At 43.6% G+C, this 72,089-nt stretch overlaps 1 protein-coding gene across 5 annotated transcripts; it reads right to left on the reverse strand.

Annotated features, from left to right (window-relative positions):
- Positions 1 to 18,587: 18,587 nt before the first annotated feature.
- On the reverse strand, positions 18,588 to 60,544 carry LOC128327045 (magnetosome-associated protein MamJ-like). 5 transcript variants are annotated; one of them, XR_008308420.1, is made up of 6 exons: positions 24,468 to 24,599; positions 23,795 to 23,823; positions 21,367 to 22,612; positions 21,061 to 21,186; positions 20,532 to 20,888; positions 18,588 to 19,570 (listed from the first exon to the last, which is right to left on the reverse strand). XR_008308420.1 is itself a non-coding variant. In XM_053255179.1 (3 exons), exons 1-3 carry the CDS (start codon positions 24,497 to 24,499, stop codon positions 21,429 to 21,431), a joined length of 1,245 nt encoding a protein of 414 aa, XP_053111154.1. In that variant the 5' UTR covers positions 24,500 to 24,599; the 3' UTR covers positions 21,230 to 21,428. The 5 variants fall into 5 exon arrangements, 1 of the variants encoding a protein (XP_053111154.1); XR_008308422.1 differs by lacking the exon at positions 24,468 to 24,599 and adding an exon at positions 60,428 to 60,544 and having other exon boundaries at positions 20,532 to 21,186; XR_008308421.1 differs by lacking the exon at positions 24,468 to 24,599 and adding an exon at positions 31,008 to 31,080 and having other exon boundaries at positions 20,532 to 21,186.
- Between the last annotated feature and the right edge of the window lie 11,545 nt (positions 60,545 to 72,089).

The following is a 72,089-nucleotide window of genomic DNA, read 5'->3' on the forward strand; positions in this document are numbered from 1 at the left end:
TTTAAGGACTCTGTGGGAGCTTTGGCTACTCAGCTTTGCTCACTGTTTCAGATTGCTAGATGGTTGCTTTAGCTTCACAGAATAAAGAACATCATGAACAACAGAAGGTGTACATGCATCATGAGCTGGTGCAGCATAGTGGCTAAGTGATGACTGAGCTATGAACCAGACAGTCCCTGGTTCAGATCTCACTGCATGGCTTTAAGAAAGCCATTCCTTTTTCTCCTCAGCTCCCACCTGCAACATGGATATAATAATACTTACCTTGTAAGGTTCTTGTACGGTTAATGCATGTGAAATGCTTTGAAAATGCTAAGTGTTACTATTTGCATACTGGAGTGTCCAGTGTCAGTGTCCAGGGTATTTTCCAGATTACACACTGCAACATTTTTGCAATGTGTCTGTTAAATGTGCTTCTGTACTGCCTGACTTTCGAAAGCACAGTCCCTGCACTGTCAGCAAGGTGTCTTTCACATTTCTGATTCCTTCCAGGTGCAGAGCCTGACCGCCAGCGGTCGCCCCGCCCACCCTGCCCTCTGCATCTGATGTCAGATGTGGGGGCTAGCCACGACTCCGTGTCTGGCGTCAGGCGTGGGGAGCATGGTCTGGCTCCCGTACGGAGCCCCACAGCTCCATTCAGGAGTTGGGAGTCAGGCTGGTGCTGCATTTGCAGTGCTGGGCATTTAACTCCCGAAGGGGCTGCGCGGCCCCTCTGGGAGTTAGGCTTGGGCTGGTGCTGCGTTCGTGGCGCGGCCAGGAGCAGCCATTTAACTCCTGAACAGGGGCTGCGCGGCCCCCGCCTGGGAGCTAAACCAGCACCCCTGTGTCTGATGTCAGGCGCAGGGGGTGTGTCGGGGCCACGAGGTGCGGCCCCTGATTGGGTGCGGCCCGGGTTCTTTGAACCCGTTCACCCAATGGTGGCTTCGCATCTGATTCCTTCTTTCAGATTTTATTGTTGCATTACAGTCCTATAATGTTGCATGTGTATCACAAAAAAATAGCTGTGTTTTCCCATTGTGGGAGGGATGCCCACAATGGAAAGTTTATGCGTTATAATGTGGTGTGGTGTAGATGGTTCAAATTGTAGTTGGATGACTTGTTGATTTCTAAAGCCCCTTGCCGCTTATTTATTTATTTCAGCCGGGATTCTTGTGCAATCCCAGCACAGGGGACATTTGGGAGCCTGCTGCACATGCCAACATGGCCACTGCATTGGGGGAAAGGCCTGAAAAGGGCCAAAGACCACCTGAACCTGGCAATGGGTGCATAACAGAGGGGGTAAGTTGAATTTAGAAGGGGAAAAAACATTTTGGCCCCCACACACACACCCCTGAATGCCCAAGTGAGGTTCGGTCCGGTACTGAACCAAACTGCGGGGTGGTTCAGTTCAACCCCGGACTGTCAAATTGAAACAGCTTGAAGTCAAACCAGTTAGGTTCTAAACTGGTTTGCACACCCCTAGTAAGTACCAGTGGAAGGAAGGACAACCTCCAATTGGCTTTGTTACCTGGCCATCCTCCATGCCACCAATCTGGGCAAGGTTGAGCTTTTACTTCCACTTCAGTAGCAATAGTACAGAGACAGTGAGCAGGAAGAGAGCCTTCCGTCCACTCACTCCTGCCTGCTGTTCATTCTGAGACATGAGCAATGAAGTGAATAATGTCTTAGCCTTTGCATGTCTTTCCCCTTCAGCTTCTCAGCTGGATTTGGGAGCCAAAGAAGGGAGCCAAAGAAATCCAAAGGATTGTGGGAAGTGTTCTGAGCAAATTCTTTGTTTGTTAGAAAAGTCAGGGCAGAAGCAACCTGTCCAGCAACCCATGCAGATAAGGAAGAAGAAGAGGTTTGCCTTCTGGGGGTGGTGGTGGTGGTATTTCATGCTTGGAGAGGGAGCAGCATTCCCAGAATGGTTTTGCAATTGTCTGCAAAGGATGCAGAATGGTTCAGACACATACACCCCACTGCTTCATTTTCCCCTACACCTGTCTGCAGTGATTGTTCCCCCTATCTGTGGGGCACCATTTTTACTGTTGTTAAAACGACATTGCCCACACTCTTTCTTTCAGCCCTGTTGCTGTAAGCTGACGCACGTGCTAAACATTCTTTTTTAAGCCCCCTTGCTGTGAGCTAATGCACATAAACACATTGCTTTAAAAACAGTTGTGGAATCAAATCTCTCTTTCTTTTTTAAAAAAGCCTGTTGCTGTGGACTAATGCACCTTCTACTGTACTTCTGTGACTGTGTGCATAATGGCTGGAGATATATATATCTGAAACCCCTTTTCCTCTGCTCAAACAATTTCAAATGCCCTTGAAAGCAAAATCAATGAAAATGCAGGCAGACATTTGGGAGGGGTGCAAAAAACAGTTCATGAAACTCAGCCCATCACTTTGGCTCAGCACTATTCTTTAAATTCAATATAATACTCACAGATGAGGCTACCTTTTGCTGAGTTAGGCCATAGGTCCATTGAATTCAGTGTTGTCTACACTGACTGATAGCAGCAATCCAGGGTTTTAGGAAGGAACCTGGAGATACCAGGGATTGAACCTGGGACATCCTACCACTGAGTATTGCCTCTTCCCCATAGCTGCATCTCCTTCCCAGTTCTAAGAGCTTCTACTGAGCAACAGGCATATGTAAACAAGAGATATGGGTGCTTTTGAGGACTAATCAGCCTCCCTATATGTCTCTGCTGCTGCTCTTCCCCACTACAGCTAGACTTGATTCTCTTCTTCCCAATTTTGTAACGAAAAACATGTTTCTTCATTGCAACACTGAAGTTTGAGCTGTCCTCTTCTGCCCGAATGCATTTAGAGAACATTTCCAAATTATTTTGTTTTTTGCTAAGGTCAGCCAGTCAAGTCAGTGCAACAAAGAGCAGTCTAAATAATTGAGTGGCATAATGTGCTTGTGCTCCGAGTAAGTGTAATGACCCATTCATTGACAACTGAATCAGGTATCCTTTTGAAATGGTGACAAAGCTTTATTCTTATGCTTGCAAAAAAACCAAATGGATAATGTTTGTTCTTTGAAAGCTTGGCGTTTCAAATCACAATTTAAAACATCGCTTGTTATCACAATGATTTGCATTTTGGGGAAAAACACTCTGGGCTTTATTCAAACATAACATGTTTTCCTAAATTTTAGAGTATGAGTATCACACAAAAATTGAATTTTATGGTATGGCTTTTAAATGCTAGGCCACAGCTGGGACAAAACTAAGCACTTATTCTCATTGATTTCAATGGGAAGATTTAAACATGTATAATTTCCCCCCAAATTATACACACACACACGTAACTTACTTTAGTGGATTTTATTGATTGATTGAGCAGGTGAGAGTTCCATGGGCTGGATTCTGCACATATTTATTTTCTTTGAATAGCTGAGATTTTTCCTCAAAGAATCTGTGGTGATATAAACATTTTCATTACTGGGGGAAAAATCGAGGAACAGTACTTTTATAGATACACTATATATAGCCAGCATAAGTTTGTCAAGAATAAATCTGGCCTGACTAATATCTCTCTCTCTCTCTCTCTCTCTCTCTCTCTCTCTCTCTCTCTCTCACACACACACACACACACACACACACACACACACACGTAACTTACTTTAGTGGATTTTATTGATTGATTGAGCAGGTGAGAGGATGTGGATGGGGAGGTGGGGTGGCTCTGGTCTATAAGAATACCATCTCTCTTACCAGGATCCCTGTCAGAGATATGACCTATGTTGAATGTGTGAAGACTAGGGACCAACGATAAATTAGGACTTCTATTAGTGTACCAATCACCCCACTGCCCAGTGGAGTCCCTAACTGAGCTGACAGACCTGGTTGCTGAGTTGGAATTGTAGTCGCCCAGGTTGTTGTTGGTGGGGCACTTCAATATTCATTTTGGGACCGGCTGGGTTGTTGGGAGTGGCTCACAGGTTCACAGTGTCCATGACAACTGTGGGCCTATCCCAATTGGTCTCTGGACTGACACATGATGCTGGTCACACACTCAGTTTAGTATTTTGCTCAGATCAGGTTGGTGTTCTGTGGGTGGGGACTCCTGTCATCTCCCCATTGTCATGGATGAATCACCATCTGGTTAAGGTAGAAGTTACAGCCTCAGCCCACCTTTGCAAGGGTGAAGGACGTATTAGGTTGGTCTGCCCAAGGAGGTTATTGGATCCAATAGGATTCCAAGAAGCTTTGAAAGGGTTTAGGGTTGGCTCTGCTAGTGATTCTTTTGATACTCTGGTGCAAACATGGAATAATGAACTCACTAGAGCAGTAGACACAATCACTCCTAAGCGTCCTCTCCGACCTGCTTTAAAGACAGCCCTGTGATATTCAGAGGAGTTATGGGAGCTGAAGTGGTGAGGTAGACAACTAGAGAGCAAGTGGAGGAAGACTCGGCATGAGTCTTATTGGGTACAACACAGAGCACATTTGAAGATCTATGCTCTGGCAGTATGGGCGGCAAAGAAGCAGTTCTTTTCTGTCCACATTGCTTCCGCAAACTCACATCCAGCTGAGTTGTCTAGGGTTGTGAGGGGGCTAGTATGTACCCCCTCCCCCTTGAATTTAAACTTTGAACCATTGGTTACTCGCTGTGACATTTTTAATGACTTTTTGCAGATAAAATTTCTCACATTCAGGCCAAGCTGGATTCCACAGTTATTGCAGAGTCTACCATGGAGGTATCCAGAAACTCCTCTTATCGGATTATATTGAGTCATTTTCAGTTTGTGACACCTGAGGAAGTGGACAAACTGCTTCAGACAGTGCACCCTACAATTTGTTCTCTTTATCTTTGCCCAACTTGGTTTATCTTATCTGATAATTATATTATCAGAGAGGGTCTGGTAAATATTATAAATGCTTCCCTGAGGGAGGGCAGGATGCCTCCTTGTCTTAAGGAACTTAATGTTAGACCACTTTTTTTGAAGAAATCTGCACTGGATCCCTCAGAGTTAGCTAATTACAGACCTGTTTCTAACCTTCCATGGTGGGGCAAGGTAATTGAGTGGTTAGTGGCTTCTCAGCTCCAGTTTTGGATGGTGCAGATTATCTAGGCCCATTTCAAACTGGCTTTCGTGTGGGCTATGGAGTCGAGACTGCCTTTGTCAGCCTGATGGAGGATATCCAATTGGCTATCGACAGAGGGAGTGTGACTCTGCTGGCCCTCTTGGATCTCTCTGCGGCTTTCAATACCATCGACCATGGTATCCTTCTGGTCCACCTGGGGGAGGTCGGATTGGGTGGTACTGTTTTACACTGGTTCCACTTCTACCTCTCTGGTAGATTCCAGATGGTGTTGCTTGGAGACTGTTGCTCTGCAAAGAAAGAACTGAAGTGTGGAGTCCCACAAGGCTCCATACTATCTCCAATGACTTTTAACAGCTACATGAAACTGCTGGGAGAGATCATCAGGAGGTTTGGTGCTGGGTGTTATCAATATGCTAATGACACCCAGATTTACTGTGCCATGTTGACTTCATCAGGAAATGGCATATATTCTCTAAATGCCTGCTTGGAGGTGGTAATGGGTTGGATGAGGGATAACAAACTGAAGTTGAATCTAAATAAGACAGAAGTACTGACTGTGGGAGGTTGGAACCCTAGAGATGGTTTAGAACTGCCTGTTCTGGAGGCAACACTCCAGAACAGTTCTACACTCCTCCTGAAAGATCAGGTACATAGTTTGGGAGTGCTCCTGGACCCAAAGATCTCCCTGGTTTCTCAGGTTGAGGCAGTGGCCAGGACTGCTTTTTATCAGCTTTGGCTGATACATCAGCTACATCCATTTCTAGAGGTGAATGACCTTAAAACAGTGGTACATATGCTGGTAACCTCCAAACTTGACTACTGTAATGTGCTCTACGTGGGGCTGCCTTTTTACGTAGTACAGAAACTACAATTGGTACAGACTGTGGCAGCCAGATTGGTCTCTGGGACAACACGAAGGGACCATATAACGCCAGTTTTAAAAGAACTGTACTGGCTGCTATATGTTTCTGGGTGAAATACAAAGTGCTGGTTATTACCTATAAAGCCCTTAATGGCTTGGGACCAGGTTATTTCAGAGAGCGCCTCCTTTGTCATGAACCCTCCCACCATTTACCACCTTCTGGATAGGTCCAGTTACGGTTGCTCATCTGGTGGCAACTCAGGACCAGGCTTTCTCTGTGGCTGCCCTAGGGCTTTGGAATATGCTCCCTGCTGAATTAAGAGCATCTCCTTCTCTGTTTGTTTTCAGGAAGACTCTCAAGACTTTCCTGTTCTTGGAAGCTTTTAATTAGAATTTTAATAATTTTAATAATTTGTTTTATATTGTTTTTATCGTGTTTTATCTATTTTAACCTGTGATTTTAATGTTGGGATTTGTACACCACCTAGAGTTTTACATATCAGGCAGTATAAGAATATGATTAAATAAATAAATAATATTTGACACATTTATATACCACTCAAAACTTCTGTCTCTGGGTAGTTTACAGTAAGACACAAATTAAAATGTTAAAAATTAAAATTTAAAATGTAGCACAATGTTAAAAACTATAAATCTAATTAAAAGCCTGGGTGAACAAATGTGCCTTAACTGCCTTTTGAAAAGTTGTCAGAGATAGAGAGGCTCTTATTTCAGCATGGATCATATTCCAAAGCCTCGGGGCAGCAATGGAGAAGGCCAATCCTTGAGTAGCCACCAGAGGAGCTGGTGGCAATTGCAGACTAACCTCTCCAGATGATCTCAATGGGCCCATGGCAAAGGAGATGTTCTCATAAATACCCAGGGCTTAAGCTGTTTAGGGTTTTATAGGTTAAAACCAGCACCTTGTGTTTTGACCAGAAACTTATTAGCAGCCTGTGTAGCTCTTTCATTACAGGAGTAATATGGTCTTTCCAAGATGACCCAGAGACCAACCTGGCTGCTGCATTCTATACCAGCTGCAGTTTCTGGGCAATGTACAAAGGCAGCTCCACATAGAGCGCATTGCAGTAGTAAAGTCTGGAGGTTACCAGCAGATGTACCACTGTTTGAGGTAGTTTATCTCAAGAAACGGACACAGCTGGCATATCAGCTGAAGCTGATAGAAAGCACCTCTGGCCACGGCCTCAGCCTAGGACACCAGGGTGGAGTTTGGATCCAGAAAAACTCCCAGACTCCATACCTGTTCTTTCTGGGGGAGTGTGACCCTATCCAGAACCAGCAGATCGAAATAGTCTCTTGAGTTGTGACCACACACAATAGGTATCTCCATCTTATCTGGATTCAGTCTTTGTTATCCCTCATCCAGACAGTCACCATCTCCACGCAGGCATTTAGGGAGGTTGTGCCTTAACCTGATGATGTTGACACGGACAAATGGATTTGATTGTCATAAGCATACTAATAACACTTTGCATCAAATCTCCTGATGATCTCTCACAGCGGTTTTATGTAGATGTTAAACAACATCAGAGATAATATGTGTATTATTTAAAAAGTGCTAACCTCCCCTCACATGACCAGGCTGCCTTCCTTGGGTGGGCAGACTGCCTGCCCAGACTGCCCGCCCGCTCTTGACAGTAGCTCCATGGGTCGGGGTGCTGGGACATGCCTCCCTGCCTTGCCCCCTCTCCAAGCTCCAATAATGCACCGTGTGAGTGGCAATCTCCCCTCCCCGAGTCTGCAAGTGGGAGCCATGGCTGACACATGATCACTCAAACGGGGTTAGGAGAGCACTCGCTCTCTTAACCCCGTTTTGCTGCTGTGGTGCCGCCAGGATCAGGCCTGATCCTGGCAGTTCACATGTTAATACAAAACTGAGCTGGGCTCCCTTAGGCAGTTTTGCATGCACATGTGTATAGCCTCTCTGTGAGTGGCATCATCATTTTAAGAAGGCTTCAGGTAAATACACCCCACCCCATACAGTACTGAGTTCCTATAATGCCTCTTGGGGTACAGCAAGGTTGGATTGGGCCCTGAGACAAGAGGTGAAGGTGGGCAACTGCCCCTTGGCATAGCCATTCTCTCATTCCTATACATATAATATCACACATCCCCCCCTCTCTCCCTCCCAGTTTCCCCCCCCCCCTCTCTCTCTCACACACACACACACACTCCAGTCAAAGTTTTCCATGTAAAATTGAGTTCCAGGTGTCACTGAAACAGGATTCGGGGTAAACTGAATCCAGTTTCTAAGGAATGTTTGTGTGGAGAGTAGAGAAGCTCATTTAACTTAAATCTTTTCAGCTCTGTCTTAGCTTCAGAATGAAGGGTGGAATGTCAGGTATCATCCCTCCATCTTGGGATGGTCCAAGGTATTGTGGTGCCTGAGATGATCTGCAAAATGCCCGTTTCAAAACCGTCCTCTGCAAGCTGACAGGGTACTGGGGACAGGGAGGAGGGAAGGTTGCTGCTAGAGATGTGCAGAAAACCAGAAAACCTGGTTTGGCTTGAATGGAACAGGATTCGAGCCAAACCAGGTCTGGTTCAGTTTGGGGCAGACTTGAGTTGGGCCTGGTTCAGTTGGAACTGAGCCCAGCTTAAGCCAGTAAGACAAGTTGGGATGGGAGGAGATTGAATTTTTACTTTAAAAAGTGACAGCGGCAGTTTTGGCTTTGGCTATTGAAGAACAATGTCCTTGGTGTTTGCTACTCTGAAATAAATCTTATACAGCCGGTGTCTTTCAACTCTAATAATATCTGACATATTAATTAGATAGTATTTTTCCAGCCTTTAATTTCAGAGCAGAGGTAGCTCAAGAATTAAATTAAGAGAAAGATGACACAGCACGGTAAAAGTGTTGCATCTAAGCTGGAAATAAGCTTAGGCTGGGTGGGATGCAACCCTGCATGATATATCCTAAACATGGTTAGAGACGGGCTTATGCATTTCTAGCCCCACACCTCATTGTGACAAATTCTTCCTTTCCAAATTTGGAGCTAACCATGGTTATCATACCTTTTCACTGACTTTTTTGTTTGCTAATCATGGTCAGCTCCACAGTATAGTTTGCAACCAGGGCTAGAATTGAAAGGGGCTAGAGCACAAGGCTGTAACATCTGGAGATGGCAACTGCATGACTGAGGCTTATAACATCATGCATGGTATGAAAAAATGGATAGAGAGAAGTTGTTCTCCTCTCACAACAGTAGAACTGTGTTGTGGGGGGGGGGGTCATCCATGCTACTGATTGGGAAGAGATTTAGGATGGACAAAAAGAAGTACTGCTTCACAGAGTAGAGAATTAATCTATGAAATCCAGTACTTCGGGATATTATAATGGCCACTAGGTGAGATGGCTTTAAAATAACATTAGACAAATTAATTGAGGGCATTTATTTATTGATCTATCATATTTGTATACAGCCTGATATGTAGGGATGTGCACTAATCAATTTTTTCCATTTGATTTGTATCTGAATTGAATCACCCCCGATTTGTTTTGGGTCTGAATCTAGCACAGAGGTGATTTGTTTTGTCCACAAATCACACAAAACAAAATAGTTTTGTACCCAAATCGATTTGAACAGACAGCAAACACAGGAAGTGATTCTCTCAGCAGCAGGTAGAGGATGGAAACCAATTTTCTTTTCTTTTCCTCCATCAAGAAAGAAGGAACAAAAAGCAGATAATTCACTCCAGGCAACAGGCAGGCGAGGCAAAGCAAAGCTCCTCTGGCTCTCTCTCTCTCTCTCTTCTCCCATGAGGCAGAAAAGCAGCATGGTGGCTGGCTGCCTCCTTAAGTACATTTGAAAATCCCTCCTTCAAACTCCGTCCACTCTTATTCCTTCTTTGACCCTTCCCCTAGCCAATGCGGGGTCAGTCACCCCTGATGCGCACCTGGTACTTCCGGCCACTTCCTGCTGAAGAGGGGGAAGGGGCGGCAGGAAGGTACACTGCCACCCCAAAGGCTTTTATGGAAAATGAGCACCGGTGGGGGGAAAGAAGGGGAGGGGTAAGTGCACCCTCCCCCAGCATTAAAGTGACACCCCCCATCCCCTTGAGCCACCCCCGCCTGGTTTCATGCACATCCTAATCCCTCATCCAGTCCATTGCTGCCACTAGGCAGGCATTTAGTGAAATTATGCCATTTTCTTATGAAAATAATAGGGAGAAATAGATCTGGGTGTCATCAACATATTGATAGCACCCTGGACCAAATCTCCTGGTATTCTCTCCCAGCGGTTCCATGCAGATATTAAAGAGCATTGGACTCAATATGGAGCCTTTTGGAATGACAACCAGCAACAGTCTCCAAGTGACGGCATCTGGAATCTATCTGAGAGATAGCTACAGAACCTTTGTAAAACAGTGTCACCTAATTCCATCTCCCTCAGGCAACCCAGAAGTATACCATGGTCAATGGTACAGAAAGCTGCCGAGAGAGCCAAAAGGATCAGCAGAGTCACACTCCCTCTATCAATACCTAATTGGAGATCATCCATCAGGCCGACCAAGGCAGTTTCAACATCATAGCCCGTTAAAAAGCCAGTTTATAATAGGTCTAGATAATCAATTTCCTCTAGAACTATCTGGAGCTGGGAGGCCACCACCCTTTCAATCAGCTTGCCCAGCCATGGGAGATTAGAGATTTGCCTATAGTTGCCTAACTCTGATGGGTCCAGTATAGGTTTTTTCAAGGAAGGTTTAATGAAGGGAAGGGAATGAAAGGGATTATTAAGGAGGATGTGGAGGTTGCAGAGAAGCTGAATGAGTTCTTTGCATCTGTCTTCACAGCAGAGGATACTAAGCATATACCTGTTCCTGAACCAGGCTTTTTAGGGATGGAGGCTAGAGAGCTGAGTCAGATAGAAGTGACAAGGGATGATGTTCTAAACTGTCTGGAAAAACTGAAAGCTAACAAATCACCAGGGCCGGATGGCATCCATCCAAGAGTCCTTAAAGAACTAAAATGTGAAATTGCCGACCTCCTTGCTACTAACTTATCCCTGAAATCGGGCTCTGTACCAGAGGACTGGAGACTAGCAAATGTAACATTGATTTTCAAGAAGGGATCCAGGGGCAATCCAGGAAATTACAGGCCAGTTAGCCTAACGTCCATTCCAGGCAAATTGATGGAAAGCATCCTCAAGGATAAAATTGTAAAGCACATAGAAGAACAGGCCCTGCTGGGAGTGAGCCAGCATGGCTTCCGCAAAGGTAAATCTTGCCTCACCAACCTTTTGGACTTCTTTGAGAGTGTCAACAAGTGTGTGGATAAAGGTGATCCAGTTGACATAGTCTACCTGGGCTTCCAAAAAGCTTTTGACAAAGTTCCTCATCAAAGACTCCTGAGGAAACTTAGCGGTCTTGGGATAAGGGGACAAGTACATGTGTGGATTGCTAACTGGTTGAAAGACAGGAAACAGAGGGTAGGTATAAATGGAGAGTTTTCTCAATGGAGGGAAGTAAGAAGTGGGGTCCCCCAGGGATCTGTACTGGGACCAGTGCTTTTTAATTTATTCATAAATGATCTGGAAGCAGGGGTAAGCAGCGATGTGGCCAAATTTGCAGATGATACCAAACTCTTCCGGGTAGTGAAATTCAAAACGGATTGTGAGCAGCTCCAAAAGGATCTCTCCAAACTGGGGGAGTGGGTGACAAAATGGCAAATGCGGTTCAATGTTAGCAAGTGTAAAGTGATGCACATTGGGACGAAAAACCCCAACTTCAAGTATACGCTGATGGGATCCAAGCTGTCGGTGACGGACCAGGAGAGGGATCTTGGGGTTGTGGTGGACAGCTCGTTGAAAGTGTCGACTCAATGTGCGGCTGTGAAAAAGGCTAATTCAATGTTAGGGATCATTAGAAAGGGGGTTGAGAATAAAATGGCTAACATTATAATGCCCTTATACAAAACTGTGGTGTGACCACACTTGGAGTACTGCGTACAATTCTGGTCACCACATCTTAAAAAGGACATTGTTGAACTGGAGAAGGTACAGAAGAGGGCAACCAAGATGATCAGGGGCCTAGAGCACCTTTCTTATGAGGCAAGACTACAACACCTGGGGCTTTTTAGTTTAGAAAAAAGACGACTGCGGGGAGACATGATAGAGGTCTATAAAATCATGCATGGTGTGGAGAAAGTGGAGAGAGAGAAATTCTTTTCCCTCTCACACAACACTAGAAACAGGGGTCACTCCATGAAATTGATTGCCAGGAGGTCTAGGACCAACAAACGGAAGTACTTTTTCACACAACACGTGATCCACTTGTGGAATTCTCTGCCACAGGATGTGGTGACAGCCAACAACCTGGATGGCTTTAAGAGGGGTTTGAATGACTTCATGGAGGAGAGGTCTATCAATGGCTACTAGTCGGAGGGCTATGGGCCACCTCCAGCCTCAAAGGCAGGATGCCTCTGAGTACCAGTTGCAGGGGAGTAATGGCAGGTGAGAGGGCACGCCCTCAACTCCTGTCTGTGGCTTCCAGTGGCATCTGGTGGGCCACTGTGCGAAACAGGATGCTGGACTTGATGGGCCTTGGGCCTGATCCAGCAGGGCTGTTCTTATGTTCTTATGTTCTCTTTCAGACAAGGAGGCTTCCTACCCGCCCTCAGAGAAGCATTTATGATGTTTACCAGATCCTCTCAGATAATCTGATTGTTATATAAAAGAAGACAAGTTATGCTAGGGCCAAGAGAGAGGTGGCAGGACACACAGTCTAAAAAAGCTTTTCCAAATCCTCAGGAGTCACAAACTGAAAGTGATCCAGTTTGAACACATAGGAGGAGTTGCTGGATACTACTGTAACAGACTCTGCCCTAATTGTAGACTCCAGTTTGGCCTGTTTGTTTATTCATTCATTCATTCATTCATTCATCCATTTATTTATTAGATTTATATACCGCCCTTCCAATATGGCTCAGGACAGTTCACAGCATGATAAAAACAATCAAAACAAATTAACAATTAAAATCAAACTATTAAAATACAATAAAACCAAAAAAACAGCGAAAAGCCCTGAAAATCAGGGCAACAATTTAAAACAATTTAAACAGCTAATCATTTAAAACCCTGGAAGGCCAGGCCAAAATAGGTAGGTTTTAAGGGCTCTCCTGAGGGACGGCAATGATCTCAAATTACAAATTTCTGCAGATTTGGGGTCTGAATGAATATGAGGGATTTTGTCCATGAAAACATAATTAAAAGTGTCACAGTGGGTAAATGATGGTTCCAAATTTGGATTTAAGGGGAAGGGGGCTAATTCTAGCTCTCTCACAACCCCAGCAACTCAGCTGGACATGAACTTGTGGATGCAATGCAGGTAGAAAAGAATTGCTTCTTTGCTGTGTTTATTGCCAGAGCATAGATCTTCAGATGTTGTAACCTGTTGGATTCTAGTCGTCTTTCTTCATTTGAGCTCTAGTCATTTACCTTGCTGCTTCAGCTCCAATAATTCTTCCAAATACTATAGGGCTAATTTTGAAGCTGGTCAGAGAAGATGCTTAGGAACAATTGTGTCTATTGCTCTATAAGTTCATTATTCCAAATTTGCACCAAAGAATCATTGACAGAATCATTGGCAGAGCCAACTCAAAACCCATCCAAGGCTTCTTGAAATCCTATGGGATCCAGTAACCTTCTTGGGCAGACCAACCTAATCAGTCTTTTATCCCTGTAGAGGTAGGTTGTGGTTGCAAGTCCTACCATAACCAGATTGTGGTCTGTCCATGACAATGGGGAAATAACAGGCATCTCCCCACTCAAGGAACATCACCCTGATCAGAGTAAATGTTGATGGAACTGCCTCAGGGATAATTGATCAACACCCCCAGTTTGAGCAAATGTGGGGAATTTAGCTTAAAAGGCGAGACAGTTCCAATCAGCCTTAATTTGTACAAGCTTATGAACTCAAGAAATTTGGCTTGAGAGAGAGGGTTTAATTAACAAAAGGAGTTTATTGTAAGAAAAACAAATAAAAGCAATAAGACTAAGCTACTAGGTGGTCCTAAAATATAAATAGACTATTTTAAGGCACATTTAGCTTAAAGTTCCAAATTGTGTGTAAGTTCCCAGGTGGGCTAGAGAGTAAGATGGGGTGGAGTAAGTTTTCAGAAATAAGAGAAAGGGGTAGATTCAGCCCTGAAGGAGTCAGGCAAGAAGCTATATCACCTGTCCTCACAAAGATCTCACTTGGGCACCTGGAGACTAGCATCCGTCCGGGGGGGGGGCAAAGTGGGGAGCAGGAGAATTGAAGGAGTTAGTGGGGTTCCCACTAACCATGCTGGTCAAAGGGAACCATGCCGGTAATGAACACCAAGGCTTAAAGCTAAGCAATTAGTACAAGGCCAAACATGGTAAAGATGCAGAGGTGTATCTAAGGAAAATAGTGCCTAGGGCAAGCACTGAAATTGCGCCCTTGTCCAAACAGGAATGATGGGACTTGTAGTCAACAATCTATATATATATATTTCTCCTGGCTGTGCCCAGGAGAAATGCGTCCCGGCAGCCCAGCTGATTGGCTGGGCTGCGGGGGCGCCTTATTGGTCATGGCGCACCCAGGAGAACGGCGGCGGCCATGGCCGGGGAGCCAGGCGGGCCCGGCCGCGGAGCCGAGGCGGCGGGCCTGGCTGGGCCCGGCGGCGGCGGCACTCCTGGGCCCGGCCACGGCGATGGGCCCGGCGGCGGCAGCAGCACTCTCGGGCCCGGCGGCCGCGGCAGCGGCACCCTCGGGCCCGGCGGCGGCACCCTCGGGCCCGGCGGCCACGGCGGCGGCACCCTCGGGCCCGGCGGCCGCGGAGGTAAGGTGGCAGGCCCGGCCGCAGCGCAGGCGGCGGTGGGCCCGGCCACACTAGAGGCACAGATGCTCTGTGCCCGGGCCCACTAGTATCTGGAAATCCCTGTTAAAAGGAACACTGTGCCATCTAGGCATGGTTGTTGATCAAAACCTGAAAACATGAGCCATCTCTGTAAAAGACTTAGAACAGCAGTCAGGAGTTATGTGAGGATTCCAGGTGTCATTTTCTCTGTCTCATATCATGCTTTTTTAAAAACATGACTTTGTCCTAGACTAGACGATCACCTGCCCAAATAGCCACTAGCAAAATAGGGGAAGAAGAAGGTGGCGGGGGGGTCTATAAACCAGTGAATGATTCCTACCAGCCTTTGTCTTGTGATGACTGTTGGCTCATGATGGGGTATATGTGCATTCACCATTCTAGTGCTTACTTTGACACCAGGAGGGAGGAGGATACATTAGTTTGCCACACTAGACAGAGGAATTTTCAACAGGAGCAGACAGCCAAGTTCTGCCAGGGCCAAAACAAGCTCCTGCCAGACTAAGAAATCATTGTAATTTGCCCCTTCCCGTCACAAGCAGTGCACTGCTGTTCTTTTATTATTGACTCTAAATCTCAGATATCCCAGTCATGGATGGAAAATTCAAGGTCAGTTTACAAGAGACACACTTTCTACATGGAAGTTTCTTCTGTGCAGGTGTTGTGCAGAAACCCATGTGTAGTGACTGCCAGGGGCATAGCAAGGTTGGAATGGGCCAAGATGAGATTTTAAAATGGGCCCCCAGCCCCTCAAAGTCCAGGGCCTCCACGCACCCCAGGCCCCCGGATTTAAGTCTGATATTTCAAAATAAGTATGCTGCCTGAAAATACATTTCACTGAATACACACATGGACACTTCACAATATATAGTGATATACAGTGAGTACTATATATTTGTGCTACTTTTAATGCCTAGAACACACTAGAAACACTAATTATTAAAATGGCCTCCTCGCTGCAGATTAGCAAAGGAGACTTTCAACCATGCAAGGTGAGTCTATGTTTGTTTTCTCAGAATTCTTGAACAAATTCAGTAAAGTTTGATTCCAGGAGGTTTTTCACACGAGGCTTTTAAAGCCCTTTAACACACATCTCCTCTGGAATGGAGGTGCTGCATTCACATGTTGGCCAGATGTACTCTGAAGTCCTGTGAGTTATTGGAGAGCAGTTCACACACAAGAAAAATAAAATAAAATAAAATAAAATAAAATAAAATTTAATTAAATTTAAAAAAGCACAACACATGCTTCACAGTTCTCACTCAGACCTTCTGGGGTGCAAAACAACTTGAACATAAGTGCATTTATACATGAATTAATGAATGAATATAATATTGTTTGTTCCAGAAGTTTTTGTAATTTTCTACCATGAAACAAGCAACCGGCCTTTTTAGATAGTAAAAAGCCAGAAATTTAAAGCCAGAAATTTTTCAATCTGTTTTAAATTAAATATTCAGAGACTTCTCAGTCTCTCCCCCCCGCCCATCAAAGCCCTATGGCAAGCAGATCCCTATATACCTGGGGTGGGGTGGGGGTAACCACAAAAAGGAATTCACAGTCTACCTTGCAAAAGCTGTGTTGGATGGTCTGGGCAGAGATTCTGCTACAGAGAACTCTTCCTGCCTCCTTCCTGGCTTGCTGGGGAATGCCAAGTTCAGGCTTCAGGAAGGCCTACACGGAGGCCTCTCTGGAAGCCCCGCCCACCTGCCAATCAGCTGAGAGGCAGGGAGAGAAGAAGAGCTCTCTGCAGTTTGCAGGCCGCTCGGATCCTAGGCCAGAGCCGGAGGGCAAGACAAGCAGGATGGCAAGTGGCTGAGGGGCCATGGGGCAGGGCCGGTGGGCAATGGGGTGGGGGTGGCAGGAACTGGTGTGGCGCCCCCTCCTCAGTGGCGCCTAGGGCACATGCCCTGGCTGCCCCCCCCCCAAGTTCCACCCTTGAATGCAGGTGGTGTGCCTTTCTCTTGACAAGATGCATCCTTTCTTGCCTTGTTGCAGGCACTGTCATGGTTAGGTATGCAGTGGCTTGTGATATCCATGTTGAGATCTGATTTGGCAATTTTGCTGAGCCAAGGCAAAGGGATGTGTATTAGTTGCTAGGCAACAGCAAGGGACTTTCAGCTGCTGATTTGTTGGCTCCCCGACCCCTGGGCCAAATATCCCATTTACTTTTGGAGTTGGCCCTGGGCTAGCATATATTGATATAAATATGAACTATTCCCTATCAGAAGAAGAGAGAGAGAGAGAGAGAAACTATTTGCTAAATGTGCTTTCAAAATTCAGCCATCTGGTCTTGGCAAAATAAGGAAATTCTATAAAAGTAGTTCCATTTTTATTAAGGGGCATCCAAAACAGTCATATCTCCTGGAGCTGTTTATTTCTCTTAAGTTAAAACAATTAGTAGACTAAATGTTGGTCACTCTGGCCAAGAAATTGAATCCTTTTAAGAAAATCAATGTATGACCATCCAGTTAGCATAATGTTAATAAAATGTAATAATGGTGTCAGGATTACAGAAACTCTTTCTTCACTTTTAAAAGGAAACTGACCTTGAAGATTGGATGATATTCCTGAATCATTGCCAGAGTATCAAGCTTGTTGCCTAGAGCTGTCTGAATCAGGCACAGCATTTGTCTGAAACATCACCTCTTTGCATTACTGCATTCATGGGCACAGCACTCCCATGGTGATGTGTTGTTCTAGGTGCAAACACTCAGCCCAATGTATCCCATTAAGAAGGCATCTTCTGTTGATTCTAATGATTCTTCTCAGTGCATGCACAATGAGCCTCAAGAGCAAATGTATTCTTGTCCTTACACTTGACCATCTTTAAGGGCTCTTAGAGATGGTCAAGGACAGGCATTCGACCACTGAGTTGTGTAGCTAATGCAGTGGTCCCTGCATGGCTGTCTTATTTCATTGTCATATCAAATCTAACATCTGCAGTGACAAGTGCTCTCTTTCAGGCTTTCCTTCTTCTCTCTTCTCCGGCAGAAAAACAGCCTGAAGGCTAAAGGTCTAATCTCATTGCTGATCCTGCATTTGGGAGGAGGCCTGCTATGTAGGGGGCCTCTTCATTCTCTTTCCCTGAAGTATCAGCAGGGATGGATTGCCCTGGGTGGAGGTCTGATACAGAGCTCTCATGATATAAAGGTGGTCTCCTTGGGTTCTTCTGCCAGAGTACAAGCAAGGCTGGAAGGTCCTGTGAGGTGGCCTGATATGGAGGCTGCCTTTTTTGGTTCTTTCCTGTCATGCTCTACAGAGATCTACCCCCACAGCTTTTCTTCCTGCAAAGGAACTGGAGGTGCCACCTCCTAACTGTTCCCCCAGGGCCAAATCAGTCACTCAGTTTGACTCCGCCTGGATCTAAGCCTCCAGCTGCTGCTTTGGCTCTTGGTGGAAAATAAGAGGGCTGGAGAATAACATTTGGCCTCGAACTTGGGCCTTCCAGCTGTTGTTTGATTACAGCTCCCATAGTCCCCAGTAGTTGCAGTAGCCAATAGTCAGGGTTGATGGGAACTGTAGCCAAACAGCAGCTGGAGGGCTGGAGTTGTGCAGCCCTGCCCTAAATCAAGCTTCCTCTTCCACATCACCATTCCATCCTCTTCCACACGGGGCAGATCTCTCTTCAGGGCCAAAATCCAGCCTCCTAGCCATACATGTTGGGGCAGACAAGCTCAACTGTCTATCTTGAGCTTCATCTTGAACCTCTCAAACATCTCTTGGCCCTGAGTGGAATGGCCAAGAGAATCTTTTCTGTAGCTGAGTTTGACCCAAAGACCTTTTTACCCAACTCTACCCAAAGAATATTCATTTTTTGCCTTATACTTTTTATTCAATTTTCACAACACAGAAGGACAAACACAAATGATACAAACACTCACAAACACACACAATAAAGACTTCAATCTCATCATTGGAACAAGTGTTGTTAACAATGACCGGATCTTGCCTATAGATTAAACATTCTCTCCCCAGTAATTCATATAGAAAATAACTTTGGGGTGTTTTTGAAACATTTGTAGTTAGCCCTCAAAAGCCTGACAAAAATCCACTTTGTGATGTATTTTTAAATAGACAAGAAGAGGGTCCCATTCTTTTTTAAATTCTTCAAATTTATTTCTTAGTAGTGATGTTAATTTCGCCATTTCTGCCAATTCTAGTACTTTAAGAATCCAATCCTCTTTAGACGGGCATTGACTGTCTTTCCATTTGCGCGCAAATGTCAGTCTTGCTGCCGCTGTTAAGTACATGAAGAGGGTCCAATATTTCCTCGGGAGAGCATTGTTATCAATACCTAATAGTATTGATTCTGGACTCTTGGGAAAAGTCATTTTGAATATATTTTTAAGCTCGTTATATATTAAGTCCCAATAACCTCTCAATTTATTGCATGTCCACCATATATGTATATAGGAACCCTCTTCTTTCTTACATTTCCAACATTTATTTGACATATTCTTATAGATTACGGCCAGCTTTACCCAAAGAATATTCAAAGCAAGACAATTTAAACAATAAATATGCAAGTTTTATTGCTGTTCTATCTCTACATCCTATTAAAACAAATATTTAATATTTTAAAAATATATACACAGCATTTTATTGCTACTTATGTAAATAGTAGCACAGTTTTCTCTTTTAATTTGCCTTCCCCTTCTTCCTCAGCAATGTCCAGCTCCCTTGGAGGAACCACGATCCCCATAGTGGCTTCCACCCTGGCCAGTCGGATCCTTAGCTGCCTCAATTGTCCCCTCAGTGCCTTGAAGCTTTGTAAGCATTCCTGGCAGCTGCGGATGTCTCTTTGGCCTTGAAGGAGAGAAAACAAACAGGGTGAAGGGGCCTGTCCTCCACCATGTCAGTCCCTGCACGGACTTCTAGTCCCCTTCCATGCCCAGCACAGACTCCTCCTCTCTGTCTTGAAAACCCTCCATGGCTATGTACCCCCCGGTGAACTTGCACTTCATTAGGTTGATTTTTGCTCTTCCAGCTTCTCTGTCTTCAGGAGCCACCTGAAGGTCTCCTGCTCTCTAAAACAACTCTTTCTCTTCCCTCTCGCTGACCCTTGGGTCTGGAACAGCCACTCAGATGTGGCCCCTCGTCTCTCTCCTATCCCTCCAATGATACCTGAAAACCCACCTCCACTGCGCAGCCTTTGGCGTAATGCCTCAGTAGAGGCAGCTCCATCGGCTTGAATTGAATGCCCCTTATGCTTTCCTCTCCCATTCCTCCTCTTCCTCACTTCTCTCTCCAAAGCCAAACTTTAGACTGTATGCTCCTGGTGGCAGGGAACTTTTGCCCATGTACATTGATGACACTATAAGGAGGATTTGCAATATGCACAATTGTATATCATCCTCCTTGGTTTCCTGTTTCATCTCAGCTTAAACTCAAAAGGGCTGATATTTGTTTTTCTTTTAGCATTCATATTCTGCTCTTCCTCAAGCAGCTCAGGGAGGTTTATACATGGTTATTTTTTCCTCACAATAACCCTAAGAGGTAAGTTAGGCTGTGGGACAAGTGACTGGCCCAAAGTCACCTAGCAAGTTTCATGGCTGGATGAAAATTCAAACCTGGGTCTTCCTGGTCCTAAGGATCTGCGGCTGAAATACATACACATCTTTCCCCCACTTGCCCCCACCTCAGCTTCCCTCTACTTCTTCTATTGTATCCCTGCCTCTGTTTTTAGACTATAAGTTTTTTAGATTGTAAAATCACGACGAGGATGGAAAAGGTAGAGGTTATGGAGTGCTGCCTCTGTGAGACTTACGGTCACGCAGCTGATGGACCTGCATCTCTACCAAACTCTGCAGAGTTTCTTTCACATTGCTGAGGTCCGGCTCCAGAGGAGGTGGGGAAGGAGGAGGAGGTGGAGAGGGATGCAGGAGGAGGGAAGAGATGGATGTAGAGGGTGGGATGGAGGCAACCTCCAGGAAGGCAGAGGACAATGATGAATCAGACCCAGAGGGCTGGAGAAGTACAGCAGGGCCTGCAGGAACATCTGCAAGAGAGAAGAAGAAGCAGGAGGTCAGCTGCAAAGGCTGACATCCTACCACACCCACCATCACTTGCCCTCACTGCTCACTCTGAGAAGCTGCTTGGATTACAGGCACTGGAGCTTGGACACCTGAAAGACAGAAAACGAAGGAACACTTCAGCCAGCACTGACAACCCACTCACAGGCCTCCCCTCTGAAACCTTAGATGCAGACTCAAATCAAGCATTTCATCATGAAAGAAACAGAGCAAAAGAGCCGTTCTTAGCCCAGCAGCAATTTCAGGGGCATGCTGTGAACATACCTTCCCTTTGCCACCGCTGCAGCCGAACTTCACTGTGGATGAGCCTTGTCCGCATGTGTCCAATTTGCAGGTTGATGGCCAGGAGAGAACGAGGGAACTGTTGGGAAATGCGGCGAACCCTCAGTTCTGCAACCAAGAGAGCAAAAAGGAACAAATGTTGTATGTGCTGACCAGGCTGAGTACTGGTGACTTGCAAAAAGGGCAGTGTTAGGGCTTAGTCCATCATCTGGACTGGGTATCAAAACTGCAGCTGATCTTTGTGCTGGGTGTATATGCAAAAGGTTTCTGAGGTGTCGCAATACTTACGCTGCTGGACATAGTCATGCTGTAACCCTTTGAGGAGTTCTACTTCTTGCTGAAGATAATTATCAGCAATGGAAGGCTCTAGTAAGCTCTGACACAGAAGCTGCTTCCTTTGGAGTGTCTGTGAGGATGGAAGGACCTGGCACTGAGGTATCCTCAATGAGCACTTTCCCCAGTAGGTCATTGGTGATGCAAGGTGTTGGAAGGGGTTCTGGCATTGAGGTTTCCTCAATGAGCTCTTCCTCCAGGATGTCATTGGTGATGCGAGGTGCTGGAAGAGGTTCTGGCATGGAGGGTTCCTCAGTGAGCTCTTCCTCCAGGATGTCATTGGTCATGCCATGTGCTGGAAGAGGTTCTGGCACGGAGGGTTCCTCAGTGAGCTCTTCCTCCAGGATGTTGGTGGTGATGTGAGGTGCTGGAAGGGGTTCTGGCACGGAGGGTTCCTCAATGAGCACTTCGCCGAGGATGTTGTTGGTGATGCGAGGTGCTGGAAGGGGTTCTGTCATGGAGGGTTCCTCAGTGAGCTCTTCCCCCAGGATGTCGTTGGTGATACAAGGTGCTGGAAGGGGTTCTGTCATGGAGGGGTCCTCAGTGAGCTCTTCCCCCAGGATGTCGTTGGTGATACGAGGTGCTGGAAGTGGTTCTGGCATGGAGGGTTTCTCAGTGAGCTCTTCCCCCAGGATGTTGGTGATGCAAGGTGCTGGAAGGGGTTCTGGCATGGAGGGTTCCCCAATGAGTGCTTCCCCCAGGATGTCCTTGGTGATGTGAGTTGCTGGAAGGGGTTCTGGCATGGAGGGTTCCTCAATGAGCGCTTCCCCCAGGATGTCCTTGGTGATGTGAGGTGCTGGAAGGGGTTCTGGCATGGAGGGTTCCTCAGTGAGCTCTTCCTCCAGGATTTCGTTGGTGATACGAGGTGCTGGAAGTTGTTCTGGCATGGAGGGTTCCTCAGTGAGCTCTTCCCCCAGGATGTCGTTGGTGATGTGAGGTACTGGAAGTAGTTCTGGCATGGACGGTTCCTCAGTGAGCTCTTCCCCCAGGATGTTATTGGTCATGCGAGGTGCTGGAAGGGGTTCTGGCATGGAGGGTTCCTCAGTGAGCTCTTCCCCCAGGATGTTGTTGGTGATGCAAGGTGCTGGAAGAGGTTCTGGCACGAAGGGTTCCTCAGTGAGCTCTTTCCCCAGAGTGTCCCCCAAAACATTGGGGAGTCCCCCAGAAAATGGTGCAACATGGGTTGGGTTTCTGGGATGACCTGAAAGAGAGGAAATAAAGCAGGAATCAGGAAATGATCGTGGCTTGTAGGCCTGATAGAAATGGCCTCCCTTTTCTGCCTAGGTTAGCCAGCTGGGAAGTAGCCTGGGATTGTGGGTGAGGTGGGCCACCCAAGGAAACAAGCAAGGAATGAAGAGGAGTACATTGCATAGCACTGACTGGCAAGACAGCCCTCAACAAGTACACTTCAGAAGGGAGTGCAATGGCCAGGCTCTGCCTGCTGTACATACAAGTGCAGCTGCCTTCTACCAAGTCATGCTCTTGGCTCTCTTTGCCCTACTCTGGCTGGCAGCCACTCTTGGGCAGAGGCCTTTTCCTAGCTAGCTAAGATCCTTTAACAGAAGATGATGAAGTCTCAACAGGAGACCTTGTGCATGCAAAGCAATTGTTCCACTACTGGGCTATGGGCTCTCCCTTCTATGTGAGGAAAGAAGCTTCTCCTTTGAGCAGAATGGGAGCTGATGGTTGACATGGACTATCTCTGGTTCACGAACCAACCCCTAGTTACAGCCTCTTGGCCTAGTGGGGTGGGGGGGGTCTTGAAAATCTGCCTGGATGCCATAAGCAGGAAGCATAGCTGTGATCTCAGGAATGCAGGCCTGGCTCCTAGAGGTAGAAAACTGTGGTCGGAGAAAGAAAGAGTCTCTTTGGTCCAAGCTCAGAACACATTGGCCAGGAAATGTTGCCCTTGTTTTCAGGTAATCCTCCAATTCCATCTTGACCCATGTAATTGTCAAAAAATGAGATACTTTGGAAACAATTAGCTTCCTCTTCTTGAAGGCAGGGAGAAAAAGACCCAGAGGATGTCTTGGGGCTGGGTGTGGGCAAAGGGTTCTTGCAGGACTTTTTCAAAAGTGCACAACCTCTAAAGGAAAATGACCAAACCTACCAGCCTGCTGCCACAGCCCTTTCCCCATCTCCTCTTCGAATGGAGGATAGCTAGATGTGACTCACAGAGCCCCCCCCCCGTCTCCTCTAACACTTTCGGCTGCATCAGCAGCAAAGGACAGAGGTGGCTGAACCTGCCCTCCTGCTATCCATCCATCGGAGGGATGTCTGCCCATCTCTCTCCATTGTCTATGAGAAACAGTTCTCCAAGGAGGCTTTCCCTGGGGGGCTGGGGAGCCCTGAGGAGAAGCAGGCACTCTCATCATCCACTTACCTGTCAGTGCCCCCTCTTCATCTTCATCCCTGCAGAGATAAGGAGAAATATTCTTAGTAGCAAATCACAGGAAAGAGGGGGTCTCCTCCCCCAGTAATACTAGGGGTATTACTAGTATTACTAGGGGTATTACTAGTATGTGCCCTCCCTCTAATTTTAATTCAGATGCAGCCAGGTATGTCCTCTCCCATAATCCTTATAGGTGGCCCTGCTAAATGTGGATGATTCCATAGTTGGGAGCAGTGAATGTAATTGTTAGGCATGTTCTTGGAAATAACATGGGGGTGCTGGGGGGCAGCTTTTGAAGTCAGCTTCAACTGGTGGGCAGGATTTTCCCACAAACCCCCAAGTGGGCCCACAGGAGCCAGCCAGTAGCTCCTGAGTGATACAGCTTCACTGGTCTAGGACCTCCAAGCTTAAGAAAAACAGTGGAAATCAGCCAAGCAGGTGACCTTCGAGGGCCGCCTGCATTTCAAGGAGAAGCTGTGTGGTGTGAATAGTGGTGGTGAACTTGTGACCACTGAAATTCCCACAGGGAGCACAAACACGTGTGAACACAGCAGGCTGGCCTTCAGTTCTCTGCCCAGACAGGCTAAAACAACGGAAGGGCATCTTTAAAACCTAGTCCACACCGCCATTAGATTTTGCTTCACCCACCATGCCAGAGACTTACCTGCAGGCCACACATGACCAACAGCCACCCATCTTGACAACTAAGCTGATAAGCTGCTAATAAACTGACAGCCGAAGACAGCCAATTTATCGAAGATGCTTCAGCTAATCTAAAACGCTGCCAAGTGAGCCTGCTGCAGAATCTTCACAGGTTTCCAAGGGGGACCATGATGGCAGAATTCTGTGGCTGACTGTGAAGTCACAAATTACTGTTACTGGTCATGCTGGCTCTGGTTTGAATCCAAACACTGTCTTGGGGGTGCAGCTCAAAGTGTCAGAGCACCAGGGGCGATTCATCCCAGTCCTGCCCTCCCTGCTCCCCACATGTCACTTTCTATTCATTTGACTTTCCCCTTCTGTTAACAAATTTTGAAGGAAGGGGATGCTTGTGGATAGGGGTGGGCTGCAGCTGCTGCTTGTACAGTTGGACACAAAGTTTATAATAAGCCTTGCATGAGTCCTCTGTAACATGTAAGAGGGCAAAGGCAACAGCCACATCCATTGCATGTCCCCAGCTAATTTCCCACCTAATCACTTAGATTAGATTTCCACCTAATCATTTGCTGAAGTCCTTTAGCTAGGAAATTCCTCTAAATCACATTCAGCACTGAGGCCCATCTCTGTTCAGAATACACAAAAAGAAAGCCAATTAACTTGTGGAACTCACCACCTCTAGATGTGGTGATGACCACTAGCTTAGATGGGCTTGAATGGGGGTTATTTATTTATTTATTTATTTATTTATTTTTGCATTTTTATACCGCCTTTCGTTAAAATATAGCCCCAAGGCGGTTTACAAAAGTTAAAAACATATAATAAAAACACAATAAAAACAACATGCTAAGAGTATAAAAACATATAAAAACAGGCATAAAACAATACAAGAAATAAAAACACCCAGAAGCAGCAGTAAAAACGATTATGTAAAAGCCTGGGTAAAAAGCCAAGTCTTTACAAGCTTTCTAAAAGCCATGATGGAGTCCGAGGAGCGAATGACCACTGGGAGAGCATTCCAGAGTCTGGGGGCAGCAACAGAGAAGGCCCTGTCCCGAGTGCACGACAGCCGGGCCTCTCTCATTGTCGGCACCCGGAGCAGGGCCCCCTCAGATGTCCTCGTCAAGCGGGCAGCAACCCTTGGGAGCAGGCGGTCCCTCAAATACCCTGGGCCCAAACCGTTTAGGGCTTTAAAGGTCAAAACCAGCACCTTGAATTGGACCTGGAAACGAACCGGTAGCCAGTGCAGCTCTTTCAAAATGGGGGTGATATGTTCCCAACGGGCAGCTCTGGATAACACCCTCGCTGCCGCGTTTTGCACTAGCTGCAGTTTCCGGATATTCTTCAAGGGCAGCCCCACGTAGAGCGCGTTACAGTAATCCAGCCGCGACGTGACTAAGGCGTGGGTAACTGTGGCCAGATCTGCCTTCTCGAGAAAGGGACGCAGCTGGCGCACCAGCCGAAGCCGTGCAAAGGCACCCCTGGCCACCGCCTCCACCTGAGCTTCCAAGAGCAGAGCCGGGTCCAGTAGTACCCCCAAGCTGCGTACTTGTTCCTTCAAGGGGAGTGCAACCCCATCCAGAACTGGTAGAATCTCCACAATGGTTAGAAACATTCCCGGGGGAGGAGAGATCCCTCTGTGGCTATTAGTCATGATGGCTATAGAGAACCTCCAGGTGCACAGGCTGAATTCCAGATGCTGGGGACATGCAATGGGTGCGGCTGTTGCCTTTGCATTCTTACATGTTACAGAGGAAGCATGCAGGTTTATTATAAACTTTGTGTCCAACTGCACAAGCAGCGGCTGCAGCCCACCCCTACCCACAAGCATCCCCTTCCTTCAGAATTTGCTTACAGAAGGAAAAAGGTGAAAGAATCGAAAGTGACTGAGAGGGAGGAAGGGAGGGGAAATAAGAAGGACAAAGAAAGAGGGGAAGCACAAAAAATGAAGCTGGCCCACAAAGAATGAGAGGGCGCAACAGAAGGCTGTAATGTACTTTTTATATAAGGTTATGACAATGGAAAGCAAACAGTTATCCCCGCCCCCTCTGTTTCTTCTTAGGAAACAACCCACATCCTTATTAAACTCAATAGGCCCAACTGTACAAAATCTTAGTTTCTGCTGCACATAGTTTGATGCACTGCACATTAATATGAACACTGGACAAAGGGACCTCCTCTCTGTCCTCTCAAAAGACCCAACATGGTAGCTCATGGCCCCACAAGGGATGGATGAATCCCACTAAGGATGCTGCTCTTACATTTTTAGGCATTCTAGCAATTGCCTCCTTACAGCTATTATTTCTGCCACTATATTTAAACCATATGTTGTTGTTGGAAGTGCTTTTGCTTAATGTTCTGTTGACATTCTGTCAGCTGGTATGTACCCCTCACTTCCTGCCCCTCTGCCTGCTGCCGCCACCAACAGCACTGCAATTACTCTCCAGTATATTATTTTATCAGGAAGCAAAAAGGTGTCACATAGAAATACGGAAGCACTCAGTTGCTGTTGAAAGTCACTTTGCTCAGAGTGTTTTTTGCTCAGAATGTTTTTCCTTGAGGATTGACTGGTTGGTAGGGCGGGGGGGGGGGCAGAGGAGCTCTTACCCCCGGACATTGGGGCCCTGGTCCATGGCCTCCAGGGACAGGCTCCAAATGGTCGGGGGAGAGGGGCCTCCTGCAACCACCTGTGCCCGCCTTGCCACACTGTACCTCCCGTGTTTTTGTTTTGTATAATTTAAGTGAGGAGTGGCAGCTGGGGAGTGAGCTTAGCAAGACTTGCCTGCCTGCTCCCCCGGTGTTGTCCGAAGTGACCGCTGGGCTTGTCTATTCAGCCCAGTGGCTCTTGATAACTGCGAGGCGCTCCAGCGCGTGGCATCATGGGCTTGTGGCAATCTATTTTAACTGCACCGGTGCGCTGTAGCGCCTCGCAGTAAACAAGAGCCTCTGGGCCAGATGGACAGGCCGAGTGGTCACTCCGGCCGCCACCACTGGGGGGTGGGAAGCAAGTCCTGCTCAGCTCACCCCCCGGCCCACCCCTCAGCCACACACATGTCATGATGGCTTGAATTATGCAAAAACAAAAAACAGAGGCATGGCATGGCGGGCTCAGGGTGGCTGCTGGAGGCACCCCAATTGCCTAGGTTCATCCCTGGCACGGGGAAGGGCGGACCTGCTCTCATAGTTTACAGTCATGAGGCCAACCTTCCCACCCCTCTCCACAGAAGTTTTTCAACTCTTTAAAGAGTCCCCCCCCCCAACACAAAAAATAAATAAAAATAAAGGACATGTTTTAGGTGAAAGAATGGCAACAAAAAGAAGAAGGACCTAGGTGAGTCCAATAGAAACTCTATATTGCACCACAAGAACCCACCCACACAAAACCTTTGCTATATGCAATATTAAATAAATCTGTAAAAAGACATTAAGGGGACACATTCAACTGCAACCTAATATTGTAAGGATTTTTCTCAAAACATACCAAAGGATGAAAGTTGCTGGATATTTAATATATACTGTTTTAGAATTACCCACATATATACTCAAATCAATACATAAATCCTTAAAATCATCAAAATTCACATATACATACACATTAAAATAACCAATAATACCCATTATGTTAATATTTCATATGGGCTAATACATAAAATCTAAAAGCACCAACTATTCTTTCAATAATCCCTTCGTTTTATAGCTTCATGAGTTCCAAACTTCCAAAAGGTGCACAAATGCAAAGAAGGGGTCACAAAACTCTATATGGACTTCTTGTACCACATGTGCTGATGTTTTAAAATCCACAACCAGACACATCCTCTGTCTCAAAAAGGTGATAAAACCAGCTCCACATTCTACAATGCATGTGTAAGCACTCCTTTCTGTACTGAGCTGAAAATGCCATCAGATAAATTCTGATTTTCTTTATATCTATAGCCCTGTTCAGATGTTAGATTATGTTCAGATGTTACAGATGCAACACATGTACACATTTTTCTGTGAATGCTTGTACATGGATTCATTTAAAAGCTGGACCTGGGTACAGGCCCCTCAAACACAGGCTACAGATATGAAGTGTACCATTGTTTGTGCATTGAACGTAACTTGTGAATAGGGCTTATTTGTACACATAATATGCTTTCAAGGACACTGATTCCAAGTATGCTTACAAGGCAGTCCAAGGAGCACACTTCAATTTCCTTAAAAGGAAACAGCACTAGCATTTTATGCTGTTTTTGTAATATCTTTTATTTTATTAATCAATCAAACTATATCAGGGGCTATCAATGGCCAGTTATGAAGAAGATGGCATGATTCTGTCATGAATACAATGTAGCAACACATGTATTTTGCCATAGGAATGTTTACAAAATATATAATGCATAAAGGTGGCATAAAGACACTGGCTGATACCAATGCTGACAAGGCACATGTGAACAGAGGCGTATCTAGGGAAAATAGTGCCTAGGGCAAGCATTGAAATTGCGCCCCCTGTCCAAACATCTGACACCCATCTTTCATATAACTTTACCATTATATCAGCTGAAAAATACAAGTCTGAAGGTCACATTCAAGTCACATATCTAAATATGTGTACAGTGACTATATCTATCTATCTATCTATCTATCTATCTATCTATCTATCTAATTACCTGTAGCCCCTTCAGGGGGCTTCCTAAAGGCCGTGGCTGGGAGTCTGCAAAGGTTCCCCCTCTAGGGCCTCACAGGGACCATTTCAGCATGTGCAGTGGCCATTTTTTAAATTATTATTTTTTTTAAAAAATGGCAGCTGAAAACAAAATGGCCACCATGCATGCTCAAGTGGCCTCTGTGAGGCCTAGTATGGCCTAGGGCCTCCCAGAGGCCATTTGAGCATGCATGGTGGCCATTTTGTTTTTGGCAGGCTTTTTTTTTTAAAATTAATTTTAAGAAATGGCGCCCCCTTCAAGTGGCACCCGGGGCACGTGCCCTGCCTGCCCCACCCTAGATATGCCCCTGTAGAGATGTGTGTGGTTTTTTTTAACTTGCTCTTGTTAAATTAGTGGGAATCATCAACTTTCTGATGCCAATCTACCCAATGCCTGCTTCTGCTTTAACATGCCACAGGGCTCTTTGCCCCTCTGCTCTGATTCTCTTACTCTGTGCTGCTGCTCTTCTGCTTTGGATGTCAGCCAGCCCTCAGCACCAGTGTTCCACCTATTTTCTTTCATCCATATGCAGAATGAATTTTGTTTTGGGCAGCAGTATCAAGGCAATGTGTGCAAATTTTGTATGCCATTATAGATACAAGTGTACACACATATATAAATCCACAAATATGAAAGAAAAAATGGATTTCACAGTTTTTTCCTTTCTTCCACTTCACATTTGCACGTATATCTCAACCAGCTGATAGGGAACAGATTCAGATTCAGATTCACCCCTGCTAACTTGGCAAAGAGGCACCTTTTAAATGTGGTGATTCTCTTTATTTAGCAGCAGGAGAGTAACTGGCCTTATCCACCCCCAGCACAGTACCTCCAGTGACTGTTGCTGGTGTCTATCCTATGTTTCTTTTTAGCTCATGAGCCCTTTGGGGACAGGGATCCATCTTATTTATTTGTTATTTCTCTGTGTAAACTGCCCTGAGCCATTTTTTGGAAGGGCGGTATAGAAATCGAACAAACAAACAAACAGTCCTGAACAAAAAAAATCTTGAGTTTATCCCAGTGAACACAGGTTTACTATGGAGTACGTGTATGTCTCTCTCTGTGTTTCTAGTTTATGCCAGCCAACCTTAATAATGTTTAGCTACTCCAGTACTTGTTTCATAGCTAAAATAAGGAGTTTATTCTCCTTTGTCTCCTGCACTCAGTACCCCACCTAGTTAAAAGCCAGGTTAGAGTGCTGGATGAGAATTGGGTTCAAATCCTTCCATACTCAGCCAGGAAGCTCAGGGGATAACCTTAGACTAGATACTCTCTCTCTTCCTAACCCACCTCACAGGTGTTGTAAGTATGAAAGTCGGAAGAAAGAATCATACAAACACTACCCTGAGCTATGCCAACAGAAAGAGAAGTCACCCACCAGCAATCACTAATAAGTTTAGACAATCAGTCTCTATCTAGCTATCTCCTAATTTGATTTCAAACCAGACAACAGAATGGAATACATGCATGGAGTCATCCCAGTTTCTTGGCGTTTAAGTAGTAAGCATTTCAGGGACAGGAGAGAAAGGCAGCTTAAAAAAAAAAAATCCTCATCATCAACTGATTTGCAAAGCCTTATTTTGATGCAAGTCTTTAAATGGATGATTCATCCTACAAGATCCCAACATTGAACACCAACTGTTCTCTATACCTCCATCATGCTTACTTTTAAAAATACAAGTTTCTTTTACCTTCCATCGTTCCTCCCCTTCTTGTGAGACAGCAGGACCAAGGCAGCCCCCACCCCTTTCTTATAATCTCTCCCTCTTTTTTTATTTGTTTTCTTCACATTCCACTTGTTCCCTCAACCCAATGCTTACTTTTAAAAATAAAAGTTTCGTAGAAATAAAAGTTTCGTTTACCATCCTACCCCTGCCTTGCCTTCTTGAGGGCCAGTCAGCACAGCAGAACAAGACAATTATGCAGCCTTCAGGCAGTTTCTTTTCCTTTACATTCTTCTTCCCCTCCCCCTGCCTAATACGACTTGCATTTACTCCCCCCCCCCGCCTTCTTGTGAGTCAGTCTGTCGGCAACAAAAACGAAACAAGGCTTTTATGCAGCCCTCAGGCAGCCTCCAGCTAGCAGCTTGGCTTCAAAGCTCCAGCACTTCCTCTCGCTGCTGCTGCCGCTTGACCCTTGCCTGCCTGACGTCACTCAGTCACAGGGCAGGTGCTACCATTAGGCCAAGTAGGCAGCCGCCTAGGGCGCAGACCTCAGAGGGGTGCAGAGTGCAGACCTCAGAGGGGTGCAGAGTGTAGAGTGTCGATGTGTTTGCCTAGGGTGCAAAATAGTCTGGCACCGGCCCTGCTCAATCGGCATGCTCTCAGTTTCAGTGAGTGAGTCTGCACTGCACGGAGCATGGCCAGCTGGGAGCAGCCACGATGAGAGGCAGGCAGGAGGCAAAAAGAAGTGGGTATTGGATCACTTTGCTGCTACTGCAGCAACAACAAAAAAAGGGAAAGAGTAAGAAATGGGGAAAAGAGAAAGGGCAAGGGCTGGCCTTGGGGGGCCCTCAGAGGTTGTGGGCCAAGAGACAGTTGTCTCCCTTTGCCTAATTAATGGTACACCCCCGGAGGTGGCAGCGGAGCTTCAATGGAGGGGCAGGTAAGACCTGCTTTCCTCCTTTTAAAGTGCCCGCTCGGCCGCAGCCAAAATGATTTGGCTGGGGTAGCTTGAAGTATTTCGACACCTGGAAATAGAGGTGCTGAAATGCTTCAAACACATGCCTAGTTTTAAACATGAAAGCCACAGTGGGATTTGCGTGAGAGAGAGGAGGGATAGAGGGAGGGGGAGAGTGTAGGGTTGTGCACGAACTGGTTCAGCGCTCATTTTCTGTGAAACCTTACTACTTATAAAGTGAAATGAAAGTACACGGAAGCACAAAAGTAGGTTTGGCAGCATTTGACAAATACAACTATTCCTAACCCCCAAATGTTCATAACTCAAAATTCTTACTCTTTCTAAATTTCCCTACACTCATCAATTCTTGGTACCATTATCTGCAAGTAATATGCAATTTGGATTTGTGAGAGCAGGTGCTTCTAGAGGAGATTTCATCTGTACAATGTGAGTGTGATTATGTGATGTTTGTGCCTAGCATACCAATCTTATTTTCCCCTTTCTTTCACATATGTGACTATGTGGGTGTATGAGCTCCCTTTGGCACTCGGTTCCCAAAGCTTAGATTTATTATTTTTTCTATGATTTCAGTATTGTAGGATATCTTTCTCTATATCTTCATTAATGGTCATAGCTATCCAGGCTCAGAGTGCAGGTTGGAAGGCAGGCCAGTGGTTTGGCAGGCCAAGGTAGGTCATAAAGGTAGTCTGCAGCGGTTCAACCAGCACCGAGCACCAAGTTACTCAGTGTGAGAAACTAGGCTAGAGATAGCAGTTAAGTTAGATGCACCCAGAAGGGCTTTATTGGCTCCTTTAATCAGCTGTCCTGCTGAGCTGGTACTGGAAGCTACAGAACATCTTTTAGGCAACTGCAACAGTGACACATCAGATATCTAGTTCCCTTTGCCTGCAAGCTGCCCGGGAGATGCAAGGCACCCGAGCCCCTCTACCAAGTCCCTGATCTGAGATCCCAGCATCTTTCATAAGGGATTTTTGCTTAGGTCAAAAGCCTTTCCACGAAATGCATTTTAGTGACAAGAAGGCCCCTCACTGTAAGGCAGGTACTCTGCTGTATAGGATTGGCTTTTGTTCTAGGAGTTCAAAGATGTGTATGGAGAGCCCTGCATTGGGGGTGGGGGGTCAAAGCATAAGCTAGTTAGCATGTAGATCCTATGAAAGAGTTGAAGATGGGGACATCCTCTGTGGCTAGTATTGCAGATACCAGAGGGTCTTGACTCTTCCTTGCCTGAGATCTGTGGTAGGGTTCTCCTCTGACACTGAGACTTTGGGACATGATCTAGGCTCCTCTTCTGATGATGTCCCTTCTAAGTCAGACTCAGGGACATGGTGGGACATGAAGCAACACTGTTTGAGCAATTACCAGCATTTTATTGACTATTCACGTTACCTACTCAACAGAGCCTACTGCAGCTTTTTCTAGTGCAGACAAAAATTATGCTGAAATGCATTGGCCCAGTCTTACAGTAGCTATACAGGCTGCTGATTACTTTTTGGGATCAACTGAAAGTGTTTATATTAACTTTTAAAGAACTTTGATGGACCTGGACCTACATACAGTACTCTACATACCAGCTTATTGCTGAGGAGGTTATTCCCTGAAGAGGTTTGTTCCCTCTGGCCTTTTGGAAAGCCTGTAAAACACATTTATTCTGAAGAGTATTGGCCAGTATGGACTTAGGAATGATGGTGATCTGCAAGTTAGGGATTAATTTGATGGTGCTGGCTTTGTTGTTACACTCTTTCCTGTTTTCTACATGTGCTGTTTAGTAAACATTGGCTGACTTACTGTGCAATAGACATCAGCCTAGTAACACTGCATGCACACAAGTTGTGCAAATGTTACACAAGTGTAAGCCTATTCAAAATAATGAGCTTACTCTCGTAACATCATTTGGGCAAATTACAGGAACATAGGAAGCTGCCATATACTGAGTCAGACCATTGGTCTATCTAGCTCAGTATTGTCTTCAGAGACATGCAGCAGTTTCTCCAAGGTTGCAGGCAGAAACCTCTCTTAGCCCTATCTTGGAGATGCCAGGGAGGGAACTTGGAACCTAGATGCTCTTCCCAGAGTGGCTCCATCTCCTAAGGAGAATATCTTACAGTGCTCACACTTCTAGTCTCCCATTCATAAGCAACCAGGGCGGACCCTGCTTAGTTAAGGGGTCAAGTCATACTTGCTACTTCAAGGCCAGCTCTCCTCAGAGATTATGCATGTGTTCAGCTTGCATGCATGTAGTGTTACTAGGCTGACATACCATTGTGCGATTATGTCAGCTACAATTTTAAAATAATTGTTGTGAGCCACGCCAAGCTTAAAGGGAGGTGAGATACAAATGGTGTCACATGATTTAAAATAAAATAACATTTAAAAAAATTGGATAGAGCCTAAGTTCATGGGTCCTTCAGCTGGGGTCCGTGGAACCCTTGGGGGTCCATGGCAAATCTTTGTTGCAATGAAAATAATTTGCTTTCTGGTGATTGTAATGGTCCTAATTACCTCTCCCCCTATATTTTTTTACTGGAGCCTGATGAAAATATATACATTGGGTGATACCTAAGGATCTGGGGAGTGGGGTCCATAGGTGCAAGAAGCTTATGAACCTCTATTGTAACTGGTGGTTTTGTTGTAGATAAGGAGGCGGATCCATGAGACCCGCTTTTTCCCAAACTGCTAAGCCCTTTCTCCCCGCAGACGGATTGGCCGCCAATACGATTGCTGGCTCCGTGACGAAGCCGGTGGGGGCTGGGGAGCTCGGGGGCCACGCGGCCCCCGGAAGCCCCAGTATGCCCTGCATGAGTGCGCAGGGCATACTGGGGAGACCTCCCCAGAGCTGGGAGGTGGATTTTTGCCTCCCCTTTAGGGGTCTACTCACTCGTAGCCTCAGCTCAGAGCCGCGCCGCAGCTACTCACGACCAGAGAGCCCGGTTTTGCGGAGCGCTTGCACCACAAACTCGGGCTAAGGGCAGGGGTGCTTGAGCGGGTTAACCAAGCCTGGTGGTTCTCACGATCGGGAAAAATCGGGCTAGGCTTTCCTAGCCCGATTTTTCCCAATCGTCAGAATAGCCCCAGGGATTCTGGGCATGACAACACTTAAGAGTTCAGAATTTCATGTTTTATCAATTATGTGATTGGTTCTGAAGGTGTAATTCCTGCTGAAGGTTTGTTTTCCACACTATTCAATTAATTTGTCCTAAAGAAAATATTGGGGGAAATACAACACACCCTGATAAAAGACATGCCTCAATTATCATATCACAACCACCCTTCTGAGATTGCCAACAAGGAACTCATTACTGCCAAATGGACTGTTCTTTTTTGTAATGTTGACAGCTGTTAATCAATCATGCAGCTTAAATTGCCAATTTCTCACAGCTACCTTGAGGATTGCTAACCCTGTTATGCTCTCTTTGCAATCAAATGTTAGCATACTACAAACTCAGTGCAGAAGTGTCCATCTCTCACTTTGGCAAACAGACTCCCTACGGTAGCTTTAAACAAACGTATCAATAGCAGCTTTAAACAAAAAAATGCAATTGACTGTAAAGTCCTCTCTTTTCTTGGGCACCAGCTCATACTAGAGTGTATCTGCTTTGAAAGTGTTCTTGTAGGGAAGCATCCAAAACTGACCAAAGAGACATCCGTCCCTAATGTCAGAATGGTCAGAAGTAACTAAGAAACACTGAGAACATCTTAGAGACAAAGAAAAATCCAACAGTTCCAGTGATGATTTTCTGGATGCCTTCTTACATGTATTTTCACAACCTTTAAAGGGAAATAGTATAGTGGAAGTGATACTCTGTTCTGGGTGAGGTGCCAAGAAATTTTTGTTGCTCAAGAAAGAAAAATAAAGAAGGAAACTAGGGCTTTGTTCATGAGTGATAGAGGGGTCAGTTTCTTCTGATTTCCCAAGTGTTGATAGTAAAGCTTGGCTTTGAAGATTTAGAACAATTAGACCAGGCCTATGCAGCTTCTTACCCACCATGCCAAATTTAGAACACAAGCTATATATGGCAGTCCACCAAGGAATCAATAAGCCTGCTGATTTTGTTGTCTGCCTGGAGCATACCTGGCAAAATCAAGTATGTAGCAAAACCACTGACAGGCCATCATTCATAGCTGATATGTTTAATTTGCCTTGATGGGTTACAAACTACATAGGCTTGCATTCAATCCTCTACTCTTTTTGTGGTTTTCCATGAGACATTACTGATACAAACCATATCACGAGTAGATTTTACACCACAATTTAAGCTATGAAATTAACAACAACAAATATTTATATACTGCTTTTCAGCAAAAGTTTCCAAAGAAATACACAGAGAAATACACAGAGAAATACTACATAAGAGCCCACGTGGCGTAGTGGTTAGAGTAATAAATAATAAATAAAATAAATAAATAAGATGGATCCCTGTCCCCAAAGGGATCACAATCTAAAAAGCAACTTAAGATAGACACCAGCAACAGTCACTAGAGGTACTATGCTGAGGGTGGATAGGGCCAGTTACTCTCCCCCTGCTAAATAAAGAGAACCACCATGTTAAAAATGTGCCTCTTTGCCAAGTTAGCAGGGGACGTCTAGAGAACAGCTTACTCATTATTTATTTTATTTATTTAACACATTTATATACCGCCCAAAACGCAAGTCTCTGGGCAGTTTACAACAAAACAATAAACACAACAGATAAAAAGATTAAAACAATACAACAGTTAAAATTTAACATATTAAAATGATTAAAAACACAATTAAACCAATATCTAATTAAATGCCTGGGTGAACAAATGCTTCTTGACTGCCTTTTTAAAAGTTGTAAGAGGTGGGGAGGCTCTTATTTAGCTGTGGGTTTTCTCAGGAAAAAATGCAGGATGCCAGACATGTATCTAGTAGCGTTCAACTGAAAACAGTGGATGATATCCTGGCTAAATTTACTCAAGGAAGTTCCAAGTTGAGCATGCCTAATTTGTCCTTTTCATTTCAGAGAGTCTTGAATAAATCTAGCCACGATGTCAGCCACTGTTTTTCAGAAACACCCCCCCCACACACACACATGGGGGCGGGGGGCGGAAATGTATATCTGTTTTATTTCAGATCTGCAGTTTCATATGGGAGAGGATGAAACTCAGTGAAAGAACAAAGGCTTTACATACAGGAGGGTCCAAATTCCTTCTTTGGCAACTCCAGGTAGGAATGGGAAAGACCCCTGTCTAAACCCTAGGGGAGCTGCTGCCAATCAGGGTTAGCAGCTTCCTGTTTTCTAAGAAATCAGCATGATTAAGGCAGATAAATCAAACACACTGCTCCAACACCGGAAATTTCAGGATGAAAGTTCAGTTGGTTTCCAAGACCATGGGGGGAAAATATAATAATTTGCATTACTATGCAGAAAAGTAATAGAAAGTTAATGGACTTTAAAACCGACACATTGCTCTAGAAAGAGTCATTAGCACAGTCCTTGGCTTCACAGCAAAAACAACTAAAGAGAGTTGCACTGAATTAATTACTGTAATTTGAAGAAGGGATTCAGTAGAAAGGCATATGTATGTGAGGATTTGCAATGCTAAAAATATCAACTCATCTATGCAAACTCCTTGGGGAAAGAAAAATATTAGTCTGTGTCTCTAGTTATCGTAAACAGAGATAAGAATAAACCCAGCTGTGGTCATGGGCTTCTACTAGTCATGTATAACAACTGGTGGGCCCAGTTGTACAGGTGTACATCTCATAAAGTTGTGCAGGTGTACCTCTCATAAAGATTTATGAAGTATATCAAGTAATTCAGCTTGCTTCATGAGTAATTCAGCTTGCTACATGAATTGTACTTTGCTGTAGGGGTGTGCACGGAACTGTCTGGCCCAGTTTGGTTCGAGGCCGGACCAGCCTTGAACGGAACCGGGCCAGTTCGGCCTCCCCCCTCGAACCCGCCCCCCGGTCCGGTCCCGGACTGGTCTGTGGATTTTTAAAAATTAAATCAGATAATAAGTACCTTTAGCCCCTTCGGGGGGCTTGTTGAGGCCACGGGGGGGGGGAGGGTCCGCGCGGGTTCCCTTTTCTCCTGACAGCCTTCCTCATCACCACCACGGCGGGGTGATTTGAGCATTTTTGGCCCTTTCGGGCCTCCATAAGAGCACGTGGCAGAGGGCATTGGCGCATGCCATGGCCTCACAGAGGTCTCGCAGAGGGCATTGGTGCATGTGCAGTGGCCATCAAAATGGTGGCCGCACGCTCTTAGGGAGGCCCGAAAGGGCTGAAAGGGCTAAAAATGCTCAAATTACCAGGCCGCAACGGGTTGCAGCGGGCCACGGCGGTGATAAGGAAGGCCGGCAGGGGGAGAGGGAACGTGCATGGACCCCCCCGCCCGCAGCCTCAGCAAGCCCCCCGAAGGGGCTAAAGGTACTTATTATCTAATTTAAAAAACAAAAACAAAGACAAATTCACGGACTGGACCCGGCAGTCCGGTTCCGGTCCGATGGAACCGGGGGTGGTGGTTCGGTTCGACCCCGGACCGCCGGACCGGTCCACACATCCCTACTTTGCTGTGCTGTCTCCATACTGAATTCAGGCTTAATCCTTTCCTCATATGAACACACCTCAATCCTCAGAATGTAAAAACACTGCAAAAGCTCTGTAGAGAAAAACTCCTGGGGTTCCCAGCCTTGAGTTTCAGATGTTGTTGGACTACAACTTCCATCATCCCCATCCAAAGGCCATTGTGGCTGATGGGAATTGAAGTCCAGCAACATCTGGGAGACCTACGGTTGGGAACTCCTGATCTGGAGAGTTCAAGGCCCAGATGAGCATTACATTGCAGATGGGGATATGCATTCGGATACGCATCTGGATTTACATCTGGAAAGGCTACGTATATATATATATATATATATATATATATATATATATATATATATATGGATATCTTCTTGATGGATTTACAGGGATCCTCAGCGTGGGCCCCCAGATATTATTGGACTTCAACTCCCATAATCCCCAACCAAAGGCCACTGGGGCTTGGGATTATGGGAGTTGAAGTCCACTAACATCTGGGGGCCCAACGTTGAGGATCCCTGGATTAGAACAATTGTATTTTCAGGCAGAATATAAATGTGCCCAGCAAGAAGTCTTCTCAAATGTGGTGACATATGGTAATATCCCCTTTCCAGAGCTGAAGCTTTAAGTATGTCCCAAATTACATCAAAGGTCCTAAAAGAAGATGGCCTCAAAGGTTTCTAATACAGGTGCAGTGCACTGAGTGAAGCACCCTTGCCTGCAAATTACAATGGATTTGGCTTTGCTTCCCATAGTCAGTGGAAATACATGATAGAACCAATAATCATGTGAAAATATTCAAGCCTTTTGAGGTACTGAAAAAAATACCCAAAGTGAAGCATCTTAACCTGATTACTGCTGTTTTTCATTGTTGCCAAGTTAATCGGCTTGGTATTGCTACTTTAAAAAATGATTTCCTCAAGTTTGCAAATACAGCACTAATTATAAATGGCTAAACCCATACACATTTATAATACTAATTGGCATATTTGTTGCCTAATAAATGAAGTCGGCTTATGCTTTGGAGCATTTTTTTAAAAACATTGTATGGCATTGTATTCATCAATTTGGTTTGTCCATAATTGCTAGAGCCTGAAAGTTTCAGACATTTAATTCATTGATTACACTTACAGTAGCAATTGCAGTTTCAACACTGGCATGCCACAGTAGGTCTCTGTGAGCACGTCAAGCACATATGAAAACCAGAGGTTTTCTCACAGTAGGCAGCAAGACCACAGGAAAAAAAAGGTAAATCAGCAAACTCTTTTTCACAGTTGCTCCTCACAGCAGCAGTTCAGTCGAACCAGCAGAGATCCAAATTGGAAACCTTGGTGATGAGAGATTGTCCTAAACTAGCCTAGTGACTTGCAACAAATCTGTTCATGCAGTGGGGGTTCGTGCAATGCACCATTTGCTGTGTATGGGTATCACAAGATACTTTGAGTGGTGGAGTCAATCAAATAGGTCAACTGAAACAAGTGAATATTTTGTAACTTCAGAATTCAGGGAAAGGACTGCATTCATTTATATAAATATAGCATTGCAGATAGGAAGAGAGACATAATCAGAACTATGAATTACATCTTTTGTTCTTCTATAGACATTTTAATAACAACCATCAGATAGCAATTCTTTTTTTAAAATGCTTATACATTGCAGATCTCCTTTCTGGTTTTGAAATCATAATAAAACAAAAAGAAAATTGGGCTATATATTTTAGATGCACGTATTTTGACACCTAAATGCATGTTGTTTATCTTTTAGTCTTATGTCTTAACTCTCAAGAGTTGTTATGCCAGCAAACATTTTATATATATATATATATATATATATATATATATATATATATATATATATATAAATTTAAATTATTGCATGTATATGTTGAATTGTAGCTTGAATTGGGAGGCAAAAAACCTGCTTCAAAAACATTCTTTTTTTAAATCTGTGCAATAGATAATTTCCCCCTAACATCTATTGCTTATTTTAACTCTCATATGCCTTACAGCTAAATATTTTCTAGTAGAGTGTTGAAACTTTTTTTAACTACTGATTAAAAGTATCATTAATTAAAAGTATCATTAATTTATACTGAAATAAATGGTGGGTTTTTGTTATTGTTTTTAATCAAATGGCTTCTGGATCTAGCTGCTCTTTAGAAATAAACATCCCATACCCAGGGGACAATCTGGTCTCACTGTGGCTATAACACTCATGTATGGAAGTTTCCCATAGATTTGTTTCACCCTCCTATGCCTGATATGTGTGCACAGGCAGCACGACCATTACAGAGACTGAGAGGCCTCTTTCCAAGTCACCAGTGTAGCACAGTGGCTTACAGACTCAACTACAATTCAGGAAGTCCCTGGTTCAAATCTAACCTTTTCCATGAACTCATTAGCCATGAACTCATTTAGGCAAGCTTTAGCCCCTAAATGCATTATGGGGGTTATAATTCTTATCTGTAGGGTAGGATTGCAACAAAATAATTCATGTAAAATGCCTGAATTCAGTTTAAATTTGGACGGAACCATGCCAAAGCAAATTGGTTCTGTTGAAGCAATCGGCTGGGCCATTCAATTCAATGAACCAGCTTGAAGCAGTTCACAATTTAACTGCTCAAACCTGCCTGGTTCACAGTGGTCAGGTTCACGAGCAAACTGGTTCTGCACATCCCTAGTGCTGTCCAGTCCACTCATGCACCTATGTGCATACCCTGAGTGGGAAGAGGGCAGAACACTTCTTTATTGGAAGTGTTCTACAGGAAGCCTCTATGAGCAGATACTGGGCACCAAGTAGGACTAGATCATTTTATGATACATCCGTTTTTAAGAAAACTGTCAAGCAGTGAGAGGTTATAGTGAAATATGCTGCTGAGTGAGCAAAACCTTTAAAAATGAAATAAGATGTATACCATTTTTTAAACATTATGACTCCTTGACTTCCACAGCCTAGTAGAAAGTAACTTAGGGCATGGTGTTGTCCCAGTCAGCATTACACATGCCAAAAAAAAAGTTTTCTGGGATGGATGTCCCTCTTTTGAAAGATACAGGGAATTGCATCCATACTGTTTTATGTGCAGCATCCATACTGCCCTACAGAAGCAGTTCTGACAGCACCAACACCTGTAAGACTGAGAGAAGATCGAGATACCTCCCTTCACTTCCTCTCTCATGGCTGCCTAGTAAGTGATTAGTATCAATTATCCATTAGGCAGATTTGCGGAGTGGGAGTGGTTCCACGAGCTCAGCAGTGGACCTGTAGCATGTGTCCTATTCGCGAATGCTTGCTCTTGCTTCCCTGCATAGGGAACACTTTTGAGAATGCTCTGATCTATGTGATCCTGTTACTGACTGGGATGTACAAACCAGCTCAATTTGAACTGGCCCAGTTTGGCCAGTCTGCGTTTGAACTGGCCGGTCCCAGTTTGAACTGGACTGGTTCGGACCAGTTCAGGGGTCAACTGGTAAAGTAGAATTTGGTGAGGATTCCACTTTACCAATAAAGGGGCAGGGGACTTCCCTAAGGCTAGAGAGGGAGTGGGAGGGAAGACGGGGTACTTAACTCAATTTTCATCAGCACTACCTCCACCCCCACTGGCCTCCCCAGAATTGCCCAGGCCGCCAGTGGCCTAGTTCAGGCCTTTTCTGGCCCATTTTGGTCCTCCTCCAGTCCATTCTGGGGGAGCATCAAGATTCTTTTTCTGCACTGTTTCAGTAATGTGGAAATGTGCTCCTCTGGATTGGTAAAACACCACACCAAAAGGTTCACTGCATTCATATGTGTCTCCTTCCTCCTTCTGTACTTTACCAATGCACATTGATAAACCAAATCAAAAAAGCAAACTGTCCCACTGTACTTCTGTTAATTGAACTGTTCACTGAACTTCTTTGACACTGCTTTCTTTTTTGCATTGTTTTATCAATGTGCACATGCATATAGGAGGAAGAATTGAATGAACAGAATGCTGCAGCAAACTGTATGTGCACAATGCTCTATACACGTGTTTTTTTTAAGCGGAACCATGGAGGATTCCAGGTAGATTGGTTGCACTTCAGAAACAAAGTCAGACAGTCTGAAACTCCAACTTCAGAGAGAAAAATTGATGGAGAGAATTCAGAATCATCTCTGTACTTGACTCTGTTATGCTTGCTATCAGGGCTGTCAAGAGCAGGTTTGGGCCCCAGTGGGGAAAAATTGGGCCCCTGCTATGAAGCCCCCCACCGCTGCAAAGCTGCTTCCACTGCAAGGGCCCTTTGCTGCTGCTGCCTCCACCAGGCCACTGTGAGGTCCCCCACCACTGCTGCCACTGATCTTTAAAATAATTCTAGTTGCCATGTGCACAGCCGGGGGTGGGGAGCTGAGCCGAGCACCCCACTGTGGCAACAGGGCAGGCATGGGCTGGCAGCAGGAGGCAAGACAAAAACATATGCAACATAGACAGGCCCTGGGCCCCATTCTGGACCACTGGGCCCCGATAACTTGTACTTGCTCCCCCCGCCTCTTGTTGGCCCTGCTTCCTATGACAACATCTGTATACCACTGAATTTAACTATGTCTTCAGTCATATGGTGCAGCTGCTCCACTTGAGAGTAGGGTTGGAACCGACATTTCTTCAGAAGAGGAAATTCAGGGTTCCTCTCAAGCAGAAATTGAAACTCAAAATTATAATTTCAAGGTTCTTTCCAAGGAGAACATCAGATAATTTTCTCAGATTCTCCACATCCCTTGGAAGGGGAACCATATTGCTTAAATGCTCTTCCATATACAGAACACCCTGCATCAAGAAAACTAGTTTGTCAAATAAAAAGGCTGAATTACTTCTCTCTGGCATGCTGGTTTTTATATTAAGGATGTTTCTTTTAAAATATGAGGGAGCATTCAAAACTGTGACCCCACCCCCACCTACCATCTACAGTGAATGGTAAAACTCTGCAAAAGCTGCATCACCTGATTCTGAGGACTGTGTGGATCAGTGGTTGAGTGGGGACTTGCTGAGCTTTGACACGGAAGCTGAGTAAATGGTAAAACAGAAACCCTTACTGTGAGCCCCTGAGCAAATGACAACATCTTTGCCATTAATCTTCAGTATTATAAGTGTAAAAAACGCAATAGACCTGCAACTAGGAATGATTTAGAGTCAATAGCGTGTCTGCTTAACAGCTACCCATAAAGTACCTCAGCATTTTAATGGGACCTGAGGTGATGTTTGTCTTAATTACTGCTCACAAAAGGAATTTTTAAACAATGTTTTGCTGCCTTTTAACTGAAAGTAGAAAATAACGAGAAAGTGACATAGAATGCATACTGAAGGATGTAATTAGTGTATTTAAGTTAATGGGCAATTTGATCTAGCATGGTTGATAGAGGAAGACCACTGGGGGTGGCCTGGCCTGAAGGGACTATTTCTGAGGGTGAATGTGATGATGACGACGACGACAACTAACTTAAAGGCTTTTAAAAACAGTGAGGCAAATTCATGGAGTACAGGTTATTGGTCATAGAACCTCTAGGTTCCATGTCTGTATGGCTCTGAGGTCTAGGTGCTTGAGAATAGCCATCACAGGGAATGACCATCACCTTTATCAGGGAATTCAGTAATCCAAAACCCTTTGGTTTCAAATGAGAGTTAAGCTGCTTTACATTTTCACTCGTGCCCTTAAAAGAATTGACATTGCAAGGTAAGGTACCCACCTTAACATCAATGCCATATAAGCTGTAAAGACTTTGTATTGTCTGGTATATGATGATGGCTTTAGAAATGAGGCTCCATGCACCCACACTTTGCCTTGATCCGAGATGCATCAAGCAGAAATTAATCAGGGGCATCGCTATTTATTTATGTTTTATTAATTTATTTATTTGATTTTATTTATATACCGCCCTTCCAAAAATGGCTCAGGGCGGTTTACAATTAAAACAAAGTTGCAAAACAATCTCTAGGACATGATTAGGGAAATTGTACCTGTTAAATGTCTACCTGGATGCATTCCTCCCCAGCCTAAAATCCAACTGAAAGACCCAGGCAAAGTGTGGGTGCATGGAGCCTCATTTCTAAAGCCATCATCATCATCTAGGAGAGACCATACTACTCCTGTGTTGATGGAGTACACTGGCTGCCGATAAGTTTCCAGGTAAAATACAAGGTGCTGGTTATTACCTATAAAGCCCTAAACAGCTTAGGCCCTGGGTATTTAAGAGAACATCTTTTTCGCCATGAGCCCCACTGCCTGTTAAGGTCATCTGGAGAGGTTTGTCTGCAGTTGCTGCCAACTTGTTTGGCGGCTACTCGGGAACGGGCCTTCTCCATTGCTGCCCCTGGACTTTGGAATGCATGCCCCGTTGAAATAAGAGTCTCCCCATCTCTGGCAACTTTTTAAAAGGCACTGAAGGCACATTTATTCACCCAGGTTTTTAATTAGATGTCACTTCCTTATGTCACTTCTTTTGAAGTGGGGGAGCAAATTTCAGTGATCATTTTCCTATGTTCATTTATCTAGTTCTTTCCCAGGAAAGGAGGGATAATCTTTCTCCCTGTGTTTTTGATGATAGTTCTACCAATTCAAGCTGCAAAATAAAATGGTCAAAGGAAGTAGAAAGCGAGATATCCATGTTCTATTACTCTCCCGAAGGTAGAAATCTATATAATTCTATTGTGCAAGCACATTTGGGCCCACAAACAATTACTGCTTATGGAAAATTAGAAAATGGTCTTATACAAAAGTTTTCATGTTTGAGCAAGTTACAGTCCTCACATGCTCATTATAAGAGAGCAACTAATAATTGGTTTGACTCATGCTGTAGGACACTATGTAAACAATTGAAGAGTATTTACAGAGAGTATAGATTGTGCTCAGAACAAACTCTCCCATCAATCTATTATCAGATAAAGAAAGCATATAAAAGCAGTCTCAAATTTGCTAAACATCAAGCCTCACGAAATGCCTGGAATAAGCTTATAATGGCTACTACTAATAAAGATAGCCACACTTTTTGGAGAATTGTTTCTGTAACAAGCTGAGTTAACATGCCTTGTAGGATTTCACCTAGATCATGGGAAACGATCTTGATCTTGAATTTCCCCCATGCTTCTATAATTCTTATGGGGGATTTTAACTCCAGATGTGGTACCGATGATAAAACTTTGATGGCCTCACATTTTTGGAAATGGGGAGATTGCATAGGTGGTGCCCCTCTTACTAACCGTTATTCTAAAGATAAATTTATCAACTCATCAGGAGCTCAATTGCGCTGTTTAACTAAGATACATGAGTTGACCATTTTAAACAGTACTATACCCCCAGATATTCCTGGGGAATATATGTTTCTTTCCTCGCGGGGAAATAGTGTTGTGGACTATGTTATGGTTTCCAAATCTATCCTTCCCTACGTATCTTCCTTTGAAGTGGGTGAGCAAATTTCTAGTGATCATTTTCCTATGAACATCTATTTAGATCTCCCTCAGGAAAGGAGGGGTTATTTGTTCCCCTGTGCTTTTGAGGATAGTTCCGCCAATCTAAGCTGCAAAATAAAATGGTCAAAGGAGGTAGAAAATGAGATTTCCAGGTTGTACGATTCTCCTGAAGGTAGAGATTTATTTAACTCCATTGTGCAGGTACATCTGGGACCCCAAACAATTGTTGCTTATGGAAAATTAGAAACTGCTCTCATGCAACAGTTTCTACACTGTAGTAAGCTACATTCTTCACAGGCTTATAATAAAAGAGCAGCTAATAATTGGTTTGATCTGCGTTGTAGGGCATTACGCAAACAAATGCTGAGTATCTATAGAGAATATATATTGGGTACAGAACAAATAGTCCCACCAATCTATTATCAGATTTAAAAGGCATACAAAAGTAGTCTCAAATTTGCTAAACAACAAGCTTTATGAAATGTCTGGAACAAGCTTATTACGGCTACTACTAATAAAGATAGCCATACTTTTTGGAGATTGGTTTTGGCAACTGGCCGGGTTAATATGTCTTGTAGCATTCCGGCTAGAACATGGGAATCTCACTTTTTTTGTGGTCTATAATGATGCCCAACCTAGCCAGCTCGTTGTTCCTCGTCTGATTGAGGAGTTGCCCCGTTGGCCTCCTGTTACTCCTGCAAAAATAACGGATTTAATAGGTCATCTTAAATTTGGAAAAGCCCCTGGTCCTGATCTTCTTCTTCCTGAACTATTAAAAGCCAATATAGAATGGTGGGCTTTAGTTCTAGCTAATTTATTTACATCTATTAATAGTTCAAGAGTTGTACCAGAGCAATGGAAAACAGCAATAGTTGTTCCCATATTCAAAAATGGTTCCCACTCAGATCCATCTAATTATCGACCCATTAGTTTGTTGTCAGTGGTTGGCAAATTATATGCTCTGTATCTTTTGGATAAGCTTGAGGCATGGATTTTAGAAAATCAAATTCTTGGGATTGAACAAGCGGGCTTTAGAGCAGGACACTCTACTCTCGATCACTGTATGATCCTGCAACATCTAGCAAAGAAATACTCTAGCGGCCCCACATGCAAATTTTTTGTTGCCTTTATCGACTTAAAATCTGCGTTTGATTCTATTTCCGGATACTTATTATGGTCTAAACTTAGAAAAACAACACTAGATAAGAGACTGCTATTTTTGATGATGCAGCTTTAATCTAATTCCTCATTACGGGTTAGATATGCTACCAATGGGGCCTTAACTGATTCAATCGAGGGGTCAGAAAGGGCTGTGTCTTGGCCCCGACACTGTTTAATCTCTTTATTAATGATCTGGCTCCATTTCTGGAGAGTGTGGATTCCCATACTCTGAAGCTGGCTAACAAACAAGTGCCCATTTTACTCTATGCCGATGACGCAGCTGTGCTATCTCAGTCCAGATGAGGTCTGCAAAACTGTTGCACGCTTTTGCTGGCTACTGCAGTGATAACAAACTAACAGTTAATTATTTTGAAAAAAGGTCCTGGTAATGATAACAAACTAACAGTTAATTATAAAAAAAAAACCAAAGGTCCTGGTTTTCTCTAAATCCAGGAAATTCTATAAATGAGTAATAAATCAGAACTGCATTGAGCAGGTTTACAACTATAAATGTTTAGCAATAGAAATAGCAATAGCACTTACATTTATATACCGCTCTATAGCCGGAGCTCTCTAAGCGGTTTACAATGATTTTAGCATATTGCCTCCAACATTCTGGGTACTCATTCTGGGTTTAGGCATATTATTTCAATATAATCTTAATTGGAAAACTCATAGGCTGTCTTCAATTCGTATAGCCCGCAATACTCTCAGTGCCTTTTTGCGATTTTATTACTCTAAAGGGGGTCAGTTTGTTCCAATGGCACTTCAGGTATCTCGTGCTAAGATAGTGGCCCAATTACTTTTTGGAGTCCCGTTATGGATCCAGGGAGTAACAGCTGAACTGGAGAGAGTACAGTCTATTTTTTTAAGAGCAATCTTTGCAGTGCCTAGGTGCGTGTCTTACTCTGTTCTATGCTTGGAATCTGGGTCTTTCTCCATAGCCTGTAAAGCCTGGGAGCTTACTTTTGCTAGATGGAATAAACTTTGTTCAGAGATTCAGGAATTTTCTTTTTTCCAATATTTATGGGTGGATTCTTATCCTAACCCTTGGCTAACATATGTAAATAACAAAATTATGCAACTGGGCCTTTCTTCTTCAGAACTTCTCACTTGGGAATGTAATAAGGTGAAGGAAATATTATTTATCCGGTTGCATGATATTGAATGGCAGGAACTTATGTCTTCAGCCAATAGGACTTGCTCTCCTTTACATTTTAGGATTTTGCCACCCTGGGGACATAGAGGTGCTAATTATTTAACAACGCTGCATTTTTCTAAATTTCGGGTTTCATTTGCTCGGGCCCGGTTAAACTTGTTGCCCTCTTCTCTTTTGGAACAGAGGTTTGCTAAAAATCATCCTGTTACGTTTTTTTGCCCTTGTGGTGCTGGCCTCCTGGAAACTGTCACCCATGTTTTGTTATATTGTTCTTTGTATCGGGGTGCTAGAGAAGAACTTATTTCCCCTCTGTTATTCAAATTTCCTGGAAGGTGTTAGCTCTTTTATACATATTATTGTCTCGCACATTTAAGTTCGAGATTACAAAAATTGTAGCTAAATTTTTCTGTATTGCCATTAGGTTAAGGTCCCAATTAAGTGCTAAATTGCGAGAGCTGTTTATTGTTTTTAAGTAATTTATTATGAGTGATTGTATCTTGTTTTATTGGGTTTTAGAATTGTTTATTGATTGTTGTATTGGATATATTTGTTACTCCTAATTTTGCCAACATCTGTAATAAAATTGATGATGATACTAATAATAAAGATAGCCACACTTTTTGGAGAATTGTTTCTGTAACAAGCTGAGTTAACATGCCTTGTAGGATTTCGGCTAGATCGTGGGAAACCCACTTTTTGCAGTTTATAATGATACACAGCCTAGTCAGGTTTTTGTACCACCTTTTACTGATGCGTTACTCCATTGGCTCCCCATTACTCCTGCAGAAATAACGAATTTAGTAGGACGTTTAAAAATTGGAAAAGCCCATGGTCCGGATCTTATTCTTCCCGAACTATTAAAAGATAATATAGAATGGTGGGCCTTAGTTTTACCCAATTTATTTACATGTATTAACAACACAGGAATTATACCAGAGCAATGGAAAACAGCAATAGTTGTTCCCATATTTAAAAATGTTTCTCATTTGAATCCATCTAATTATAGGCCCATAAGCTTGCGGCCCGTGGTTGGTAAGTTATATGCTCTTTATCTATTGGATAAGTTTGAGGCATGGATCTCAGAAAATCAGATTTTTGGGATTGAGCAAGCGGGTTTCAGAGCAGGCCACTCTACTCTAGATCATTGTATGATCTTGTATCATCTAGCAAAGAAATAGTCTAGTGGCCCTAAAGGCAAACTTTTTGTTGCTTTTATAGATTTAAAATCTGCATTTGATTCAATTTCCAGACACATTATGGTCCAAACCTGAAAAAACTACAATAGATTAGAGATTGTTATTTCTGATGCTGCAGCTTTATTCCGTATCTTCGTTACGGGTTAGGTATACCACTAATGGGGCTCTAACCAATTTAATTCCTTCTACTCGTGGGATCAGACAGGTTTGTTTCTTGGCCCCTACATTGTTTAATCTCTTTATTAATGATTTGGCCCAATGTCTGGAAAAGGTAGATTCACATGCACCGAAGCTGTCTGATAAACGTGTGTTGGTGTTGTTATATGCGGATGACACAGCTGTATTATCTCAGCCTAGACTAGGTTTGCAAAGATTGATGTATGCTTTTGTGTGCTATTGCAACGATAACAAGTTAGTTATCAGTTATAAAAAATCAAAGGTTTTTTTTCTAAATCCAGGAAATTATATAAATGGGTAGTAAATCAGAACCGTATTGAGCAGGTTTACAAATATAAATATTTAGCATTTCCCCCCAATATAATCTTAACTGGAATACTCACAGGCTGTCATCCATCCATATAGCCCATAAAACTCTTAGTGCCTTTTTGCACTTCTCCTATTCTAAAGGAGGCCAGTAATTGAGCCACAATCCTAGCCCAAAATACCTGGAGTGCCATAGGAGGTATGGAGGCTCCATACTTTTTGGAGCCTCACTATGGATACAGGGGGTAACAACTGAATTGAAGAGAGTACAGTCTATATTCCTAAGAGCAATCTTTGCAGTGCCTAGGTGTGTGTCATATTCTATTCTTTGCCTGGAATCTGGGTCTCTCTCTATAGCCTGTAAAGCTTGGGAATTTACTTTTGCTAGATGGATTAAACTCTGTTTAGAGATTCGGGAATTTTCTTTCTTCCTTTTTAATGTTTTTCTGATAAGCAGTCTAAAGGTTGAAGCTATGCAAATTGTCCACGAAATCATTTAAATAGCACTTCCTCAGTCCAAAAATAAATAAAAATGTCGCCAACCCTTTAAACTCTTGTTCAAAAGACAAAACTTTAAACTGCTCTACCTAAGCCATTTTTCAATGGTTCTTCACACAATTTGCAGGGGAGGTGTCTCTCTAGGTGTAATGAATGTGTGCTGACCAGGCAGATCAGAAAAATGGTTTTGATTTTATAAGCAATAGAATGTTCAGGGTTTATAATGGTAGAGCGTTGAAAACACTCTCCATCTTAACTATACTGGCACAATTGTTCCAGCGTAATACTGTGAAGTTCTCTGAACCCAGGCTCAGAGAGCATCCTTGCAGTTTGAAAAAGCTGTTCCCACAGGACTGGTGAACGTCCCAAGCCTCAGGAGTTTTTTGAGTATGCAGAAGTTCTCTGTTCCTGCCACACTAGTCTTCCTGTCAGGTGGGGATAGCAGGAGTCACAGCAGCAGTTCCATTGGAGGGCTGGAGGAAGATTCCCTAACCCATGCCTGAACAAAACCAGCACTGCTCCTGTGTGGGATCCAGAAGGCTTTTCCCCTCCCTCGTCTTCTTTTGTGCCAATGTGTTGTTCATAGAAACATAGGAAGCTGCCTTATACCGAGTCAGACAATTGTTCCATCTAGCTCAGTATTGTCTACACTGACTGGCAACTCAGACTCTCCAAGGTTTAAAGCAGGATAATTTCCTAGCCCTACCTGGGAGTTATTCACACATGACTTCATGCTGCAGGGTAAATGCTGCAGGCCCTGGTGGCGCAGTGGTAAAACTGCCGCCCTGTAACCAGAAGGTTACAAGTTCGATCCTGACCAGGGGCTCAAGGTTGACTCAGCCTTCCATCCTTCCGAGGTCGGTAAAATGAGTACCCAGAATGAGTAAAATGAGTACCCAGAATGTTGGGGGCAATATGCTAAATCATTGTAAACCGCTTAGAGAGCTCCGGCTATAGAGCGGTATATAAATGTAAGTGCTATTGCTATTGCTATTGCTAAAAGTTGAGCAAAGCCACTTTGAATCACACTCGCGGCATTGAGGGAAGCAGTCCCTCCCCTATGCTCTCAGTTTTTGTTTTTGCAAGTTCACATCGTATGCCTCTGTGTTTTCCCTCTAGCTGGCGGGAGGGGAGATCATTAAAGAGCTAAATCTGCATTTCGAAAGAAAGTATCCCTCTTAGTATCCCTCTTATTATACTAATGATTATATGTCAGTGCCTCTCCCTATTTTCTCTGGCGTTTTCAGAAAAAGTAGCTTAAAATCAGCATTTTAAAACCTGGAAATACATCAAGATAAGCTAGAATTCGCAAGACAAAGCCTAATTTTTGTGTGGAGTGGGTCCAAGGATCTCGAAGGGACTTTGGGGTAAGTATGGCTGGTGTGTGAACACACACACTCTCTTCTGGAGGAAAGTTGGTCTTGTGGTAGCAAGCATGACTTTTCCTCCTAGCTAAGCAAGGTCTGCCCTGGTGCATATGAATAGGAGACTATATTCCCCTCAGTGGATGGAGCCGCTCTGGGAAGAGCAGAAGGCTCAAAGTTCCCTCCCTGGCTTCTCCAAGATAGGGCTGAGAAAGATTCCTACCTGCAACCTTGGAGAAGCTGATGCCAGTCTGTGAAGACAATACTGAGCTAGTCTGATTTAGCATATGGCAGCTTCCTATGTTATGAAGGAGATTTGGGGTAGAAGCCCTGTGTGTAAAGCCTCCTGGAGATGCCAAGGGTTGAGAGGCTCTACCAGTGAGCTCTAGTGAGCTCTACCAGAGAACTACAACCCACTACCCAAAGGTGGCATACAGGGGTCTTCCATCCAGGCACTGACCACACCAATACTTGCTTAGCTTTAGCATGATGGTTGTATCATATACACTTTTAGACCATGCTTTTGGACCCACTCTGATCTGCCGTGTACAGAGCATAGTTTCAGTTGCCTTTGGGATTTTGAGCCTTCTCAAGGGCTACTTTTGAGGATACATGGACAGCCAGGAAAACAAACAAATGGATCACAGAACAAATCAATCCAGAATTTTCACTTGAGGCACAAATGACGAGGCTCAAACTCTCATGTGAAAATCCAGCTCCCTTGAGAAGTCCATAGTGCTGGGGAAAGCTGAAGGAAAGAGAAGAAGAGGATGACCAGCAGCAAGGTGGATGGTCTTGATTATGACAGCAATGAATGCACCACTGAGAGACCTTAAAGGCCAAGTTGAAGACAGATCATCCTGGATAGAGTCTATCTATGTAGTCGCTAAGAGTTGACATCGACTTGACAGCATTTAATCAATCAATCAATCAATTAATCAATCAATCACTTTAGTGCTAAACTTCAAATGACCCTTTGGGGCCTAAAATTGTTGAACTCTTATTTGTAGGCAAAAGAACACTCCCTCCCCACCCTCCAAAGGGCAACCATCTCACAACATAAAACCAATTACAAAATGGCTAAATCCATTCCATTCCTTCACATCTTGTATGAAAGGCTGTCCATTGCTTTGCATTATAGGTTTATATGTGTGACCACAGAGTTCATCTGTGATTGGGGTACATATTCCTTTGCACAGGCATGTCAAGGTGGTTTTCAATTAATGATTAAAACAGATTCAGGAAATATTCAACAGAGGAAAAGGGCTCTGTGCGTCATGAGGTAATAACTGAATTTGGAGCCAATGCAGATTAGAACCTTGTTTTATGCTCATTTTTGGAGGATGGGGGAGCAATGCAAAGTGCAAACCATGAATTACTGTGGAAGAAAATGCTCCTTACTGTGACCTTCAAAATGAGCACTGCTGTCTATTTTCCATTATCAAGAAGAGAGGGAATATGCACACCTTAATCAAATTTCTGCAGTTGATGAGACTGAATTAATAAGCATAACTAATCATGCACAGAACAGCTTATGTCCCAGGTTCAAATTGTGAGGCCCAGATTAATACCATACACATACAAAACCTCAATAATTTTGTATTTATTGAAACACTCAAATAAATAAAAAGCTATCGCAAATTGAAAACATATTTAAGTATTTTCTCTCTTACCCTATATTACAATAACACACTGGATCCGAAAAATCCTGCTAACATGGCAAAGAGGCACCTTTTAACATGGTGATTCTCTTTATTTAGCAGGAGGAGAGTAATTGGCCCTATCCACCCCCAGCATAGTACCTCCAGTGACTGTTCCTGGTGTCTGTCTTAAGTTGCTTTTTAGATTGTGATCCCTTTGGGGACAGGGATCCATCTTATTTATTTAGTATTTCTCTCTGTAAACCACTTTGGAAACTTGCTGAAAAGCAGTATATAAATATTTTTTGTTGTTAATTTCATAGCTTAAATTGTGATGTAAAATCTACTCGAGATATGGTTTGCATCAGTGTCGTCTCATGGAAAACTACAAAGAGAGTAGTGGATTGAATGCAAGCCTATGTGTAACCCATCAAGGCAAATTAAACATATTAGCTATGAATAATGTCCTGTCAGTGGTTTTGCTACATACTTGATTTTGTCAGGTATGCTCCAGGCAGACAACAAAATCAGCAGGCTTATTGATTCCTTGGTGGACTGCAATATATAGCTTGTGGTCTAAATTTGGCATGGTGGGTAAGAAGCTGAATAGGCCTGGTCTAATCAAAGCCAAGCTTTACCATCAACACTTGGGAAATCAGAAGAAACTGATGCCTCTATCACTCATGAACAAAGCCCTAGTTTCCTTCTTTATTTTTCTTTCTTGGGCAAAGGGCTGATTTTTGGTGAATTGTTGAAGGTTTAGTGTCTTTGGGGCAGATTTGGGGGCATAAAGCAGGATCTGGGGTGGAAGAGTGGGGTGAGGTGGTAGTGCCTAATGAGTGGAGGCTACCACCCAAATTGCAGAGGGATTGGGCAAAGGGCTGATTTTTGGTGAATTGTTGAAGTTTACACATCTTTAAGGTTTTTCCCCATAAGGGATAATGGAGGTGTATCGCTTCATGTTGGGGGGAAAGGGGTGGCCTAGAGTGGTGTGGGGTTGATGGTAGTTCCCAAGGGTGGCAAGGAAGCTACCAGATTTTTTTCAAAAGATTTAGGCAAAGGGCTGATTTTTGGTGATTTGTTGAAGTTTTCGCATCTTTAAGGTTTTTCTCCATAGGGAATCATGTAGGTTTCAACAGCCCCATAACTGCACTTGGGGGGCACTGGGGTGGCCCAGAGAGAGTGGTGGGTAGTGAACAGAGGGTGCCAGCCACCCCCATGGGTTTCTAACCCATGGGGTTCAGGGTTCTGTTGTTTCTGAGGTGTTCTGAGTGTAGATTCTCTGGTAACAAATGATATTTTCAATACAAACCATGAATCCACTCTCATTTGCTACTATAGAATCTACACTCAGAACAGCTCAGAAACAACAGAACCCTGTACCCCATGGGTTAGCAACCCATGGTAGTGGCTGGCACCCTATGTGCACTACACCACCATTCGCTCTGGGCCACCCCAGCACCCCCCAAATGCACTTATGGGGCTTCTAAAACCTCCATTATACCTTATGGGGGAAAACCTTAAAGATGCGTAAACTTCAACAATTCACCAAATATCAAGCCTTTGCCCAATCCCTCTGCAATTCAGGTGGTAGCCTCTACCCATTAGGCACGTAACTTAAACCGAGTTAAACTCCCACTGCCTTGCAGGTGGGAGTGGGGTGTAGTTTGCACTTGACAGTTGGCGCTGTCAAAAAGACAGTCAAAATGAATAGAAGAAATGAAGGTGTGTAATGAATCCTCATAAGGATTCATTGAGTGAAAGTTATTATACACCAAAGAATCCAAACACTTGAAAAATAGTGACCACACATTTTGCTCCATAACTCCACTTCTATAAGGGCTAGAGCTTAGCTTTTTTTTAAAAAATGAAAGCTGGGAATCTGGGGGAATTAAAAAGACAGATCTGAAACTTAATCTTAATTGCACACCCCTAGTGATAACCTGCGATCCATTACTCATATTTATTGTTTTCATAAATCTCTGTCTGAAATTTAAGTTCAGTGAAGAAACTCCAAAGAGATAATGTGGTATTTATTTATTTATTGATTCCATTTCTACACCGCTTTTCATCAAATAATACCAAAGTGGTGGTTTACAATATAATTAATAACAATGCACAAATAAAACACACATTAAAAGTATAAATATTAAATATTAAATAAATATATCTCTATTTAAAAGTCTTAAAACCTATATAAAACAGTAACACAAAGCAGCAACAGTAGAAATCCATTTTTACTTATATTTATATAAAAGCCTGGGTGAAGAGCCATGTTTTTACTTATATTCTAAGAAGAAGGTGCCAGCCGGAGAGCCTTCCAAAGCCTGGGGGCAATGTCTGAGAAGGTCTTGTTATGTGTGTTCAACAGCTGAGCCTCTCACTGTTGGCACATGGAACAAAGTCCCCTCTGATGCAATGATCTTGTCAAGCAGGCAGATCATTGGGAGCAGCGAGTCCTTCAGATATCCAGGGCCCAAACCATTGAGGACTTTAAAAGTCAAAACTAGCGCCTTGAATTGGACCCGGAATCAAACTGGTAGCCAGTGCAGCTCTTTCAGAATGAGTGTAATATTCATTCATTCATTCATTCAATTTCTATACCACCCTTCCAAAATGGCTCAGGGCAGTTTACAATTAAAAATAAATCAATTAAAACAATTTAAATCAGTTAATGGTTAAAACAAAAATTATAAAACACCATAAAAACAACAATTAAACAATCAGAACAATTTAAAAACCCTGGAAGGTCAGGCCAAACAGATAGGTTTTGAGGGCTCTCCTGAAAGCCAATAAAGAATTCAAATTACAAATTTCTGCAGGGAGTGCATTCCACAGTCCAGGACTGTCTACAGAGAAGGCCCGTCTCTGAGTTGCTACAAGACGTACCGGTGGTAACTGGAGACGGACCTCTTCAGATGACCTTAATGTGTGGTAGGGATCATGCAAATATGACCCAGCAAGCAGTTCTGGGCACCACCCAAATCCATTTGGATGGGGGGGGTATATAAATGTAATAAATAAATACATACATACATAAATACATAAAATAAAACCCTAGCTGCTGCTATTTGAACTAGCTGTAGTTTCCTAATATTCTTCAAGGGGAGCCCTACATAGAGCGCATTACAGTAATCCAGTTATGATGGGACTGAGATGTGGGTAACTGTGGCCAGATCTGCTTTCTCAAAAAAGGCACGCAGGTTGCGCACTAGCCAAAGCTGTGCAAAAGCACTTCTGCCTACTGCCTCCCAAAGCAGAGCCAGGTCCAACAGTATTTCCAAGCTGTACACTTGCTCTTTCAAGGGGAGTGAAACTCCATTCAGGACTGTTTGAATCCCTTCATCCCGATTGGCTTTCCTACAGACCAACAGCACCTCCATCATGTCTAGATTCAGTCTCAGTACTCGCTCCTGTCATGGCCTCCAGCTCATCTATGAGTGCCTCATAGCGCTTCCCTAGTATCCGGTGATAATGGGGCTGCTTTGAGTGATTACCTTGTCTTTTGAAGTGAAAGTTGGTGGATGGGTTGATACAATGAGGGATTTCTGTGTCTGATGCATGCTAAAGATTTGGTTGTAGGAGCATCTGGCCATGTCTGACCACAGGTGTCCTTTCACTCCTGTGCTCCCTTCTGAGCTATACCTTTCTTTTGATTCCTTTCTCAGTTAACCTTTTCAGGCTGCTCTTTTTTGGACTATTGCTTTAGCTGTCTGTGTGTGTGTGTCTGTGTGTGTGTGCGCGCGCCTTTAGAGTTGGGGAGCTTTGCTTAGGTCCAGGTTGTTCTGTAGCACAAAGATGTTGTTCATTTCATCAGTGACAATGTGGTTTTAAATTTGCGGGTTTTTGAAACTGATCAGCGTGGTAGGGGTCAAGTGGTATCTCTCAAGAGGGATCTGATCTTGACCTCTACCCTGTTGCAGTGCTTGAGCACTAATTTTCATTGCCTCAGTCATTTGGGTCTGGGGGTCTCTTTCAACATGTGGATAGTGGTTGTTTAACACAGTTTCAATTTTGGACCATTTCCCAAAGGCATTGTTATGCCTTGGCAAATCTCCTTTTGATTTTGGACTCCATTCATTTAAGATTGGGGCTGCTTCTACTGCTTCCAGGGTGGGAATGTCTGATCCTGCAATTAAGTGTACATTGGTGTTCTAGCACATTTTGGCATTATGGTGGCTATAGGCTACCTCCACGTTCAGGGGCAGGATGCCTCTGAATAGCAGTTGCAGGCGAGCAATGGTGGTCTGCCTTCCTCTTCTGCTTCAGTGATTCCCAGGGGCATCAGGTGGGTGACTGTGGGAAACAGGATGCTGGACTCCACTTGAACTAGCAAGGCTTCTCTTGCGCTGGAATTTTAGTTATCATGCTGAACAGTCACTGTTCTGTAGTTTTAGGAATACAGAGGGAGACAGAGTTCATTATTAGTGCCAAGCACCTCATGACATGAGGAACCCTATTCAAACATTATGTTGTATGAGTGTACAGTTGTGTGTACACAGGTACACATTTTTGTGAGAATGACTAGGCCTGCATTAATCTTAGAAAGTGAACTTGGCAGAGGCCCCTCAAAAGCATGGTACAGACCGGAAGTATATTGCTTCACCTGTGCTCCACAGCATGTGTGAATACCTGTGCCGGTGTACGGACCTGTACCAGTGTACATGGAACACTCATTGTAGGAGTGTTGAACATAATATATGAATAGGGCTAGGGTGATCTAAGCATGTGGACAGGCCAGTTGACTAAAATATAGAGAGATTCTTTGCCCTTGTGTACAAGAGTTGTTACTTGTGCCTAAATATCCTGAGTCCACGATCTGTGAAACCACCTTAGGTATCCAAAGCCCAAAGGTGAACTAGAAAGAGAAGGTGAATAGTGATGGGTGAGATATAATCAAGGGAGGGTGCTGGAGGGTAAGAGAGAGGTGGTACCACATAGCTCTTCTGGTCACTAAAAGCAGCCAGCACTGACAGATGGTCAGGGAAACATGGTTAAGGGAGTGCTCGCTCCTTTAACCTCATATAAGAGGCGGGCTTCTTTGGCTTTGGAGAACAGCCTCAGTGAAAACAAATTTTAAATCAAGCAAAACCAAGCAAAATTTAAAATCAAGCATACATGTCTGGAGGTGAGAATTTATTTCTATTTTTAAAATTTCCTTCTGGTATGGTTTTGACTGGAAAGATATAGAAAAAGGAGAAGGGATTCTCAAGCTTCTCAGCCAGTCAGAAAAATTCTAGAAATATACTTCTGAAATCATAATGCTTTCATTTTGAGTTCCATTTTGGAACTGCAATTTTTGTTAAATGTGTCCAGTAGAGTGGAACTTCAGAATACAGAATGGAATCCAGAAGAAGCAATTTCTGAAAGCATCCCTAGTCAAACTCTGTATATTATAACCAGTTGATCATTATTAATATAATAAGGCACTATTGGCCAAATAACTTCTTGTTTCACATTACTTTTGTCAGTTTGCATGTGGAAGGCTCTGTTCACTCAGATGGTAAGAAGCAATTTTCCATTGTAGGACTCCGTCAAATTGTCCCTTTGTCCTCTTGCCAATTGTCATGTTTTGTCCTGATTCTATAGCCTGTTACTTACTGCTAAAATTCCTCAAAGTGAAAATTTGGTTTGGGTAAGACATTTTTTGGCCTACATGTAGTTTTTATTGCTGATCAGTAAATTCTCTTAGGAGCAGTTTTGGCAAAATTCAAAGATGCTGAAGAATTTAAGTGTGAATCAAGCTTTATGGGCAATATATTTTTGTAAAAGTTTAGAGGACAGCTTACCACTATTTGGTAATAGTACCAGAATGTGTAATTATTTGGCTTTTTCATTCAATCAATAACAACAACAACAACAACAACAACAACATAACAGCTTTATTAGTTAGCCCTCCCATAACAAAATGTTTCTCTAGGCAGCTCACAACAGAGGATTAAAACATACAATAAAAACACCTAACACATCATAACAGACAAAAAAGAAAAGAAAACACAAAATACAAAACAAACCAGCTTAAAAACTCATTTTAAAATTAGTTAAAATCAGATCAAATCTGAAAAACCAAAATATAAAAGGTGTAGGTGAACCAAATGTTCTTTACTTGGCATCTAAAAGAACACAGTGATGAAGCCAGGCAAACCTCACTGGGGAGGCTATTCCATAAACAGGGTACAACCATCAAAAAGGCCCTCTCCTTGGTTGTAGTGGATTATTGCCTTTATCTCAGAAAAGTTCACTTGAGGGGAAGGGAAAATGCTGAATAATCCCTGCTGAGCTTTCTGGCAAAGACTACTCCTAAAACTTTCCTATATTTCTGGTAGGTTCAAAAATGGCTGGCACCACCACCACCCCTCTCTGTTACAGAGCTTGAACCTCCCTGGACTTGGGGTGGAATTCCCAGGGAAAACTCTCTTTATTTTGCTATTGGAAAAGCACAAAATCCTCCACATGCAAAATCCTCCACATGCAAGCCTACACATGGTGAGAAAACTGATAGTCTGAGGACGTGGTGAACCAGAGTAAGACCCCCTTCCAGCCCCGCCCCCTTTCTCCTGAGTTAAAAGCCCCACTCGGAAAGGCTTGTAAAAGAAAAGAACTTAAAAAAACGTTTTATTCAAATGCTACAGACTGCTTCTGTCTGAGGCTCTCTCATCTTTTAGTTACAGGTAAAAATACTCAGTAAGTTACAAGAATACTTCAAAATGCACCCCAGATGAAGTTTGGGCAGCACGCTTTAAAAATCATGGTTACCCAGTTGCAAGGAACAGGTATGTAAGAAAATACAAAAGCACAATCAAAGTTTACAGAGTCTTTTGCAATGCCCTGGCTGGATAGGCATAGGTTAGTGTTTCTTAGTTCACTTACATTACAGGTAAGCAATAGTAGACCAGTATCAGGGATATACAGCACACACAAAAGAAATAGAAAGTCTAACACAAAATATACCTAAAGAAACTCTCCCTGGACTAAACTTCCTGAAGCCAAAGCCCTGGCTTCCTTTGTCTTGAACTCACCAAATCCTGGATGAGAATTCAAGCTGCCTGCCCTCCTGGCTTCCCAGGACCTGCAGAAGGGACATTACCCTGCAGCCAGTTCTCATGGCCACATATCCTCCTCTCTGCACTCCTAGCCTGCTTCTTCTCAAAAAAAGTCTTCTCTTCTACGTCCCACCCACCTGGTGTGCTGATTGGCTGAGCTCTGGAGTTCATCAGCCGGTCAGTCAGGACAGGGTTTACTTCTGGTTCACTCTTTAGGGGAGCTGTGGCTGATCAATACACTGGTAAAAGGCCCTCTCTCCTTTACATCTTGCTTCTGCAGATGGCAATGACTGCACTAGTCATGTGATCGTGTCATTCTGAGGAGGATTCTGGGGAAGGGAAAGAAGCTGCCATGTGAAAGGTTGGTGCATGGCTGCTCTGATTTGCATGACCATAACAGCTTTAAAAACACTCCCACAGCTGTACAAATCATAGTGGCCACCAATTACTTCCATGTCAGAGCACTGGCTTATATAACTGGTGTCCCCACACAGTCCGGGACATAGCCTTCTGTCTGTATTCTCAATTAAAGGATATTTTAGCCTTTTCTGTTGTAATTATTCCAAAAGGTTGTTTTTGTTATGTATCTCTTGATAAGCAAAGGTCATCCGTTCTGTTAAGGGTGTTCTACAGAATCAATTTGATGTTAGAAATGCTAGACTTACAAGCTGATAAAATAATTCATGATATATGGCTAAGCAGCAGCACGTGCATTGAGTAGGTAATGCTGGGTGTCTTTCTTCCTTTTCTCAGCTTGTTCTCTAAATCACAAAAAGAAAGAAACTAAAAAGTTTCCTAATTAATTTGAGAAGCTAGAAAAGGCCGGCAGTTGGTCAGGTATAAATAAATGTACCAGCATTACACGAGAGTCTATTCCTTTTGTTGTTGTTTGCTTCTTGTTTTAAATCTCTTTATCTTATTAGTCTCTATGGCAGTATAGCAAAAGACTGTAGAGTTCTCTTAAACCATAATTTCTATCGTAAGAAACAATAATTATACATGCATTGCTTAGTTCAGTAGAGATTTCTACACAATACCTGTCAAGTAAGAATAAGCTACTACTGCTTTCTGTGGGGAGGAAAATCTAGAAGAATAACAGCCCTGAAGCTGACAAGAGTTAGTACACATTGAAAAGGGTTGTGATTGTCTCCCAGTTAAAATTGTGTACAGGGCACCACTGAATGTTCTCTGATGTTGATCCTTGTTTCAAAATTAGCTCATTTGAGGCAGTTGAAAAATTGCTGCAAATATACTTGTTGAACATTCACATCATTTTGATGCTATTCAGCGTTCTATGGCTTCCATGCAAGGGTCCAAACGCATGTGGACCAAATAGCCCCTCTGAACACACTCCCAACCTTCCACATACATCAGTACACATGCCAAACATCCCTCAGGCAGATTTGCATCATCTGCCTCCCAAGTATACTCTCAACACCACTTCCAGGGGTCTAGAGCTATGAAATCCAGTCCCACTGTGCTACTGCAGCAATATATTATACTAGCTGGCCAGGGTGCAGAGCATCTGCACCTCTAGTTATCCCCCCTCCTTCCCCCCTCACTCTTGGCTCTCCCCCATTCTCAGCCCCCTGACCACCACTGCCGCTTTCTCTCCTGCCACTGCCACCGTTTTCTCCCCCACCATCATTTTCTCCCCCCCCTCGCCACTATTTTCTCCCCACCCCAGCCGCTGACACTGTTTTCTCCCCTCCGGCTGCTGCCACCTTTCCATCCTCCCCCCACCAGCCACCGCTGCCTTTTTCTCCTCTCCAGCCACTGCTGTTTTCTTCCCCACTCTGCCCACATGCCTGTCCACCGCAGCTTTCCTCTGCCTTTCCTGGCAGCTTGCTCATGAACTCTTGCAAGAGCTGCCAAGCATGGGGTACATCTTAGAGAATTATATATATGGATGTATTTTCAAAATGGAAATCCCTTCCATCAAACTGAATGAACATATATATTCCAGGCTTTATCTCGGTTAGTAAATAGATAAAATTATTGGTTGACATCCCGGCTAAATTCAGAGCAACACCTGAGTAGTACTATTGAGAAAATTCATCTGGATGTGAGCCACAATTTTTATCTCAACTCTGTGATTTCATGATTTGTTCATTTCTTATTTTAAAAGCTGATCTCCCTGCCACCCAGCATATATGTGTGTATAAAATTAAATTAAAAGCTCAAATATTATCCACTTACATTTCCTGGTGCAAAACTGAAGTTATGTTGAAAAACTGGATTTCAGCCAGTAAGGTGCTTATTTTAATTCCCTCTCCAAAAATTTTTGTAACAAAAGTGAATGGCAGAAGTTTTTCAAAAAGCAACTAATGACTGCCAACTTTTTAATGGCAAGAGTTATCATAGGCTTGAGTCTGTTTGTCAGAGGTTGACAAAACCTTTGCCTACAAGGTTTGGAAAAGCTTTATTGTTTTATTTGTGACTCATGATGAAATCAGACTTCTTGCATGTAAGATCCTTCACATAGAGTTCTCAAAAATGACCCAAAATGTTCTATGAACATTCTGAGTCCAGGTTTCTTTTACAAAGAGAAGGAAAATCTGCTGTAATCCAATTATAATATAATATACTTTCTTACTTCCAACTGTTCCTGAATACAAACGTTGACTCCTTGTGATATGCTCCTAAGACTGCAATCCTATACACATCTACCTGGGACTAAACTCCATTGCAATCAGTAGTAGGACTTACTTCTGGGTAAGGATGTACATGTAAAACTCGCTATCATTTGCTCAATAAAAGTTCTCTTTTGACAGCTGTAACGAAATCTTTGCCATTCTAACAAGCGGAATGGTTGAGCAAAGAAGTGGCAGCATTTAAAAATGCTTTATTTTTCTTAAACATTGTTCTGAAATAGAAGCTTCACCAGAGAATATCAGCCCTGCCCCACATGATTCTTGCTGTGCCCCCTTTCATGCTTCCCACCATCTGTTCCTCCTTCCGTCCACCTCTCTTTCACTGTGATCTGCACGCTTTCCCAGTCACAGGGCATGCCTTTTCTTTGTAGCTTGGAATTCCTTCTAGTCCAATTAGCACAAATAAAATAATTGCCCCCCTCAAAAAAAGCTTATTCAGAGTGACCAGCTTTCTGCATCTTTAATGTTTGTGCCAAAGATCCAAGCAAATAGCAAATTTTAAAACTTGCCTGTGTAGTTGCCTGCTGAGCAACTTGTTTTTCTGGAGTACCCCGATGTTGAAATTTGCTTGTGTCGAGATTGAGATTCCTTTTTATGCACACTTGTCAATGCAACTGAGGACTAAGAAAAACTTGTCAATGCAACTGAGGACTAGAACAATGCACACTTGTCAATGCAACTGAGGACTAGAAAAACTTGCCTGCTGAGCCTCATCATCTTAATTGACTATACTAGTATTTCATTCTGTTTTCCAGAGGTGGGAGCTGAACATTGAAGACTTTGCTCCCATGGTTATAGCTTCCTTCTTTTCCTCCCCCACCCCCATCCCATAGTCCTCAGTTGCATTGACAAGTGTGCATAAAAAGGAATCTCAATCTCGACACAAGCAAATTTCAACATCGGGGTACTCCAGAAAAACAACAGACTTAGAGATAAGGCTTTTGAAACACAGAAATAAAGTTTATACATATAATAGAAGCACAAGGCAAACCATGATATCTGGCTACCTCGATAGCACAAGTAATACAAACAGTTTCCTGAGCGGTAGAAGGGGAGCAATGGTTATGTGGACAAAAGGAGATGGGGGAGAGAAAGAAGGAGAGGGCATAGGCTGGAAGGGAGAGAACATTTCGTTCCCCTTCCTTAGTCTGCTGTCTTGAGTGCAGTGCCAAAGAACTGGCTCTCAACCATGGGAGGTGGAAAGGTAAAGTCCCTCATTAGGCTTTACTGGCAGTTTGCAAGGATAGGCAATGGAGTACAGATGCAGCATCCAAGACTGTGGCTGTATGTGAGCCCAAAGGATATGGGGGGGGGGCACTGAGGTTTCAAGGCAGTCAGGCACAAGCTTATGGTGGGTCTGCTTTGAGAAAGTTTCAGCCTCAAAGGTGTTGGAAATTCTCTGTGGTGAGAGAGTCCCTTTCTCATTATAGCAGAGTGCACAGAGGCACAACACAGCGGTAGTTTAGTTAGGCATGCGTGTTTGCTGAGAGTAAAGTAACTTGGAGCCAATTCATAGTTTCAAGTCAATATAAAAGGCATTTATTAAGGAACTCCATTCTAGATAGGAAAGTGAGGAGTTAGGATCTCTAATCTATCTATCTATCTGGATGCAGATGGATTCTGCATCCTCTCTGCACACATGGTGCAGGGAGAGAGGCTTGCCATGTTGCAAGGTAGGCGGGCAGGTAAGGAAGAGAGAGAGGAAGGAAGTTGAATCCCTGAGAGTAGCAATCTACATTTCAAAGGGACAGCATCAGAGCAGTGGAGAAGTGATGACAAATGTCTTGACCCTCTAGCCCTCTGACTTACTAGTCTGTCCTCCACTGTCTGAGGCAAAGAGACAGTGCAAAGTCCTTTAACTTCCAACAAAAGGTGTCTGTCTGGGGGTTCCACTCAGGAATCGTTCCACTGAAGGAGTCTGGGGATTCTTATGTAAAGACTCCGGTTGCTGAGAGTGAGCAGGGCAGCAAAGTAGCCTGTCCCATGTGAGGTATGCTCAAAGTTTACTAATTTCAGCTCAAAGCTTGGACTCCACAGTCCAGTCCACTCAGGGTTCAGCAGCCCGGTGATGAAGCTTGAAGAAGGGAAAAGCTTTGGTGCAACCAGAGTCCCACTTGCTACAAAAAGAGCTGCGTTGCTGGTGGTTGAAAGGCAACAGTAGCAGTAAAGCAGTAGTGTAAACTCTAGCCTATTCACATGTTATGTTCAGTGCAGGTACAATCTGTGCACAGTGTATGCATGTACAGATCTGTACATGGATATAGTTATGGTATTCACATGTTACGTTTGGTGCAGCTGCAGCAGTACACTTCCTATCTGTATCCTACATTTCAGGCGGCCTGTATCCAGATTCACTTTTAAAATGAACACAGATGCAGTCATTCACATATAAACACACATATGTGTACAGATAGATGAATACAAGCTCAACATAATGTCTCAGAAGGGCTTCTGTCATCAAGCAATCCTTTCTAACTTAACTTATCTGTTTGCTGTTGTGGCTAGAGCAGGGGTTCCCAACCTGTGGTACTCCAGATGTTGCTGAACTACAACTCCCATCAATCCAGGCACAATAAATTGTAGCTGGAGATGATAGAAGTAGTAGTTCAGCAACATCTGGAATACCACAGGTTGGGAACCCCTAGGCTAGAGTGTTGCACTAGGACTAGGGGGCCCGAGTTCAAATCTCCTTTTAGCCATGAAACTCACTGGGTGACTCTGGCTCAGTCACCTACCGGTACCTCTCAGTCTAACCTCACAGGGTTTTGTTAGGATAAACATAACCATGTACACTGCTCTGGGGGTCCTTGGAGGAAGAGCGGGATATAAATGTAATAAATAATATCTGCTAAGGAATAATTGTGCATTTGTCACAAAAAATCATCACATTGTCAAATAATCTTTAGCATGTTTTAAGGCACATAAATGTCCATATGGGGTACTGACTAGGCCTGTTAGACCTCACTATTAGGGGTGTGCAAGGTTCGGAGTCCCCCCCGGTCCGGAGGGGGGGGACTGTGACTTTAAGCGGGGGGGGTGGTAGTACTTACCCACCCCCGCCGCGCTTCCCCCTCCGGCGCTGTTCCTTGTTAAAATCTTCTTGGGGCAACAGAGCTCCGCTCTGCCGCCCCTACCCCTGTCGTCGCTTCCAAGGCTGTTAGAAAGACGAGCGCTAGTGGCGCGCATGCGCTCTGCGCAGCGCGCGCGCTTGTCTCTGACGCTGCGGCGCGCGCCGCAGCATCAGAGACGAGCGCGCGCGCTGCGCAGAGCGCATGCGCGCCACTAGCGCTCGTCTTTCTAACAGCCTTGGAAGCGACAACGGGGGTAGGGGCGGCAGAGCGGAGCTCTGTCGCCCCAAGAAGATTTTAACAAGGAACAGCGCCGGAGGGGGAAGCGCGGCGGGGGTGGGTAAGTACTACCACCCCCCCCCGCTTAAAGTCACAATCCCCCCCCTCCGGACCGGGGGGGACTCCGAACCTCCAGACCGGTCCGGCGGTCTGGCCAATGAGGCCAGACCAAAACCGTGCACACTGCTACTCACTATTGCTCTGTGTCATGGCTCAGTCTCAACCGGTCCCATGATTTTAAGCTTCACTGCTGCCACCAAATAGACTTTTGTATTTTCTTAGACTGTGTTTTCTTATATTTTACTAAAACAGCCTTCCAAATCTCTATTGCATTCAGACTTAGGTAGTGTGGAAAGGTTTATAAGCATGGGATTGGAAAAACAGACCAAAGCTACAAATTTTTAACTTCAAAACAATAAATTTTACTTTAAAACAGTTCAATTCAAAACAGCAGATTTTTAAAAAACGTAGTACAAAGAAAACATCAGCCATATAAGCATGACTGAACAAATAAAATGGGAGAAAAACACATCCAATCTAACCTGCACCTAATACTGTGCCTTACCCTTGAGTCCTTACCAGGATTTTCTTCTAATCATCTCTAATCAGCTTCTTCAGCGAGCCTTGCTTTTTCCCTTGCTCAGCCACAAGCCTTGCTCTTTCTCTCCAGTACTGGTGGGGTCAATGCCAGTCTGTTCCTTCAGCTACTTTGAGAGTGATTCACTTCTCAAGAGAGTTTTCAGCTTAACGCTCCCAGTGATTTCTCAGCTCTATTTTCAGCAGCTCTTCTTACCTCAGCTTTTCTCTCCTGCCTCTCCAGTGACTACTTCAACTGCCCAAATTTATCCCTTTTTATATGTGTAACTCCACCTACTTTGTGGGTGGGATCTCAAATCAGAACTAACAAAAACCAAACAAAATTTTAATTTCTAGACAGAACAATTTAACAGAAACTTTTGAATTATTGATCTTAGGACACAAGCTATTAGAACACCCAGTGGGGAACAGGCAGCCATTTTAGAATATAAGCAATTTATTTCATTATGTAAAACAAGTAACAAAATGGAGGATTAACCTTCAGCCTTCACACTCTTCTTGAATTAAGAGTATGATTTAAAACACTCCAAACCTTGAACACTGCAGGGGAGGATCAATAGTGGTAGGCAAGCTGTCTTTCCCTGAAACGTGCCCACTGTTACTGATCTTTTTATTGAAAACCTGCTGATAAGCTTCAAAGGATTCCAGGATTCCTCATAATACAGCTTGAAAACTGTAGTAGAAGAATGATGTGGTAATACAGTCTATCTCCTTTCATGGCCTTGAGGCATATAATAAAAACAGCGAGAGGCTCTTGGCATGAACCCGTCTACCCTAAGTGCTGCAGCAGTAGAAGGTCACGAAACAAGTTCACTGGAGAGAAGGAGTATGGAGAGCATTGTGTGTTCTAGAAGGAGAAATGTTTTCCTTTAAACTGCTGCCCTCTAACCTGGGGTCTACTATAGCGCTAATGGACATTCTGATCTTCACTCATTTTATTCAAATGGATCTGAAGAGAACAGGGCAAATATGACAATTTTTCATGAGCTTGCATTAAATCATAAAATAGACCTAGGATGCAAGCTTAAGCATTCCAGCTGTTTCTTCAATAATATGTCAATTTTCCTCACTACTTGATTTTTCTATTCTCTTATTTCTAGTTTCTGTGTAGAAACAGGAAGATATAGCTGGCCAAGCCTTTTGGAGTCCACTGACAGACTGGGGTTAGAGAATAAATACATCAATTTAATTTAAATAATACCATTCCAGCAACCATTTCTCCCTCCTATCCACCCAGCTCTCAGAGTAGCTAATATTATATGCTGGGCTTCAAATTTAAAATTTTATTTAAAAGAAAACCCTGGAAAGTAAAAGTGTATTTTAGTCTGCATTCGAAATATCTGCTGCCAATGTTGTTTTTCTTTCGAAAGATACTCTGAAATGTCCCTTGTGATTTTTTTAGAGCTTACATTTAATTTTTAGTTTGTGTGACCTTGTGCAGATGTGGTGGCTCAGAATTAGGGCTTACAAAAATGCACTGGTTCTTAGGTTTAGATTTAGTGAATGTGGGGGTGTGGAAAGAAATACTTAAAAAAACACACACCACATAGATTGTGCAAATAATTTGTCCCCCCTGCCCCGTGCTCTTTGCTTCTTTTGCTCCTTGTGCTACTACAGCAAAATTTTATCCTCTGCTGCTGTTTCTTTTTCCTTTCTGGGTTAGTCACCTGTAGGTGATCCCACCTATTCAAGGATCACCAATGCATAGGATGACTTCACAATGCTATAAAGTCAATGAGATCCAGCTATGTGTTGAGGTGACTGAGAGTAAGTGGAGCTAATTAAGTGAGATCGGGCCATGAAAATAAGAAGGCCAATGTATTTTGCAAGGAGTGCTAAACATCACTTTAAGAGGGAAGTGTTTTTCAACTTTGTCAAAAAATGTATGTGTGAAAATGAGTAGTTTTTGCTCACCCACCCCTACTCAGAATTACTGAAATTCAAAGGACTATGGTCTAAATTAGACAGCACAACAGAAAATTTAATTTCAACTCTGAGGTTTCTTGTTCTTCTGCTTCAATGGGTCATGCTCTGGCTTTAGCTCCCTTAATAAATAATCTGGAACAAATGGTTCCTCTTTATTGGAATTGAATCAAATCCCATTTGTCCAAGAAAAGGCTTTCACTTTCAAGTGAAGGGTGCCTAGCAGCCTTCTCTCTCTCTCATGTGTTGCCTTTTCATGTGATGTGTGATATTGAAGTATGAGTACTTTCATCAGACAGACAACACAGCCAGTGAAATCCTGATATTTTTCCTGTAAATTCCCTTTGTTATAATATTTTTTAAATAAGAAAGAAAGAAGATAACTCTGAAATAATAAAATCACATTAGAGAACCATAGAACTTCAGAGACTGAACATTTTATTAGGACCTTGGAGCACTAAGTAGGTAAAGCCCTTGAAGCTTAGCATGATGGATTTGGGAGCAATGGACAGGAGTCACTGAATGTTTCCAAACCGCATAGTATGAAGGTTGATTGAAGTACCAGAAACAGGACCAGGAACATTCATATCTGTTATAAAGGGTCTTTTTAGCATCCCAACCAGTGTAGCAATAAATGTTCAAAGAGATGGATTAAACTTCTTGGGCTTTGTTCGCAATTCAGGGAAGCATAAATCTATTTTTGCTGAGGCCCTTATAGCTCGGATAGTCTGCGTTTGGTGTAAAAACATGATCTTGTCAATGCTACCAAATTAGATGTTATCTTTAACTTGGAGCTAGTAGCTGACATCCTGACTAATGCAGTGAGAATGCAATGGGAGCTACATCCTTAACTCTGCTCTTAACATAGCCAGAGGCTTCCCCACTGTTACTGTACCTGCATGAGCAGGGTGCGGACGTGGGGTGTGTGTGTGTGTGTGTGATTTTCAAACATCTTTTCTGCCTCTGGAAGTGCTCTGTGCCTTCCAGAAAGATTTCCTGAGGGCTGCACAGTGCTTAGAGACATGCTTTTTGGAAGCAAAGGGCACTCCTGGAAGCAGAGAAGATTGCCAAAAATCACTACCTTGCCCCTCATGCATGAGTACAGCGGTAATAGGAAGCTCTCTGTAGCACGGAACTATCTTCTGGGAGTGTCCTTGTTGCTTTAATCAGCATGCCAACCAGTGTGTTCATTCTATGCAAGAAGCATTTTCAGCTATTCTTGAGGTGATTCTGTATATTACTAATGGCACAGATGTTAAATCCTATAGACAAATTCATGGAGGACAGGGCTATCAGTGGCTACAAGTCTTGATGGCTATAGACTTCCTCCAGTCTTAGAGGCAGGATGCCTCTCCATACCAGTTGCAGGGGAGTAACAGCAGGAGGGCAGTCACATCTTCTTCTCTTGCCTGTGGGCTTCCCAAAGGCATCTGGTGGGCCACTGTGAGAAACAGGATGTTGGACTAGATAGGCCTTGAGCCTGATCCAGCAGGGCTGTTCTTATGGTTATATTTATTTTTGTAAATATTTCCAAATATTTCCATTGTCCTCTTCTATAATATTTGTTTTATTAGAAACATAGATATCATCTCTCCCTCTCGCTTGCTCATGCGCACACCTCTCCTTGTTGGGATTCTCTTCTTTGCCACAGTCTATCAAGAACAAGAAACAGAACTAAAGGCAGGACTGTGCGAATGAAAGGGCAGCCTGTGTGGATAAGATTATCCGTGGCTCTCATTGGCTTCCACAGGGCAAGGCCCATGTCCTGCAATTACAAACAATGACAAGAAGCAAAATAGCCCCCTGCCTCAGACTATGTTGCTAAGGGTCCCTGGAATATACAAGTATCCTCTGTCTGTCATGGTGGGCACCAGAAGGGCTGCCTTTCCCCACTCCTACTTTGAGATACTTTAACTGAAGACCATTCTTTGGTTGTCTGGGCCTTCTAAAGGTCAGTGGGGACAGGGCAAGGGGCTTTTTTGGTCATGGTGTCTTTGGAGGCTTGTTTGGCACCTACTCTTATATCCTTTCAGCGCTAGGCAACGACTGCGTCTCCTCTGCCCTCCACTTCTCTGACTGGTCTTTTTAGGATCAGATGAATAGTTTTATCTTTGCTGCTGTGATAGTTCTTGTACTGCTGCTACTTGTATAGCATATACTGCATAGAACTAAGGGGTTTTTTTAAATACACTTTTTTCCTTATACACTTTTCATTGTTTGCACCTTTTAGCTGCCCTGAGAACATTTCACTGACAGTTGGGATATACTTATTTTAATAAATAAATACATACAAATGGTGAAGAGATCACTTGTATTCAGATTTTAAGGATATGTTCATATCGTTTGAAATTCAAGAATCTATATTCAAATTCTGAAATGTTGCTAAATTTTGAAGTATGTGCACAATTCAGTGTCAAGTCTTATCCAGAGATTCATTGAAGCCAGTGTGCAGAAAGCTTTACCAATGGGATGGTTTTCATTTCAGGACTATTTGCTGGTACTCTGGATTTCACTTTCCCAATTGAGATCAGCATGATAAGTTTCCCACATCATGTCTACTGTACATCATGAAAAAGAACTTGCCACATTATCTGGAGCCATCATATAGTGATGTTCCCCACCCCCACTCACAGCCACCATTGACACAGATCAGAAGTAGCACTAGATTGACAGCCCTGACTCATGCAGTGAGGTCTCTTTCATGATATAGCTGAAACTCTCTGGGTGAGTTGGGGCTATCATCTAGTAAGTTGTATATTGACAATGCAAAATCTTAGACTTGTTGAACCAATTAGGTTGAGACCTCAGCTACTGTGTGAGTATAATTAATATACCAGCGTTAAAAAGGCATTATGCATTTCAAGCAGAGAGCAATAGCACAAAGTCTACTGCTGAAGTACAAGACATAAATGCTGTGAGTCCCTTTTCTGTGTGGTTCAGGTGCTATTTATGGCTGCTCAGGTCTAAAAGCCCCTGGCACAAAGATCCAATTAAATGTGGAGGGAATCTTTTGCTTTACTGAGAGATATGAGGAAAGGGACCCAAGTGTGAGCCGTGGGAAAACAAGGGAATGAAAATTTAAGGGCACATATAACAACTATACAAGCAGTAAAACAATACAGCATGTAAGCCAATTTCCCAAGCCTTAAGTCTAGAGGTAGTTCCTGACAAGTTTATTCTTTTATATGGTACCTGATATCTCCCACAGATGCAAGATCTTGGCTGATGAATTTGACCTCAGGATGAATTAGACAGGAGATATATAGTGTGCCTAGCCC

Source organism: Hemicordylus capensis, chromosome 5 (genome assembly GCF_027244095.1).
Source record: "Hemicordylus capensis ecotype Gifberg chromosome 5, rHemCap1.1.pri, whole genome shotgun sequence".
Classification (NCBI taxonomy): domain Eukaryota; kingdom Metazoa; phylum Chordata; class Lepidosauria; order Squamata; family Cordylidae; genus Hemicordylus; species Hemicordylus capensis.

Excerpts from the sequence above, each read along its gene's own strand:
- LOC128327045 (XM_053255179.1), bottom strand. The coding sequence starts at position 24,499 with ATGGGTGGCTGTTGGTCATGTGTGGCCTGCAG. Across the intron at positions 23,824-24,467 it reads TGGTCATGTGTGGCCTGCAG|GGATGAAGATGAAGAGGGGG; the intron begins GTAAGTCTCTGG and ends TTATCTCTGCAG. Across the intron at positions 22,613-23,794 it reads TGAAGAGGGGGCACTGACAG|GTCATCCCAGAAACCCAACC; the intron begins GTAAGTGGATGA and ends CCTCTCTTTCAG.